Source organism: Schistosoma mansoni, chromosome 4, assembly GCF_000237925.1.
Source record: "Schistosoma mansoni strain Puerto Rico chromosome 4, complete genome".
In the NCBI taxonomy this organism is placed as follows: Eukaryota; Metazoa; Platyhelminthes; class Trematoda; order Strigeidida; family Schistosomatidae; genus Schistosoma; species Schistosoma mansoni.
The window spans coordinates 20,243,244-20,315,332 of NC_031498.1; the positions used below are offsets into that span (position 1 = coordinate 20,243,244).

At 36.0% G+C, this 72,089-nt stretch overlaps 4 protein-coding genes across 4 annotated transcripts; 3 read left to right on the forward strand and 1 right to left on the reverse strand.

The window, feature by feature from the left end:
* Window positions 1-7,211: 7,211 nt before the first annotated feature.
* Smp_062520 (n-terminal acetlytransferase-related) lies at window positions 7,212-25,256 on the forward strand (the record flags this gene model as incomplete). The annotated part of the gene is made up of 16 exons (XM_018797133.1): window positions 7,212-7,277; window positions 7,316-7,400; window positions 7,448-7,552; window positions 7,585-7,742; window positions 7,781-8,066; window positions 8,100-8,336; window positions 8,371-8,636; window positions 8,672-8,908; window positions 8,944-9,072; window positions 12,027-12,176; window positions 13,879-13,942; window positions 15,647-15,852; window positions 16,954-17,062; window positions 18,284-18,547; window positions 22,795-22,892; window positions 24,431-25,256. The coding sequence occupies 16 exons, from the start codon at window positions 7,212-7,214 to the stop codon at window positions 24,821-24,823; spliced, it is 2,853 nt and encodes a 950-aa protein (XP_018652205.1). The 3' UTR covers window positions 24,824-25,256.
* A 5,357-nt stretch (window positions 25,257-30,613) lies between these two features.
* Window positions 30,614-36,507, forward strand: Smp_062530 (suppressor of variegation 4-20-related; the record flags this gene model as incomplete). The annotated part of the gene is made up of 8 exons (XM_018797134.1): window positions 30,614-30,736; window positions 32,160-32,454; window positions 32,490-32,649; window positions 32,682-32,794; window positions 32,830-33,016; window positions 33,954-34,287; window positions 35,599-36,351; window positions 36,389-36,507. The coding sequence occupies exons 2-8, from the start codon at window positions 32,279-32,281 to the stop codon at window positions 36,505-36,507; spliced, it is 1,842 nt and encodes a 613-aa protein (XP_018652206.1). The 5' UTR covers window positions 30,614-30,736; window positions 32,160-32,278.
* A 1,305-nt stretch (window positions 36,508-37,812) lies between these two features.
* On the forward strand, window positions 37,813-39,035 carry Smp_062540 (hypothetical protein; the record flags this gene model as incomplete). The annotated part of the gene is made up of 1 exon (XM_018797135.1): window positions 37,813-39,035. Exon 1 carries the CDS (start codon window positions 38,226-38,228, stop codon window positions 39,033-39,035), a length of 810 nt encoding a protein of 269 aa, XP_018652207.1. The 5' UTR covers window positions 37,813-38,225.
* Window positions 39,036-51,946: 12,911 nt separating this feature from the next.
* Smp_062550 (putative cysteine-rich hydrophobic domain 2 (chic1)) lies at window positions 51,947-56,450 on the reverse strand (the record flags this gene model as incomplete). Its single annotated transcript, XM_018797136.1, has 3 exons — window positions 51,947-51,997; window positions 52,377-52,707; window positions 56,347-56,450. The coding sequence occupies 3 exons, from the start codon at window positions 56,448-56,450 to the stop codon at window positions 51,947-51,949; spliced, it is 486 nt and encodes a 161-aa protein (XP_018652208.1).
* Window positions 56,451-72,089: the final 15,639 nt, after the last annotated feature.

Here is a 72,089-nt window from a genome sequence, read left to right on the forward strand (position 1 = left end):
AGCTCTTCCAGGGTTGCTGCCGGTCCCAAGCTTGAATAAGAATGGAGGGTTTAGCATAGTCAGCAACTCCATGCCGTAGAAAACAACCTTGCTAAATAAACGCTTACCAGAAAAAACAGTAAAAACCATTTATATATTGAAATTGTACGATATTTGAAGCAGATATTTTAAATGAATGTAGATATCTATTCATTTCTGATTATGATAACTGACAGAGAATATGACTACCGAACACACCAAGCTAACTTCACCGGTTAACTTGTACCTGGAAGGTTGGTTGAGTGGAATGCCTTATATGTGAATCTTTACAACATTACTTTTTTTGGTTGCATGTCTATCTCAGAGGCAGAGCGCACGACACATGTCTATCTACTTAACTGTTAATAATATTCCACTACTATATTGGCATACAAATATTGATACACGCTGACTAGTTGACACACAAAACATTTAGAATTCATTCCAACAGAATGAAGATTAGACCAGCCTAATGCAGCCTTGGATATATTTTACTTTACAAATCTAGCTTCCAAGCCAAAGTAGTTTAGAGTTAGAATAACTGTGGAGGTTGGTTATGACACTCATGCGCTTGCCCAGTAAAAATTCATAACAAAGTGGTTGAGTGACGAAGGATTATCAATTCGGACACAGACTGTTACCTAAACAAATGTTATAACCCAGTTATTCAACCAATTGTTGTTCAGCAAAATCAAACGATCGAATATAATAATAATATATTCTGAAATAACAATATGCCACACTATGCTTGTCAGTTTGCAAATAAGGTCAAAATATTACAAACGACACAGTATTTGCTGCATTAAATTTTCCAGTTAAGTTGACAGGTAATAAGGCACTCTAGTTTTGAAAATCGGAGGGTAAATTTGAGTACGTAAGAATATGAATAATGTTATGAATAATAATGACATACAGCAGGTACGCGCCATCGTCACAGAAGTAAGCAATTACCTGCAGCGTTGGTTTACAGATAAAATATCACCTAGGTAGGGTTGTTAAATAAATGAAGTCAGTGAGAATTTATGATAAGGTACTCACACAGATGTACCAGCAAGTAATTAAATGGGTTTGTGTGTTAGTATTAAACTATGAAATCACAATTGATATAATCTGCTTAGAAATGGCAAATTGTACAGACTGTAACCTTGGTGAACGCACATGTGCTTCAAAATACACCGTTGCGTATCTCATTCGTGACTCTGAAAAAAGAGAGGAAAAATGCAGTGCAACTAACGACGAAATGGAATTGACAAAACCTTATTTTCCAGTTTTGCGGTGGGAGGGGTTAAGGTGTGTCTATTAGCAGTCGGATCTCGAACTTATCGATTGAAGCACTTTGGACAAAACATGACTTACGTCGAGGAGCATAGGCCACCCACCAGCATTCTCCATCCAACCCTGTCCTCAACAATCCTTTCCAGTTCTTTCCAGTTGATAATCATCTTCTTCATATCTGCTCCTATTCCCCGTCGTAATGTGTTCATTGGCCTTCCTCTTTTCCACTTCCCTTCAGGATTCCAAATTAGGACTTGACTCGTGATGCAGTCTAATGATTTCCTCAATGTATGTCCTATCCACTTCCATCATCTTTTCCTAATTTCCTCTTCAGCTGGAAGCTGGTTTGCCCTATCCCATGAAACGCTGTTGCTGATCGTATCCGGTCAGTGAATTTTGATTATTTTGCATAGAAAACTGTTTATAAATACTTGTACCTTCTTGACGATGATTGTAGTAGTTCTCCAGGTTTCCGGTCAATACAATAGGACTGTTTCGACGTTTGTATTGAGGATTCTCACTTTGAAGTTAGTTGAGTTGTTTTGAGTTCCATATGCTCTTCAAATGTAGGAATCCAGTCCTTGCTTTACCAATCCTCGCCTTTACATATGCATCCGATCCTCCTTGTTCATCAATGATACTGACCAGGTACATGAATGTTCACATATCTTCCAGAGTTTTTCCATCAAGTGTGACCGGGTTAGCATTCTCCATGTTGTATTTGATAATCTTGCTTTTTCCTTCGTATGTATTGAGGCCTATTGATGCGTAGGCTACTGCTACATTATTTATCTTCGTCTGTATTTGTTCTTGCGTATGGGATAGGAGAGCTAGGTCATCTGCAAAGTCCAAATCATCTAATTGATTCTGAGACTTTCATTGTATACCGCGCTATCTCTCTGATGTCAAGATCTTCATGATCCAGTCAATCACCAAAAGAAAGAGGAAGGGGGAGAGTAGACAGTCTTGTCTGACTCCAGTTCTAACAGGAAAGGCATCAGTCAGCTGTCCTCCACGCACCACTTCGCACTGAAGTCCGTCTTATGAGTTCTGGATAATGTTGACAATCTTCTGAGGAACTCTATAATGTCGAAGAAGTTTCTATAATGTTCTCCTGTCCACACTGTCAAACGCCTCCTCATAATCGATGAAAATGACGTATAGTGATGAGTTTCACTCAAGTGATTGTTCAACGATGATCCGTGGTATGCTATTTGGTCTGTGCACGACCGGTCCTCAAGGAACCCAGCCTGTTGAACTCGAAGTTTGGCGTCTACTGCGTCTTTCATCCGGTTCAACAACAATCTGTTGAAAACTTTTCTTGGTACTGAGAAAAAAGTGGTGTCTATGTAATTCTCACATTTACTCCGATCTCCTTTCTTTGGTATCTTGATGAGATATCCTTCTTTCCAGTCTGTCGGTGGCACGTGTTCTTCCTTCCAAATCTTCTTGAATAGGAGGCTAGCATGTCTGCAGTTTCTTCAGTACCTGACGTCCATGTTTCAGCCGGTAAATTGTCAGGTCCAGCTGCTTTCCCATTCTTGATTTTTCCGGTGACCATCTTGGTGGAGTGACATTCATAGGAAGGTCAGTGTGTGCTGCTTCGATCTTCAGTGGATTCAATAAGGCTGGTCTATCCAGCAGTTCCTCGAAGTATTCTACTCACCTGTTCCTTTGTTCTTGAATCTCCATGATTATCTTTCCTTCTTTGTCCTTGATGGGTCTCTCTGGTTTACTATATCTCCCTGCTAGTTTCTTCGTTGTATCATATAGTTGTTTCATATTCCCTTCTCTTGCAGCTTCTTCCGCAGTTGTCGCTAGTCCTCCGATGTACTTCTGCCTGTCGGTTTTGATGCTCTTCTACAGATCTATTCCTTGTGATTGTAAGACTTGTTTTGGAGGTTTTGTGTGTGGAAATCTCTCCATGCATACATTTGCGACCTGTTCTTAATGGTTTCTTTATTTGTACATTATTGTTACCTTTTTGATGCTATTTGACATTGTGATGCTTCATTTCATAATATCTTCATATCAGGTGTTGTCCATTAGACCTTGCCATTTAGGTCCCTCATCAGGATGATCGGTTCCTTTCCTAGGCACTTCGGTATGGTTGATTGCAGCCTCTCATGAAACTGATCTTTATAATCGCCGTTACTATCATTGGTGGGTGCATAACATAGGATAACATTTGTTCTGAGCCCCTAGTTCTTTGTTTTGAGAGATGCTTTGATGATCCTGGTTCCATGACCAACCCATTCCATAAGTGCGACACGTGCGTTTTTGGAGAGCATTGGAGCAACTGAGTAAGTGGAGCGTTTTCCTCTTCGTTACCAGAGTACAGCAGCATCTCTCCCGTATCTAGTTTTTGCTGTCTAGCTGGGGTCCAATGGGTTGCGCTGATTCCAAGTACTGCCGAGTTGTATCTCCTCATTTTCATTGCTATTTGACTGGTCCTACCAGGCTACCACATTGTTCAAACATCCCATGTACCCATTTTAAATGTTGCTCTTGGAGGACATAGTTTAAATGGTTTACTGTGTTCGTTCTGGTTGGCGTCTTCTTAGCAATGTTGTACTCCACAAGATGTGGTTGCCGGCCTCATGCACAACCCTCCCTATTTACCCGGGCTTGAGACCGGCAGTAACTCTAGAAGGGATACAGGGGGAGTGCCGGATAAAACATGGGAACTAAAAACAACATGTGGAGAACTGTCACAATGAAACACGCCTCAGTTAATGGGAGAAAGACTGAAGAACTAAGTAGGATAAACGTTCGTCATTTCGAAAAATTAGTAGTGACACAAGTTAATTTAAGTAACCTACTTTATTTCTTGTAATCTACCCAAAAGCGTCACTTATCGTTAACGTCTTTTGGGAAGTGTGGGGCACTATATAGGATATTCGATTGCGGATTTGATGAGTTTTTGTGGTCAGCCAATGACCACTAGCAAAATATCTATACGCGACCTTGTTGACCCTAACAATTTTGGTGTACACTTCAATACGTTCATCACTGTCATTTCTAAGAGCAGTCACATAAAACGTAACTTCACCCAAAATATTCAGGATTTATTGCCATACAGATACCTAGTCGGCACTCCAGAAAATCCTGATTTCGAAATTATGAAAAACGCTGGAAGAGTAATTGACCATTTAACTCTAAAAGTGCTGAGAAAACGCCAGCGTATGTAGGATGTCATTATGTATAACATACCTGAAAACGCGAACCTAAAGTCTGTTGAAAATATTCCCATGCAAAATTGTGGATTATCTCAATCTTTATGTATGGTACGAAAACTGTATGAAGTCCAAGCTAAAACATGCTGCCTAATTCTCATTCAGTTCATCAGCACCACATAATCTAATCATTCCATTATTAACTAGTCATTACTTTGGCGTATTCAAACATTTAGAAAGATTTGGATCATCCATGACTGAACATCTGCTCAACGTCAAATCGTCAGAAATATGCAGACCAACCAACCCAGACTACGAACTGGCAACAATCCCGATGACGGCCACATCACAAACCTTGGAGTCACATCCCTTAACTCTCCCAAAGCCGAAAACATATCGAGTGTAGCTACTAGTTCCAAGATCAAACTGTGCATAAAACAGCTGCAACAATTCGTCATCAGCCTAAACTCAGCCTTTTACAAATCTCGAGTCAATCATACCCATATAATAGCCCACTAACTGGCGCCAGCGCTATCGATAAAAGCTAGCGATTCAGCCTAACAAAAGTCCTCATGGAAACTCCTCCACAATTTATAGCCCCTCATTAACCATTGTATAAAATCATACTAAACCCACCCAAAGAACTCAAAACATTTTGCCACCCTTAGCACACAAATCGCATCTGTTGGCATCAACCGAATATACTGAAACACACAATGAGGACTGACGGTACCCAGTCATCTTAACGTGGAGCTAGACCCGTCAAACCCTATACCTACTCACGAAACTAGTAAGCTCCCTAGAGGGAATCATGAAAGTCTTGAGAATCAGTGTGGTGTGTGCTACTTACGTCTGTCGACATATGTAGTACGCAACACCATTTAGAAACGAAGTGACTGACAGCAGAAGGTTAAGAAGACCAAATCGAAGAGAACTGGAATATAAACAGAGAGTAGTTGTAATAGCAATGAAGGAACGATGAAGTTTGGGACAGTTCATGAGATTTGCGAATGAAGAGGCTAATGTGCGATTTTTGACATTTCACGGAAGAACTCAGTAATTTTGCACTGAATAACAAATTGTTCTCCCTCACTTGACATCTTCGCGTTCACTACATCGGGACACAACCATATACAACACAAAAACCTCTCTTAAGGATAAACTTAGGGAATTCCTCACTTTTAAACCAATCATACAACACCCTTACTTACACATAGCAGGGTGAGAATACCCGAGAGCACATGTAAGAGCTGGAATTCTGAACTACTTTGGAACCCTCCGGACGATTCTAAACACTACACGAGTCAAACCGCCTTATGTCCATCTTTATTTAAGGTAGACAATAATTCACTGGACTAATCGATACTGCTCAGGTATAATCGATCACAAGGGATACGCCGTTATCTTGAAGAGTTATCGCGTGAACCTCAAGTTGCTGCACTACTACCAGTGGTCTTGGATCTACAGAGCGTGCAAAAGCATCAGCCGGTCGGGATAGTATGAAACAACAATAACACGCAGGTAATGTGGGTTCCTTATTATATATTCCTCATCAATCTACTAATTTCATGCGCACTTTACTGAGTTACTGTTGATTTCATCTCGGACACATTGCCTCGTCGATAACTATAACATTACTACACTTTTGGACCTACTTTGATAAACTTTTGTCTGTCGTTATAACTTCCGAAATACTAAGACAATTTTTGGAGACTTATGCCTTATGCTATGGTACTTTAAAGCATTGATGCCTTTTTCGCAGTCCATAATTTGTAACCGTCTGATAAACTTTAAACATGCTGATTGTAGAAGCAGTGCTTTCCAATAGGATAGAAAACAAATATTGAGTGGGATATATTTTATCTGAAATCACCTTAGAAGAGCATAAAATTACAAAAAGGAGGGGAATGGGTTTGCTTAACAGTGAGCATTGATGTTGAGGCCGACAAATCCAATCCATTCATGTATTTTTTTTGGGGGGAGGAATTGCATTTTCAGGCTCCCTATAATTAAAAATAAGTCAATCAGTTACTGAAATCAATGAAGATGCTACAGGTGCTCGACTTTTGACAACGCCTTTACACGTAAAACATTTATAATCGAAGTATATCATCCCAAGTGAACTCAGAAGCCAGAAATGAATTGGTTCTAAGATATATTTTAAAGGCTATAGGTATGTCGAGGAGTGTTTCGTCTAAGCTGGCCAACAGCTACAAGGGATGCGTAGCACGGCGAGCTCACTTGTGATCTGGTACGGATATGGGACTGAGAGCCTTCAGCTATGGTGCGTCTGGTGAAGTTGATGAGGTCAGCACCAATATTGAAGATTTTCAGAGCAATTTATTTTGGAGATTTATTTATTTCCACGAATGCATTTTATGACATTGTAAGCAGGATCTATGTTTGTGTAACTATTTTCATCAGTTTCTGTCAAGTTTTCACAAGAAAATTTAATCAAATCGAATATAATCGATTATATCAACATGTAATGAGACATTTAAATTGCGCAACCAAAGACATTGAGCTGATCGTGATTTCAAATCAGAGTATCAGTCCTGATTAAATAAAGGTAGACCCGAAGAAATCTTCTGCTTTTATGCACCTCACTGTCTATATAAAATTCATTGAAATATTTTTTAATTTCGATTATCGTTACATTGTGACTACAAGTGTTTTTTGAAGCGCGTAATGTTCAAGCTCGCAATTTGAGTTGGCATCAAAGTTCATGTGTTATATCCGACTATGAGTAAACAGGCATCCACTTATACCCTCCCTCCCAAAGAACTCTCAATATTCAAGAGAGTTGTTGTTAGTGCATATTATTTCTCTTTATCCATGTTTCACAGAAATATTATGACCAAAAGCAGTACAAAAATGGATTAAAGTATGCTAAACAAATCCTAAGCAATCCTAAATTTAGCGAACATGGAGGTAAGTTAAATTTATCCGGTGATGTGGATACCATTAATTTATTTCAGAAACTTTGGCGATGAAAGGTATTTTATTAAATTGTCTTGGTAAGAAAGATGAAGCAAGGGAATATGTAAAACGTGGTTTAAAAGCGAACATCACCAGCTTTGTTTGTAAGTTCCTGTGCTTTGAGTTATCATGATAGGTTGGCATATTTATGGTCTTATTCATAAATCTGACCATAAGTATGAAGAAGCGATAAAGTGCTACTTGCAAGCTTTAAAGTTAGATAATGAAAATTTACAAGTGCTAAGGGATCTTTCCGTCTTACAAATGCAGTTGAGGGATTACGAAGGATGCAGGGTATACTATTAATTTTCCTTCTAAGAAGTTTTTGTCAGGATATACGTTACAAGTTGCTTCTTCTACGACCTAGCCAAAAAGCATCATGGATTGGTTATGCTTTAATTCACCATTTGTTGGGAAATTATGAAATCGCTCTTACAGTTATTAATGAGTTTAAAAAGGGTCAAAGCGAAATACCCCAGTTCGATTACGAGCACAGTGAACTACTTCTCTACCAAGCAATGATCATGCTTGAAGCTGGAAAAGAAAATGCTGCCTTAGAACATCTAATTCAATCCAGCAACGAAATAGTTGACAAAATATCTTTGTTGGAAATGAAGGGTAGGTTGCTGTTTTCTGGTCATCTGTTTTCAGCTCAACTTCACTTGAAACTTGGACAGTATGAGGATGCGGCTGAATGTTCGTGGAGTCTAATTGATCGAAATCAGGAAAATCGTTTATATCTTGAGCTTTTGGCACAGGCGAATACAGCTTTAGTCAGTGGTATAACAGACGCAAATACCGAAACAACCAAGAAAACTTATGAGTCGGTTATTGCCCGTTACCCTCAATCTCGTCTTTCTAGACGGTTGATTTTGAATTATTGTTCAGGTGTGATTTGATAAATATGTATATTTTGTTGCAGGTGACGAGTTTCTCCAGCGCTTGGATGCTTACCTAAAGCCATTCATAAGGAAAGGTGTTCCCCCACTATTTTTACAACTAGTGGGGCTTTTAAATGACTCTGAAAATCTTTCAGCTTTTGAAAGTCTTTTAACTAAATATCGTAACAGTATGAGTGCCAACGGATCCCTCGATGCTCAGGAAAGCAATGAAAAAGAAGCCCCCACAACAGATGTTTGGCTTAACTATTTATTAGCTCAGTATTATAACTTCAAAAAAAAATATCAGGTACAATTCGTGATTAATATCATTTCACTTTTCAGGAAGCCATTGAGATCATAGATTCTCAGTTGCTCTCAACACCTACGTTAGTTGACTTTTATGTCCTAAAAGCCGATGTCTTTCATGATGCAGGGGACTATATAACAGCCAGTCGGTGGATGGAAGAAGCCCAGTCTCTAGATACAGCTGATCGTTTTATTAATGCTCGCTGCACAAAATTCATGGTGGAAGCTCATCGCCTCGAAGATGCTGTGAACATGGCTTCTAAATTTACAAGGGTAATATTGTTATAACTTATTTATTTGTAATATAGGGAAACACGTCGCCGAAGGAATACTTGTCTGAGATGCAGTGCATGTGGTTTCTGTTAGATAATGCCAGGGCACTCAAAGATATGGGCAGATTTGGTGATGCCCTTAAGTTATGTCACGAAGTTCAGCAAGTAAGTGATTAGTGATGTTTTTACGTAGACAAGATTTTGAAAGTAACGTAATCAATATGTCTTTATGCGAACTAAAAAAAAACTTTTTGGATTGTTTCAGAGAACTGCATATGAAATTATTCAGGTGCACTAAGTTGTTCGACAAGGTGCAGTTAACAGTTTCTGAAACTCAGGCTAGTGGGGTAAATGTGTTCACAGTGTAAATTAATGACCACGCAGGTTTTTGTATGTAGTCATAAGTCATATCGATAAAAACTAGTTATTATCTAAATGGTTTAACTTTGATGAACAAATCCCTACTTGCCTATCGAGTTAAATTAAACTAAGTTTGAAGGTTCTGTACAACACACATTTGTAGTGCCGTGCTTCAATAATAGTTCACTTCGATAACCGTTATTATACCAATCTTAACGGTGTATAAAATCAGAAGGCAAAAGGAAGCGGCAAATACATTTTTTATTGATGAATGATGCAGACCAGAAAGCTGTGGGCACATGAGCAAGTGTAAGCGAGCGAAGCAGAGATGATGTATAGTGGAGATGGCTGGGAAGCCAACTCGAGAGCGAAGCGAAAACAATGCGTATTGGAGATGGCTGGGAAGCCGACTCGCTATGAGCAAGCATTAATCAACATTTATAGTCAGACAAAAATGAATGACAGACATATGATGAATAGAATACGAAGGGTACACACAATTACGCTCATATAAAATATAGTCAAGGTTAATAAGCGAATAATGAATAAGATCAAAATATGACTCAATGTATAGGTGAATTGGCTTGGCCAAAAGCTAGAATAAAGTATATGGGCATAACATAAACACAGATACTACACATTTACTTTTTCATTGCACTCTCGTTTAAATGCTTTTATCACTACTGGACTCCTAAAATGAAATCAGGATGAGATTTAAACTTCCCTATATGTGAATACATGTATTCAAAGGACAATGAAAATATTCCTTTGTAGATAACGAACTGTTGCTGCCGAGAGTTCTCTCAATTAATTGATTCTGATTCACAATAAACCAAACGGTATTCTGAATTGCCTAAATTTGAAAGATTCATGAATCGACTAGTGTATGGACAACACATTTTCAACCGTGCGTTATGAACACAAAGTAATCTCTTACTTAAACAACTACTTCGCACTGAAGAGAAATGTTTAGACGGGTAAAGATTGCAGTCATACAACTTGAAACATTTTATGCATATTTGGATGTGCAGTGCTTGTCTCAATTGTGTGGTCACTTTAGATGCCTCTGCTTAAAATCACATAATGTTGTGCTGACTTATTTCAAAAATTCCTATTAATCAGACCAGAAGCACTTTCGAAGTATAATAGTAATTTATACCAATCCCAAAAGATACTGTTCTGTCAGACATCAATTTCCCCGTCACATTGTACCGTAATAAGGATTTGATATGTCTGTACTTAAGTTTCAGGATGTCTCGAAGGTGTTGAAATGCTACCCTCTCGAGTTAAACTACTAGTAAAGGCAAAATCACAAAGTCCAGGCAATTCATACGATGGCTACTAAGTGCGGATCCATAAGCAAACATAAATAAAGGGTTTTATTTAGTGGTAAGGTTACATGCATTTCGGAAGTGGATATATATAAGGTTTAAAGCCTAGTCTAATTTAATTTGCTAGAGACGATTAGATTATAGGTTACAGTCATCACCAAAACTACGCATTCAAATGAATTGCTTGAATATATAGATGAACTATGAAGCCTTGCTCACAAAATCATCTTTTGCAGGCTGTTGGGAGTCCACGAGGCAAATGATAAGCAGCCTTAATTTACCCACTCTTTTATTTTGATTTTTAATCATAGTAAATGAATCTTATTGTCATTTGCTTCAAACTATGTACATATTTAATGTATGAAATCCTTACAACTCCATGTCAAAACAAAATATGTAGGAAGTCAGCACCACACAAGTCACTTGATTTGTGTGTGAGCTGTAAAACTGTCCGGGTGCCCAAACCGAAGCAGATGGTTTTCCCAAGAGACCACACCCGGAACATTCGACCTAAAGGTCTGATCCACAAGGCAATGGAACAATGTCAGAAAATGCAATCCCATGGTAGCCAGTGAACAACAGTTAGTTAGTACGCCATTTGTTCCCTTAGGATACTAGAGTCCATGTGCACCATTGGTTTAGAATCAGGGATTTTCAACTCCTCTAGGTGGACCTTCCGTGTCCACCAACCCGGTTAAAGGGCCGGACGCTCGCTTTTCATCCTCAATTTCATAAACAACAGCCGTGGCGCGAGAAGGCAGTGAGTAGGACTTCCCTGGTAGTGGTTGCATACACGTGGCCATGCGAGAGCATTTCGAGAGGGAAAGCGGACTCTCCTCACCCTTGGCTGTGCCAGTGCATTTGGGGGGCTTGTGTGGCGCATATGTATTCGGTGCCCCTTTGTACCAATGTTTGTGTTCAAATATATAAAGTCAGCACCGTCTTTATCGATAAATACCATGGCTTTTATCTGGAATTTCTCTAGGTTTTTCTGCCGTCATTTAATATATGACAACTGTAATTTCAACGTATCAAGGATTATGTTAAAAAAAACTATTGAATTGTGCTTGCACATGTGTCTTAGAAATAATGGCACGTGTTGATTGTTTCTGTTTCATTAACAAAATAAAAGGAACAGATGTTGGCGATTCAGGATATCTGAATCAATAGATATATTGGTGGTATTGTTCCCATAATATTAAATAACTGAATCGACTGCTATTTCTTTGTGATTCTCTACCGTGATTTAAACAAGAATTACTGTCTACTTAAGATGCAAAGTTTCTAAATTGTAGGATTTAAATAGCCTTTTCAAAAAATTAGCATTTCACGCCATTTTTGACTTAATTTGTTGATGTTTACTTATCTTGACTGAATTTTATTCATATCTATTCTATCGTTATATGTGGAATTATCAATAACTGGTAGCACTACAGAAATATCCTTGATGATCAGTTAGATTTCCATTCCTACTGTCTACGGAAGGTTACTCTACGATCATATGTTGAGACACTGCGATTAGAAGATCGTTTACGGGATCACCAATCCTATTTTGATACCGCTCAACTTGCAGTTGAAGTGAGTTTAAAGTTTTTGTTCCTTAAGCTTTTCCGAAAGTTGTCTCACTTTTGATGTGTAGATAATACAGTATCTGGCAGGTCACTACTTGTAGTTTTATTTTTAGCTACCACATATGAAGACAATTTACAAATCATCTGTAGTGTTTGTGAGTATACCTAATATGGAATTAATAAGTGTTATTTCAGGATTTCATCCGTCAAGTTATTCTTTACAAAAAGCACTTCTGGATTTTCATCCATCTAGAGTTGATTTTTGTAACGTTTATCTGCTATTTTGCATAGCTATATTCATTTTGTTAATTTTAGTTTTAGTGAAATAATCCCAATACAATTGCTGTGTTATTAGTCTTCAATTATGGTTTGCTTATTAGCATAGTGTTATAGAGGAGGTTTTTAGTTATTGAGGATATCAAGTTTTCGATCGTTAAAATCAATGAATAGAATTCTAGTCGACAGATAAAATTAGTGATATAATGTATCAAAGTGATGGCCACTCACGAGACTATATTATTGATATAAGCCCACGAATAGTTTGAAATCAACGATTACCATCAGCCCAGAAAAACAGATTCTTATGTAATAAAATAACATGCTTACATAAAGAATATGAACGAAAAATAAAAACAAAATTTTGTATGCGGTTGGACGAAATTAGCTCATGGGTTACTCGTTCTTCAATCAATTGATATCTGTTTGTTAGACCTATTTCTTGGGTATCGTATCATATGACGTTCCAAAATAATTTTATTATTTCTATTGAATTCAGTCAGTTATACACAACACAGAGCCGTAGGCTAATTAGGGTTGTCCCCATACCAAATCAACACCACGAACTAAATGGCAAAGAAGTCGGCCGTAGCTGTTACCATAATTTAGTGGTCGGGGTTGCCTATCGTGACGACACAATCAAGCTAGATTGTCTGTAACACTTGTTCCTTGAGATTTCCCACTTCAGGCTGGTCGGTTGAATGGCGATGCAACTGAAAACAGATAATCTAAAGTTCGAGACCAAATTTGTACTGCTAACTATACTGTAGTGTGATTACGATATGAGTTTTTGCACAAATAACTGTCTAGCCATGCTACCTCATAACAAAATGAAGGGGTTATAAAAGGTCAACCCTAAAATGACACAATGGAAGTGAAAAACAAACTGGTGAAAAAAAGAGTCAATCAACTAATAGTACTGAGATTTTGATCGAAAAACGTTTCTTCACCCTTATGAACTGTTTAAAATAATTTCTAACAAGGTTTGCAGCCAGAGATTTGTATATTGATAAAATCATGCAAGAAGTTTACATCTCTGTGTTACGACTCTAGTTTTCAGTCGCTTTGTAAATAAATATACTCATACCTAGTTTTCTGTGATAGGTAATTCGAGTCCAACCAATGTCACATGTCAGGGAATACATTTGTGTGTAAAGTATGATTCATTCGCTCTAGGAAGTGCTGGTTCACAGCTTGTTTAAAAGTTGCGCCCAAAGGCCTCTTCGCATGCACATGCACGGAGTTTTTACACATGCAATAACTATCTCACAGTAAAACAACGAACGGTCGTAAAGTATGTTTTTAACATGACAAATTCCTCTGGATTCAACTGATTTATTTTTATTTGCTTCTGGTAAACGTTGTCTTTCTGTTGTCTGTTCTGCTGCTTACATTATAGTCTCACTTCTATCAACTTTCTGTTTTCTTTCTAGATTTACTTGCAGCTGTATTCTCAACCATTGGACAGTATTGATGAATCTCCCCACGGAGAAAATGGTTAGAACTCTTTATTTATTGTTTCGATTGTCTCTCTTTTTACAAACGAGTTTTGTATGTTGTACTTGTTAGCAATCAGATCGCAAGTGCTTTCAACCGTTTATAAGACACAAAAATTGTACACACTTTTTAGGAGCATTTCTCGATCAGACAAATTGATTGCATGTTTCTGCAATATTCCAGTTACCAACGGTTAGGGTCCCCCCCGCGTCAGTTCGAGTCTCATTCCTGTATCTGGTAAACACTACGTTCTGAGGTTGTCGAACTCTGATACTGATATATATTCTTCTTGTATACTTACCCGAACCAGCTGCTTAAATAAAAAAACCGAGAGTAAGTAGGAGGATTTTATTGGCCAACTAAATCGAGAATATATGCACATCTCATTCGTAAGTATAGATACATGTCCCTCAAGAAAAAAACAACCACATTTTCAACCCTTAATTTGTTCATTTCCCTGGAAATTGAAACCGGATCTTGACCAATAGTGTACGCCAATCAGCACCTCCAACTTATCATTTGGCCTGTGCTGGACTGACTAAGCGCATCAATTCTCATTTAAGCATCTAATCCAGTTTACCATAAAACTATTTTTTGTACTGAAAAATGTACATAGTTGATCCGGTTGACGGAAATAGTCATGATCCTGACTATTGTGTTTTATTTGTAAAGTATTATCTACAAAAGTAAGTTCTTTTATTTCTATTTATTGGAAGTTCAACGATACTGTATTTTTGTTAATTATCTTAGTATCTTACTCCATAGCTTACAAGTTGTATGAGGTTTTACTCAAACAGTGGAATGATTTCAGGTTCCTTACACTTTTGATTGAGTTCTACTATCGATAAAATTAATTGACTTACTAGTCCAATGGTTTTCATGGATAATTTAGTCACATAAGTTTTTAGTTCGTGTGGTGCGGGGCACTGGATGGTTCGTTTATTCTGTTAAGGTGATGTTAAGCCAGAATTCTTACTCCAAGATTTGCGTACGAGGTCTACTTCGATTACATTTTCATTTTAGTTGTATCCTGTAAGACTTTTCAAACTTACTCCTTTCTCAATGTTGTTACTTCATTTCCGTGGTCGAATGTGTCGCTTGTGGGGTTTTCCAATCGTAGTGAACTGCTTGCTACATGAACATATATATATTAAAGATTTCTTTCCTTCTTCAGTATCACTTATGTTTTTAGTTATCCTACTTTCTTGAGATCCTACTTTCCTACTCTTCTGTCTATCCTACTTTATCCTACTTTCAGTCTCTTGTGCAAAAATCTAATGATGAGATATCTTCTGAATATTCACGAAAATTTTTTATGTAGTTTGTATCACAAATGCTCAGCTCTTCAAGACTTGTTTTCTCTCATCAATTAGTGAATATATTGAGCTTGTTAATCCGTTTGGGTACATCTAACTGGGGATTTTACAACCAAACAAAGAGGACCAATTTCATGGAATTTTACATTCAGTTAAAATAAGCCAACCAACCATTTAATAGTTTGGATTGTTATCTTTAAATAATATTTCAGATCAACCTTAAGAAGGTTTTTCATTCATTTCCCAAATCTCAACAATAATGCCTATAATTGTATAAAAGGTTCGGTATTTTAGTAAATTTAGTTTACTTCCCTGAATGTAAATGACTTCATATAACATTCACACGTAGTTATTGTCTTATCTTATCATTTTGTAAATGTAAAAATAGACGGTATGTCTTCATCTGAAGCTAAAAAGCTACGAAATAAACAACGGAAAGCTGCTAAGCGTGCGGAAGCGGAAGCTGCTCGGGCTCGAGCTGAACAGGAACGTCGAGAACAAGCAGCTCGTTCAAGACAGCCTGCATCAGAAGAAGCAAATACAGATAACCCATCCATAGGAGATAATGACCTAGATGCTAATCTACTGGCCAGAGTAAGTACTTGTTAGTTGTTTTATACTAAATGGGATTTACGTTTTAGCGACAGTTCTCAACCTTCACTTTGCTTGTCCTGTAAAATGACCCATAATTTCTGTTCCGTCATTTTTAGCTTGTAGACTGACACGTTTATTGTTGTTAATGATGGTCTTATATAAAATTGGAAACCTTAGTCTCATCCTTGACTGAAAAGTTTCTTGATTTAATATTCTGGCATCAGATTTCGTCATGCTTGTAGATATTAATGGCAGTGTTTTTAAAAAAAGGGTATCTATATTTTAACGTTAAACATAAGAAGAAATTCCGTCGTTCTTTTGTTCATTTGTCATTTCATCTATTCATATCACAAAAGATTGTCTAATTAAACTGTACTATCACTTGCTAGCGTACGTGAATGCCCAATTTTTGTTTTTTCACCTTTTTCACTAATTAACTGCTACACTTGTCTCCATTTTTTCGCCTCATGAAACGGCAATGTAACCGACAGTAACTATAATTTACTAGCCCATATACTTTTAGATTTTTATGCAACACCAGTTCTTTTTAGTTAATGCCTTTTTCAGTTTGACAAATTCTATATAGAAGTGGTCAATCTTAAGTCTATGTTTACCATTGGATAACCATTAAAAACCAGAGGGATGCTAAAATATTTATTATATTTCGAGTTTCCAGTTGTCCATGCTTTCAAAGCTATGTAGAATCGAATCAAACACATTCAGACCAGGTTGTGACTACGGTAACATCTAGATTTTGAGTTAGATTCCCATAATTCATGTTTCCCGACTGTAATTTGTCATGACCATCATGGTTACCCGTTTTCGTTTTCGAACTATTTGATGCTAGAGATTTACCACTCCGATTTCTCAATAAGTCTTTTTCTGAAGTTATAGTTGCATACGTAAATATGAGGCTCTTTAAAGAATTTTTGTGTATATATTATATATGGCATCCAGCTGACTACAAATGCACAAATTAAAAATTGGTTACATTTTCCCAAATATAGTTTACGTCTGATTTTGGCTAAAGTTCACGTAACCTAATAATTGCTGTTTTTGATTTTAAACTTTTTAATATTCTTTTTTCTCCCAATAAAATAGCCTGAGGATCCACTTGAAGAGGCATCCAAGTTTCTTCTTCCTTTGTTGGATTTGTCTCCTAAAATTATTGAGGCTTATTGTTTGGCGTTTGAAGTTTATGAAAGAAAGCGTAAGTGAGAATCTGAATAGTCATTTTTCTGTTCAGAATTTATTAAATGCTCTACAGTGTATCATTTTAACATGTTTTATTTTGTAAATAATCCTACAAAAATCCACATCGAACTTATGAAAACCATGTTTAGTTGTTTAACTATGAACTACCAAGGAGCCTGACGTTACTCCTGTATGTTATCGTTAGATACTAAAATCATTTGTTAGATATCATTCAGTGTATTTTTGTGAACGTGAACATAAGGAGTGAGGTAGTTGAGTGCACCGACCACTTCAGTTATCTTAGAGGTCTCATTAACCCTGATGCTTTGGTGTCTAAATTTCAGCACTGAGTCAGAAAGATCGTTTGGTCTTTATCAATTTGCATCACTTGTGGCGTAGGTGAGATATTTATGTATCAATAAAAGGATGAATATACTATCCAAACCTCGATTTTACTCTATCGCTATAAAAAACGGTCTATGAAAGTAGATACATATAGGCTCTGGTTTTTGATCATACGAGTCTTCCAAGTATTATTCGTGTGTGATGGAACGACCGAGTGAGTCCTTCCAAAGTTAGGCGCGGGATATTAGGTAAGGATTATAAATCGGTTAATGAGGTCATGAATCCATCAACTAAGGTAGTTGGAGCGTATATTACCCATGCCGACTCATGATGAGGGCTAGTGTATGAGTAGGTTGCAAGGAAGCTAGAGACTGACAATCCAGAACGTGGGATCAGTCTATGAAATCATTGACTGTTGAACTGAACAATGTTGCTATGTTCAGACTACCTAGTTGGGACCCGCGTGGTAGGTGATCAGTGGTTGAAAATATTTGATGAAATGGATCAGATTTGATCACACTGACTTAAATCTATTCACTATTTATCTCAAGTTCAAGTATTTCTACACACATACCTTTTTGTGTCTTTTTGAACAATGTTGTTCCTCATCATAGTTACTACTAGAATTATTCTAACTCAGCGTTCATCTTGTTAACTTTATCTCATCGTACTAGTGTGTTATGACATTTTTGAGATAACGCTCATTTGCGCCAATCTCTACGTTGATTATGACTAAATTACTGATACTAATCTGCAATAAATGAATCTCTATTCCTAATCACTGTTTTTATGTAGTTGAATTTCACTAGCACACAGTAGCAGTATATGACGTTTAGTCTTGGGATTATGACTTAGCTTTACCGAACTTACGTTTTGTTTTCATTTTTAACAGGAAAATTTCTCCTCATGCTCAAATGGATCTCTCGTGGTGTGCAACTTACAAATTCACGTGACAATCCTTGGTTTCATGAGTGCTGTGTGAGATTTCTTCTTCAGCTACACAATCGAGGAAAATCAGATGATGTAGTTGGTAAAGTTCTTACATCCGAAGTCCCTAAATTATTCAGCGAGTGGCCAGAAAATATTTCATTTGTTCAAGAATATAATGAAATATTTAATCACCGTAATCAGGACACATATCCTCATGTATTCAGATGTAGGTGTTGATGTTTTTTTTAAAGACTCGTTGTAAACTAACATTGGTTGGAAAACCGTTTATTTTGCTCTAGTTTGTATTTTTCAGCGCTGGACCTCTGCAGCTGTGTATATAATAAACCTAAGGCCTTTAAGTTTCACAGAAAAATCTAATGTCATTCGGTCATTGATGGTTGGGCCATGTGTTACGTATGCCTGAACACCGATTACCACGACGCGCTATGATGACTAGTATTGGGGACGGTTGGAAGAGAGTTAGGGGCGGCCAAACCAAAACATGGCATCAGTGCTTGAAGTCACTAACTTCTAGTCTGAGCCATGTTGGCAGATGCAGACTACCTGGTTGGGGTCCGCGTGACTATCGTAACCAATGGTTGGAGACTCTGTGTGACATGGCTCAGAATCGATCACAATGGCGTAGGTGTATACACTCTTTATCTTCCCTTAAACCTTGAGACTAAAATTGCTTCATATCTCTCTTCCTTCCTGTACTATATCCTTATATACAACCTATAATTTATATACTACTACCAACACTAAATTAACTACTATGAATCCGGTGTTGATCTTGTTGTGCTAACGAGGTATGGCAACTTGGACCGATGCATATATGTGCCTGGTCCTACGTTGTAGCTGACTGACTGACTGACTGACTGATTCGGTCATTAATTCAAAATTCCTTGGTCACTGGAGACTTGTAAACACAGTACCACATATCGGTACCTTTAGGAAGTAGTCAAAAAAAGTGGACAGATGACCATTTTTTATCAAAGTATTCAATGAACGTAATATTTAAATAATAGTGACAAAATTAATTGAATACAATTAAGAATGGTTTCTGAACTTATAAAGAAATTACCAAAGATAATTTCTTCTTAGTGAATATCAGTAGTCAAACTCTCAGGTTAATAGTTGCATCTACCGCCTTTAAACATAGACCAACAAAGTTAAAAGTGTTTTATGTATCTTCTTATTAATCCCTTTGTGTTAAAATGTGTAAAAACTACACGACATTTCAGTTTGCCGGTAAAAAAACGAAAAATCTCAGTGTATCAGACGGTCAATAGTCGTGTATGCAGTTTATTTAATATCATTTATGTGCTCCTGCTTCAGTTCGGGCACCTGGGCATTATCACAGCCCTCAAGCAAATCGGATGAGATTTGTATGGCACATATGTATCTGGTGCTTCCTTGTACCAATATTTATGTGTTTAAATAAATAAATAAATAAAATTTATGTGCTACTAAATAGCCTACTTTTCAGCTGTCGATTATATATATAACATATATATCATATAATCATCATGGTCTGTTGCTTGATTTTTATTCATCTTTTTCGAAGAGAGTTGTTACAAGTATCCTAAATAACATATCTACATTTTTTGCACTTTGATCGCATCTTATCTCTTCAACTTAATAAAGTTTGGTTTTAAACCCATTCTTTTAGAATCTTTAGAACAATCATACTTAATACAGTAGGATAAGATATAAAGTAGTTTATTGGTACTGATAGCGTTGTATCACCAAGCGTTTTTCTGTCGTGTAATACATTTGTTATAATTGTGTTTTGCTATATAAACGACCCAGCTATTCCTATTGCTAGTATTCTTATGCAATGACACTCGACAAGATCCCAAAATCAGAACACTTTGAACAGGAATGAAATTGTATTCAAAATAATAATGATAAGTGAACAGCAATCACTAGTTTAAATAACGTTCATATATTTATAGTATATACATAAGAAGCTTCTAGATTTTTCTCCAATAATATGCCCGGGCTGATCGGTTTAGAATTAGCCAATCAGCGCGCAGCAACACCATCATGCATGAAACATGCTTTAATCCAATCTATGTCCCACTAACAACATTCTAGAAAGTTTTGTTCTATTTGAACACTTATAAACACATCATGGAGTCGTTTAGTGACCAAATTTTCAATGTATACATGTAATAAACGAGAACACAGGCGGGGACAGCCAGTTGTTTATGAATACAAAATTACAAAATCTCTTGGTAAATTATGAGAATCATACACTGAGTGCTTCATTTGCTAATTTCCATCATTTGTCCTTCACATTTTGTATGATTCTTCCAGTTCACAATTCCTTTATATTTTCCCTTCTATTGTCTTCAACTCAATCTTCTCAGCCTTCTGCTGCCAGGTTTTCCACTTCCGATTGGTTTTACATACTACTTATTTCGGTCGGCATAAATAGTGTACACCACACACATCTCTGTTCATCTTTTACAACGTTCGATAATTAATACATATGGTATAATTTTGTAACTAGTTTTATTTTTACGTAAGCTTCCTTACCTATAACCTATTAAAATGTAAGAGTTTAAAATGTATCGACTGTACAGTTTCATTCTTTTGTAAGTCAACTATACGTAAAATTATTGCTCATACCAGAAAATAGCTACTGAACCATCTATTATCTCATTCCTTCACTTCAATACTGATATACTAGTTGAGTCTCTTCCGTTTAGTTTATTGAAGTTCGTAGAATAACTTTATTCATATCAGTGGTTCGAGCATAGTGATAGTTGCTGTTTTTGAAATAATTTCTGAAAATACACTAATATTCCTTCCATGCTTGCTGACTACTTCAATGTATTTACAATCATTGATCGATTAATGTCAACTTATTTATTTATTTGAACACAAATATTGGTACAAAGGGGCACCGAATACATATGTGCCACACAAGTCACTTGATTTGTGTCAACTACTCAGTTTATTGCATTTACTGGATATGTAAAAGGACATATTTATATTACTTGGTAATTTCAATTATGTATTTCAGTTATGTATTCAGTAGGTAGTAAATAAATAGTTTTTCATTTACAATGTTGCTATATCGTGAGGGAGTTTCATCAGTCGTAATGGGCTGGTGTCTGAGGAAAGCTCGATTGGCTTTCGCCAACTTGCCTTACTTGTGGCGTGTATACCACACATCAGTTCCTCCGGTTCTACTCTATAGTTGTGAAATATGACCATTAAGAATAGAGGATATCCGTAGGTTACTAGCATTCGACTACTGGTGTCTTCAAAGCATCGCTTGTATATTTGGGGACCACGGAGTAAGAAATGCTGAGTTTATACATATGGTAGGGCACTAGATAATAATGGCAAATCTAATGATAGCTGGTGTATGAGTAAGTTGGAAGAAGGCTTAAGTCGGCCAAACTAAAACAGCATCAATCTGTGAAGTTATTAACAATTAAACTGATCTGTAAGATTATCGTGATCAGTGCATAGTGACTTTGGATGACATAGCGAAGAGTCGTTCACTCCTTGTCTTACTCCAGAAACTCAGTCCTGACATCTTATACCTTTTTTCTTGTTCTATACCAAATCTTTTCTTATATTAGTGATACTATTACTACTTTTACTACTCTGAGATTTGTCTTAGATTAATCTTATCTCTCTGTGTTAATGTGATGTGGTAACTTGGGCCAATGCACATGTTCATTAGGTTCTACGTTGCATATGACTATAACTGACTGACAATCTTGTCTTTTTTGCGTTGGTCATATCGGTCTTGTTCCGTTGCAATAAGTATCAAGCAGCAGCTTTACCGTGATCATTAATAATAACCATGCCGGTAGCAGTATCAGCATTTTTCAAGTTATTGTACCTGAAATATTCCAATCTTCTGAATACAAATGTTTTTCTTGAAAGCGGTTTGCCGTATGATGTACATGCTTATAAGATTTTACTAACTTGTTGTTTCCTTATCTTTGTTTTCTAACATTGGATGACAATAGATAAAGGCAGTGATAGGTACAGCATTATCATCTACGGAATACAATATTTGAGTAGCTAAATAAATTAAAACCTTGATTTGTTGATTGTTTTAAGACAAATGATAATTTATATGTCAACCATACCGTTAGCGATTAAATAATATTACATACTTACGAAGAGAAATCAGTTTTCACAATTATGAAAAAAAACACTCATTTCGCATAGATCCGTTGGTCTATTAAGCTCGTTTATGCTTTAAAAGATATATTCATCCATTGACTGAAATGATAAAAAGAAAGGTATCCTTCTGGCAACAATACATTATAATGTGTGTTATTAATTTATCTCTTGATTTTCTTAATATTATATCTTAGGTCTATATCATTTGGATTTCTTAATTTTAAATGTTTCTATTTTCATTTTCCGGTGATTATTATTATTTCTCTGTTGTCTTTCTTTTATCTTCCGTTTTTGCTATTTTCATTATTTTTCCAGATACGTTGTGTCAATGTCTGATTGACCCACAACATAGAGATAATTATCTTACTAATATTCCTTTACCAAGTGATAAGTTTAAAGGTGTTACATGGCAAGTAAGTGTTTGGTTTCGCATTTTGATTTGATCCTTTTTACTGTCGAAGAGACACAATGTATTGTGATTGAATAGTGTCGTTTCATCCATGTGGATCTGTTTTGTTTTCATATCGAGCAAATATTTTAACCACTTCTAATGAAATTTCATCATTTTTTGCATTCAGTTTTGTTGTTCCTATTTATTTCAAACAACGTTTGTAGGATAAGTTTTTGTCTTGATGAATCATTCCTAAATTAGGGTGTTTGCTTTCCTTCCGACTGATATAACTACAATGATACTAACTACTGAAATGATAAGCTTCTTATTCCTATGCAGTTTTAATGCTCATCTGTCGAACCAATAATGAAATGGCGGAAAAAATTGGGTCTGATTCATACACAAAACTGTAGTCGACTACACATCAGTTTCTTTCCTTACGATTCTCGACTTTTCAGTGGAAATATCTGAAAACTGTTCAGACAGTGAAAATAGTTCTAAGTGAACCAAGTTGTTCTCGTAGTACACCTATTAAAAATCTTTGATACTAATTTTGATTTCAATTAATTAACTTCGGCAAAAATAACAAAACAAGAATGTTAAAACTCACAAATTTGTTTCTCGATCATTTAATATAGCCAAAGATAGATGGTGGCTAGCAGTGGGATCCAGGATGCGTGTTTCGTCCTATTCGGGACTTGTCAGCTTGATGCACCTACATCCCAGAGTTGATGTTCACTCGAGGACTCGAGTCCATTACAGTTCACTTCAAACGCCATCGCGTTATCCACTTAGGTACTACTGAGTCCTGATAGCCACTTGCTTATGCAATGGGGTGAAGTTTAAATTCACTTGGTGTTGTTTACTTGAATGTTTCCATTGATGTTTAAGACTGCAATTTATCAGTCAATGGGAAGATTCAAGCAAACAATATTAGGTCATTTAATATAGTGCTAGATATTTAGTAGAGTGTACATGGATGGTTTTTGAAGGGACCTGAAATGAAATTGAGTCACTGGTGACCTAGGAGTGTGGCTTTAGAGGCCGGTCACCTACAGTTTTTTATGGGGAGTTTTTGACATGTTAGCTCCACACTTCAAAAAGGCTTCATCGCTGAAGATAGAAATGTATGGAGTAAGGTGAGGTGTGACATTTTTGTGTCCTCTCTTTTTTTAACCCCATCCTTTTTCAGAAGGCAGCAAAGTTGCAGATGCTGGTTGTCAGAAGGAAACACCCCTCTACAGTCAGCAGTACGACTTCGCCCTTGGATCCAAATTTGATGCTTTTAGTCCTACGCCATCAAACAAACGACATTTGTATGAGCATTTGTTGGGCAATTGAAACTTAACTGTTGGACATAAGAGGCAGACTACTCATGCTACATCATATAAGTGCCAATATTACTTTAATTATGTTGATATAAACTCTTAAATAATCTTTCTGTTTATATTTAATCCATATCTTATTTTTCATGTAAGTTATATTATACCTTTCAACCTTCCTTTTTTATGATATTTTCTTCATAGTAAAAGTATTGATACACACATTCTACTTTTTTAGGAATGCCGTACGTGTCTAGATATTTTGCGGAAAGGTCAGTGGACTTTACTGGGGCGTTGTGACTCATCTGTCATAGAAAAATATCGTTCTGCTTGTAATGAATATTTTCCAATGGCAAATGCATTTCTAACAACCTCACAAATAGATATATTACGTCAGAATATGATTGAAGCAGCTAATTCATCAGCTATATCTGGTGTGTTCCTTATGCCGAATGACACAGATCAACTATTGGAACTAAACACGGATCATGAAAGTAAATTATCAAATGAATTATCTAGATTAACTATCGAACCTATGGTTAATGGTGATCTAAAGGATTCTACTAGTTGGATTCCTCAGTCGTGTAAGCAAGTTTCAGTAACAAATAAGACAACTGATATCGTTGTTTAATTCTTGATGAACCTACTGAAATCTTTGCCAATCAATTTTTTGTGTATGTATTCAGAAGTTTGTGGATACTAACTCATTTGTATTTTCCATTGTTCAGTAGTAAATGTACACTTTTGTAGAATAAGTTTGAAATCTTTTTTTCCATGTGAGCCTTTTTTACATGGAAACTTATTTAAAGACTTTGGTCCATTAATATTACACATGATTATTGTATCACATGTGCATAAACTACTTCGTGAGATGCTTTTGTAATTTCAGAAATTGTGTACAACAAACGTAACCTATTGTATATGCGCAGATTGCGTACTTCCAAATCTGTTCCAGACCCTATTTGCCAAATGACTTGTTGATAATTGTGATCATTGTCATCATATTTACACTGAGTGAAGTTGGTATGATAGTTTATTTTAACAATAAAATCTTTAGCTTTCTGATAACTTGTTTCTTTAGCAAAAGAGTGTTTCAAAATTTATTACTGTGAACAAATATTTCTACCTTACATAATATTGCGACTTCTTCAACAATTCCAACATTGTATCAGTTACGATCACTTTTCATCTCACATCTCGATATTTAGTGTTTAAAATTAATGACATTCCTGTGAATCCCACTGTCATTAATTGTGAATTCTCACGGTTGGAGGATTTGTTGAAATATCTTTTCTTCAGGCGTCCAGTTGCGAGTATTAAACCACTTCATTCTGCTAGTTCTACGCTTCACTTCTGTCATCAATACAGTAGTTTAACTTCAAGCTTGCTGTCATACTGTTCCATTTCCACTCCGCGGCTACAGTTCATCAATCCTATGGTTTAGTTGTGTAGGTTCGTTTTCTGGTGCTATCCCGTGTACGCCTTAGCCTTGCTTTCGCAAACAGTTCATAGACCGACTCCTTTGATTTAGATAACTGTTAGACTTTGGTACCTTACCATATATGATTACGTTAGTCCTTCCATGTATTATAGCTTATGTCAGCTGGTGACGAAAACCCTAAGAGTTTATAGCCCCAAATCACAGCGCTAGCTCATCTCACAATATGTAAATTTATCCACTTTTTCCTTACCACAATCAATAATTTAACATGTAAGACTTCATTGATTATCTCGAAACCGTAACTTAACTGTAATTTTACTTTCTTTTGTTCTTGACGTTTTTTTATAACTAAGCACTGTTTCTTTATTAGCTGGTAATCTGTTAAAGGTGGTCATTAGAAATTCTTTTACGGTGAATGTCAAGCGACATATATCCTAGAGTTAAGTTTTGTTCCAAGTGGCGCTAACTAGTACATGTGTCAGTGTCATTATTATCACTGTCATTATCATTATTCCCAATCAGCTTATTGGCTCCAGAGGTCTTTAAGTATGGTGGTCCAATTTTAGCGATTAGGTTGAATAATATTTTAGCTAAATTCTGGAAACTGAACGTAATGCCATCTGACTGGTCACAATCACTCATCGTCTCAATTTATAAGAAGGGGTCGAAATCATCCTGTGATAACCATAGAGGGATTAGTTTGCCTAACATAGCATCTAAAATACTGGCCTCAATAATTACCGGACGCCTAACTAAGACTTGTGAACTGCAACCACGAGAAAATCAGGCAGGCTTCAGACCTGGTCGTGGCTGTATCGGCCACATATCCACTTTTTGTCACGTTGTAGAACACACGCATGCTTATCGGTGTCAGGTAATGATAGATTTTCCTGACTTAGAAGTAGTATTTGACTCAGAAGATCGAGGGGTTTTGTGGCAGTATCTGTCATTGAAAAGTGTACCTCAGAACTACATGAACCTTTTGAGGCCTCTTTACTCGAACACCACTAGTCAAGTGAGAGCTTATGGCGAACTGTCATCTGATTTCGCTACCTCAACTGTTGTCCGACAAGGCCGTCCACTATCCCCATTTTTGTTTAACTTCATTATAGACCTACTGCTGGGAGTAACGCTCTCGTCTACTGAACTTTCAGGAATTGATCTCCTACCAGGAGGTCCACTTATCGACTTATAATACGCAGATGACATAGTCCTGTTTGGTGAAGACGCTGATAAAATGCAGACTCTTTTGATAGCATTGAATAACAATGCCAGTAGGTTTGGAATGCGTTTCTCCCCATCCAAATGTAAATTATTGCTCCAGGACTGGCCTGCGTCAACACCCGAACTAAAGATAGGGAGTGAAGTAGTCGAACGCGTCGACAACTTCACTTATCTTGGAAGTCTGATCAGCCCTGATGGGTTGGTGTTTGACGAAATCTCAGCACGGATTCAAAAAGCTCGTCTGGCTTTTGCCAATTTACATCACCTATGGCGAAGACGAGATATCCGTCTATCAATTAAGGGATGAGTATACTGCTCAGCAGTTCGCTCTGTTCTACTTTACGGCTGCGAAACATGGCCATTAAGAGTAGAAGATACTCGTAGGTTACTAGTATTTGACCACAGATGTCTCAGGAATATTGCTCGCATCTGCTGGGATAACCGGGTAAGTAATAGTGAGGTAAGATGCATGGTATTAAAGAATGATGATAAATCAGTTGATGATGTTGTGAATCTACATCGACTGAGATGGTTGGGCCACATGGTACGTATGCCTGAACACCGATTACCACGACGCGCTATGCTTACTAGTATTGGCGATGGTTGGAAGAGACTTAGGGGCGGCCAAACCAAAACGTGACATCAGTGCTTGAAGTCACTAGCTCCTAGTCTGAGCCATGTTGGTAGATGCAGACTACTTGGTTGTGGTCCGCGTGACTATCGTAACAGATGGTTGGAGACTCTGTGTGACATGGCTCAGAATCGATCACAATGGCGTAGGTGTATACACTCTTTATTTTCCCCTAAACCATGAGATTAAAATTGCTTCATATCTGTCTTTCTTCCTATACTGTATCCATATATACAACCTTTCTTATATATGCTACAGCCACTAAATTAACTCCCTTTATGAATTCGGTGTTCAACTTGTTGTGCTAATGAGGTGTGGCAACTTGGTCCGATGCATGTATGTGCCTTGTCCTACGTTGTAGCTGACTGACTGACTATTAGCACATAAGCGTTGTGAAGACATCATTTCAGGCTTCTTCGGAAATGCAATTGTACTTAAGTCTCAATCTTGTTTACATACTGTTCACCGTATTTAGACAAGTTTTTTAGTATTTGGAATAATAACAGGTTGATTATGAAAAAAGGAAGGAAATACGAATGTAATGTGCAAAGAGGTATACTTGTGAAAAAGAAAGAGAATAAATGACTGTATATGTTACATACTTATTTACGTCTGTTACGCTCAATGAAACATAGGTCGCCGACCAGCATTCTCCAACCCACTCTGTCCTGGGCCTTCCTTTCTAGTTCTGTCCGACTTTGTTCATTCTTTCCATGTCTGTCTACATTTTTCGGCGTTATGTCTTTTCTGTTTTTCCACTTCTCCTCTGGCCTTCAGGATTCCAAGTGAGGGTTTTTTTCTGACACAGTTGCGTCCTTTCGTCAATGTGTGTCCTATCCACTTCCAGCGCTTCCTCCTGATTTCTTCCTCCACTGGGATCTAGTTAGTTCTCTCCCACAGTAGATTGTTGCTGATAGTGTCTGACCAACAAATCTGAAGTATTTTGCAAAGATAACTGTTGATAGACACTTGTATCTTCTAAATGACAACTTTCGTAGTTCTCCAGATCTCCGCCCCATACAGTAGAGCTGTCTTGACATTTATGTTGAAAATTCTGATCTTGGTGTTGGTTGACAGTTTCTGAGTTGACTTCCATATCTTCTTCACTTGTAAATATGCTGCACTTGCATTGCCGATCCGCGTCTTCACATCTGCATCAGATCCACCGTGTTCATCAATGATGCTGCCCAGATATGTAAAGTTTTTCACATCCTTCAAAGTCTTATCGTCAAGTGTGATTTGACTGGTGCATTCTGTATTGTAGCTGATGGGAATGGCGAAACAAGAAGCCCTGACAAACTACGGAAGCTTTTTTTGGGGACGTTATTTCATTTAATTCAAAGCTTGTATAACAATAACATTTACTATTGTACGTTGTGGTCGAGTTAGTCATCTATTTATTCATGTATCTTTTCACACTAATTTGAAATAGGGTACCAGGTCGGAATTTGGAATAAATCGAGTAGTACTCCAGTTGTCATGTCTTCTCTGTCGCGTATGCCTGCCAGCCGATCAGGTGATAGAATAGTTTTCTTCTCTCTACCCTACTTCGATCTCACGCATACTAGCCTCAAGGTTAAGCCAGTCAGCCGATCGCGTCAAGGTCTTAATTTACATTAGACAAGTTATCCTCGGCATGAAAGTGGGTAGACAGATCTAAGACGTAGCAGTATCAGAGAATCTTGCTTCTCCCTTTGTGTATATTGAGACCTACTGCTGCTGAGGCTGCTGCTGCACCGGTTGTCTTCTCTTGCACTTGTTGTTGCGTGTGGGAGAGAAGAGCCAGATCATCTGCATCCCTGAAGTTAGTCGTCGTTGTACAACCTATGTACAATGTGTTTCACTGATCCGAAGCACTTCCAGATTGTATTTCCTCATTTATGAAGCAATTTGGGATACTCTTCCCGTTTCCCGCATCGTCCAGTAGTTCCATATACCTATGAAAATTGTTTCTCTGGTTGTTAGTAGGGGCGTCGGCCTCGTAACCTCCGAAGAATCTCATCCTTCATCATTAGGCGTCATAATTCTTCCTTCAACTCCCAGGGCAGAGTTTAAATTGTTTGAATAATTTTTCCTGGTTAGCGTCTTTTAGCGAGTTAGTTCTCTACAGGATGTGGTCACCAATCCCATGCCCAACCCTCCTTTATCAGAGCTTGTGACCGTCAGTAACCCCTCAGAGGGGCTACAGGAGGATTCGACAGTATATGTATTGAGAAAAAAACTTAATGAAAAGTCGTTGAAAAGAGCCCCTTCGCTGAACTTCATGTTTTTAATTTTTAATGTTTAAATGGGAATTGTCTGTCATCTTTGATTTATTAATCGGTTTCAAAGCTTACAGTATTATATTGCCAATGAAATTTGCCGTACGTCTGATTGCTAAGTTCAACCTCTGTTTCACAATTCAGTTTAGTTTAGTTACTGCCTAATTGCTGGCTTAATACGAATGGAGTGAGGAAAATATTAAATATAATAAGACTATATGCAACACTTACCCAAAAATAATTCCTAGCAGTTAAGATTCATTTATTCTTCATTTGGATATAACAGGGGCTTTAGTAAATCGTTCAAAAAATATTAAGACGAGGGATTTCTCTCACTAGTGTTATCAAATCATTACAATCAGTCTTTGTTTGGGTATGGAAATCGTATAGATCAAGTTTCATAGTTTCAATATGCCCTGAGTCAGTTCCTGACAGTACTTAATGTGCTGATTTGGACCAAATCGGAGATATTTGTGGCACATCACCAAATTTAGAGTGAATTGTTTGTAATAAAGTCCATATTTCCAAGTAGGATTGAAATCAAGGCATGTATTTAGGAAGTGTGAAGATACTTTTTGTGTTCTTAAATCATATATGATTAAAAGCTTTGCCATAACGATAATAAGTGTCTGGAAATAACTCACCTATTATTAGGGCAATATTGATCCAAGCAACGTCCTCAAATCATTTCTGGGTATGACTTGGTGAATTCTCAAACAGTCAGAATAGCAGATAACACGTAATTACTGAAAGAGTTGTTTATTCTAGTTTTCATTTGCTGGTTTCTGTGCCTAGCAATGTCTGTAACGATCAGACGTGATCTGATGCATTGAATATACATTACATAGGACTTCGACATTAAACACTTGTAAGGCGCTTTGTTTGGGTTTATCTGAAATTGATTTGCGTTGTACGTTTTGTGTTGTATGCTTATGAATACTGCTGCACTCTATCATGAGTATTATTTCATGAAGCACAGCAAGCGTGGTTAGTTTTTTTCACACTTTTATCTTAAGTTCAGTTCGGTTAAAAGTCGGCTATTCGTCGTATATTTAGGGGAAAAGTTGGCTATTCGTCGGCTATTTGGGGGAAAAGTCGGTAATTCGTCGGATATTTAGGGGAAAAGTCGGCTATTCCTCGGATATTTAGGGGAAAAATCGGAAATTTAGCGACATTTGAAAAATAGAGCGACAGAAAGGGGAAATTACGCTTTATTTCCCCCGGACAGGCGAAAAAGCAGACATTTTGGCGCATTTCCCCTTTATTTACGACTTATTTTCCAATGCATTTTCCGCTTTATTTCCCCTTTGTTCGCCTTCATTTCCCCTTTATTGGTTGTTTGGGTATTTACAATATATTTCATGAATGTACTTAAGTTTTGGTTGTATTCATTATTTTGAGTATATTTTCACTTCTGAAACATTCATACTGTTCTGGCATTGATTGTATCCAGAACTCTTGAAAAGCCGATGAGTCAATGATCTTAAGTCTACGTCAGATTTTTTTTAACCAGTCTTAAGGATAAACCGCATCTCATTAAGAGAAGCGTGGTTTTATTAAGTCTAATTTGAATAGTAAAGAAAAAGAGATTCTCACTAAGTTCTTAACGAAATAAAATCAACAGTAGGAGTGAACGTTTCATAGGACTTCGCTTTAGCACCATGTCTCATTCACTGTATGATAGTAAAGAAATCTTACCTTAACTGTGTAAAGCGAATTAAGCCTCACATTAAAGTTTATCTAAAAAATCTACTCGTAAGACGTATTCCAGTTGGATTTACTTTCCAAATTGGACCCTGGAAATCTATAATTTGATAGTTATTGCCTGAGCCAATGTAAAAAGGTGACATTAGGAAACGTTACATAGCTTAGGATTATTGAGGGACATGTCTTGTGAAATCGACATCTACACTCAAAAAGGATGGGCTGGTCACTTAATCTCAAGTTGACCAGGGCAAATACTACTTTGACTGGCCTATAACTTGACATTAGTTGTCAGTTGTTTAGCAAAACATTGAATTAAATAACATTAGCTTTCTTATTGCTGTAGATTTGAGAAAGCCATAAATAGCTTGAGACATGCGGCAGCACCGAGTCTTTAGGTTTCCATTTTGACAGTCCTCTTAAATAATTGTTTCAGCTTGTATTTTGAGCCAAATAAAGATTAAGTTTAGTGAAAAGGGACTAGAACCCTTGTATTATAACCACTTAGACATAAGCTTAGTTAAATTTTTTCAAATATTCTGACTTTTTACCCATTCGACATCTAACGGATCCTATTCAACAAAAGTCTATAGGAAATAATTAACCTGAAATTTCATCAGTTATGAAGACATTTTTAGCTGGGAAACTCAGTTTCCGCATTTTACTCCTACACTGTCAGTAAATAACTTATTTATTGTTTTTTTAGTCTTTGTTTGGACGTCATGCTCTGTAATGGGAACGGAAACTTCAATGAAATTATTTACCCCATAAACTGGTTTGCGTCTTTACACGCTGAAGAAACTTATTTTTTTGTAACATCTCATAATGAGGATACGGGGATCTAAATTACCACCTGATATGAATGTTGCAAAGAAGAACCCTATTCCTAATGTCACAGGGAGCCATCAGATGACTTGGAAGGAGTTGGCTGAGGCTGATGATCTTGCTTCCGCTCTCACCGTTGACCCTTATCTTGGGTTCACTACCCATAAAATGACTGAGTATGTTTTTGCAAGTAACATATTCTATCCTATAGTATGAAGTTAAGGATTCCAGAGAGAATTAAAAGAAAGTTTCGTGATATTATATGCAACTTTCAGAAACATAAATGTTATGATGCTGCCTATAATCAGTTGATAGCCGATCCAAATATTGTAAAACGTCCTTGGAGTGTTGATCCTCGGTTCAAAGAACATGTATGTGTTTCGTAGTCTTGATTTATATATAGGTCACTCGTTATCTTTTATTGTTCGATGATCGTTCTGGCATCGAAATTCGACCGTGTTGGCGCTATGCATCGGAAAACCATATGGGTGCTTCAATTTTTGCAACAAGAGATTGGTAAACTAAAAGAGTTCTCATAAATAAATTTGTAGGGCCAAAGGATCACGTATCAGTACCTTGGTGGGATGTATTGCTGAACTTAAACATCACGAAGAAGCTGCATTTCTGAAGCATCACAAAAATGACTTTTCGGTCATGTATTCTTCTAGGAAAAATTGCTCTCAGTTGTGGTTGGGTCCAGCTGCTTACGTTAATCATGATTGTCATCCAAACTGTGAGGTAACGTTTTCGATATACTAGATGCATCCCAAGTTTATACCTTCCTTAGCAACCATATTGTATTCTTACTAGATTCTAATCTTCCTGTTATGTCTAACTCGGTCGTGCGCAACCGGCCTCAAGCAGTTATCCCTTGGGCTCTGTGGTTACACCACCAGGTCGTTAAGACCAACATTAATCCAACTTCTTTTTCAGGTCCCTCACGAAATACCCTTCCACATTGTGGGCAGCCGGGAAGTGATATCAGCCCTCATACTCGTAATAACACACGAGACCAAGTCGGTCACACTCAAATCCTTCATTGATTCAAGTTTGAAGATATCTAGATAAAAGAGCAAAAGACACCAACTAAATTTAAAAAAAACACGGATCAACCAACACAGAAAACGAGTAGGTATTATTTGGTAGTGTTTAGGGTTGCGAAGTAAAAAGGAGTGAATGTGTCCCATTGTGATTGGTCTTAAGCAATACCGTCGATGTTTTCTTCCATGGATTACATTTTTGTTTATTAGAATTAGAACACTGGCAGTGTTTGTCGTGTAATTAAGATAATTCAACCATAATGAGATCCAATTTTTACTGACCGATTTTATAAAAAAGTTAGTATAACTTTGCTATATGGTCGTTGCCGGTCTCTAGAGGGTTGTTTAGATTGGTCAATCAGATTTTTAGATTTCATGTCAGTGCTTTTACCTCATTTTGAACCTCAAATAATGTATTAAGAATGAATAATGGTTTTTCAAGTGATGAATCTCCGAGCATTTAGTCCTCTTTCAAAAGTAATGATGTTGGATACTTTTTGAGTAATATTAACTGAGTTTACTTCTCTACTAAGTGTAGGTTTTTGTCATCAAAGCTTAAAATTCTGTTGGTTGATGAAAAACATCGTTCTTGCAAATCACCTTATCCCACAATCTTTTTTCTTGATTGAATTTAGTTCACAATTAACTGTGATGTTGACGCTCGTATGAGTCTAGAAGCTAAAATGGATATAAAATGTGGTGATGAAATTTTTATCTATTATGGTACTCACTTTTTCGATACAAATAATAGAGCTTGTGAGTGTTTTACTTGCGAGTTATTGGGGCGCGGTTATTTTAGTAAATTCACTCAAGCAATTGATAGTACCACTGTTTCCGATCAAAAACTGATTTCAAATATTGTGAATGGTCAAGAAAACTATACCAGAAATATAGCATCATATCAAAATGACCGTTACAATCCTAATGTTCACAGTCATGTTCTTCTGGACAAGATGAATTTATTACCAGGTAGGTTTGTTCCCAAATATCTATGTAAAGGTGTTAGTTCTAGTATATTATCGCTTATTATCATTATTCAATATATTATTAACTTGCCAAAGATATCGCGAAACTAAATCTATTCAGTGTTGAACATATTAACTTATGTTTTTTTGATTTTGCTTATATCCACTTCCGATGCATATACAAAATGACAAATTTATGTTTATATGCTTATTGAGTATAGTAAACAGTAATTTTTACTCCATCAGTTAGCCATGATCAATGTAGTACCTACCTAAAATGTGCATCAGCCTAAGTCACTAGACCACGTATGAAAAACGAAGTCGACAAAATTAATAGCAAATGAATCGAGATAACAGTATGAAACAGGCGTTGTCACTTATCATAAGTCAAACCACTTTTTGGAACCTGTCCCAAGATTTCATCAATCACTACACCATCCGGACTGACATGGCTTCCAAGATAAATGGAAATAACAAAAACACACCCCACTACTTTAATCGCTATGACCAAACTCGGTATTGACAGAGATCAGTCTTAAAACGATATTTCCATTTAGAAGGGAAGAAATTCGTCTCAAATATTCTGGCGTTGTTACTTAAGGTTTTTAAATAGTTAAATTTTGCTAGTGTCTTCAATAAACAGGACTTTGTCCATCTTCACTCCTAAGTGTGTAATCTCATTTATTTGAAAGTTTGTTTTTGCTAACTAAAAGCTGAAACTCTATATTTGATCAATGTAAAAAATAATCGATGAAATATAGAACTATATCTCTCCTAGACGCATTAACGTCGTCATTCAAGTATGTCCAACTGCAAAATAAATCCATAACGTCATTTGTCCCGATAAATTTTATTCTATTCACCTTTGCAGTTTGTTTATCTGTGATGTGTTAACTTTTTCATACAAGTAACTAGTATTTGTATGATATTAAATATCACCGAAGCTTCAATTTCTCGCCCTTTTTCACAATCCTTATGACATTTTGCTGTAATTCTCAAAAATATCAAACGTAGAGATTCTACAATTCTATCAAAATTCACTTTATTCATTATATGCATGAAAAGAAATTAAGTTCATGTAAAAATACAGTTTATCCTCCCCATTCAGTAACTTTACTGTTCAATATTTGGATTCACTCTTTACACGAGTAAGGGAGTGACATTTTAGACGTCAAATTAGGTCTACAGCCTCGTTGAATGTTTAAAGTGCATTCTCGTTTTAATATCTTAATGGTTCTCTGAGGTATTTAAACAAGTTACTAATGAGATTACGACTTTATTTATTTATCTTTTGTATATGCTTTGATTTTTGTAGACAATACTCCGTCTGCATATAATGAGGCAGAAAATGCTAAGCAATTACCTTTGGGTTTTTTCCTAGAAAAGGGATCTTCCACTGGTTTAGCTTGTAAAGCATTACCTAATGCCTACGCCTTACGCCATACTGGATCTCGTCTAAACCGTGTGAAAGCTCGACTATTTGCTGCAAAAGTAGCTTCTGTAAACAAGTCCTTTGGTGTGAACAGTCACGAAAACAGAAAGCCAAAAGTCAAGCCTTCTTACAAAAAGTGCTCATTAAGAATGACAGTTTCGAATATTATTCCCTCTTTGAGAAGAAACAAGTCAAGTTCAAATCCCCATGCCATTGGTAGAAAAAGACGAATGAAATCTGTCGCTGCCGTAAAAAATCGACAAATATTGTCTGACGCTCAAGTAAAGGACAATTTTACTTCGAGAAAAATTATCAGTAACCTATCTGATCACAATATAGTTTGTGATGGTATATCATGGCAAGAATCAGATGGGACAAGTAGTGGATTAGGACAGAGTGTTAACAATGACAGTAGTGGCTACAATAGTCCATTGCCACCAGATTTGGATCGCATGTCATCAACTTCACCAAACAATTCATTTAGTGAGACGATTGTTGTTACACCTGATCTTGAATCATCTTACTATCTTGAATCAGCAGTTCAAGCGTGCACTGACAATCGGAATATGAAACGAAAACCATCTGATATTAGTGTTCCGTTTTCTATACCAATCATCAGTCCATTACGAATTACAGGTGTGTTAAGCAAAAATTTATATACACCTCTTTTCAGATTTGTGTGTTTCGAAGTATGGCAAATTGAACGAATGTGGTACTGAATCACGTTTTTCATTGACACAGATGATTAATCTTAGACACCGTTTAACGTTAGAAAATGTTTATTTCAATTAAATATGTTAGAAAACCAGTCGTGTCGTTTTTCTAGTTCTATATTTTATTAATGATGCTTTTCGGGGTCATTGTCTTCATAATTGAGTTTAATGAAAATATTTTCCCAGTAAATCTGAGCTGAATCTATACTTTAAATTTAGAATGATCATTATATACTGGTTATTTGTTTTTATGACTAGCTACTAACTAGTTACGTAATCCCCTACGTAAATTCATCGAAATTTTGGTCAGAAGCTCATTTTTTACAAGTTAAATTTCATTAGCTCCCAAATGCCCTGGTACGGCCGAGAGTGGGGAGAGTCCGCTCTCCCTCTCGAAATGCTCTCACATGGCTGCGCGTATATAGCCTTTGCCAGGGAAGTCCTACTCACTGCCTTCTCGTGGCGGGGGTGTTGTTTACGAAATTGAGAGGACGAAAAGTGAATGTCCGACTCCTTAACCGGGTTGATGGACACGGAAGGTCCACCTAGGGGAGTTGAAAATCCCTGATTCTAAACCAATGGTGCACATGGACTCTAGTATCCTAAGGGAACAAATGGCGTACTAACTAACTGTCGTTCACTGGCTACCATGGGACTGCATTTTCTGACATTGTTCCATCACCTTGTGGATCAGATCTTTAGGTCGAATGCTCCGGGTGTGGTCTCTTGGGAAAACCACCTGCTTCGGTTTGGGCATCTCGGCAGTATCACAGCTCACACATAAATCAAGTGACTTGTGTGGCGTATATGTTTGCGGTGTCCCTTTGTACTAATGTTTATGTGTTCAAATAAATAAATGAATTTCATTCAGGCGTTTAATACTCACAAAAACATCTTTAATAACTAGTATTGAACACCACCAATAAATTTTTTTGAACAAACAATGAAGCATAGGCGAATGCATTTTGAGTTCTGGGGTGCTTATGTTAGCAGTGTTTGACTAAATATCCCATTTTCAAGTATTCTTTGTGAAAAAAATTATAAAAAATATTTACTTGAAACAGCAAATACGTTTTAGGGTTCATTCTTGTATGTGGATTCACAGTTTTGTCTTTTACTCAGATTGTGTTATGATATTTAAGCTAATCCAACAATCTTATGTTCGTGAGTATCCAACTAAGTTGTAACGTTCAGCATCTCATTGAGAATGTAGGAAAGCAAATTGTTTATAATAATTCTTTTTTTGGAAGGGGAAACATTTTTTTGAAAATAGTTTTCATCAATCTTACTTTATTTATTGACTGAATCGACATTTGTTCTGCAATTTCAGCTGAAAATGAAATAACAAAGAATGTGGAACCTATTTTGGGACGACTTATGCATGAAACGAAGTGTAGTAGTGATTTAAAAAACCCATTAACTACTAATTATTTGTTTAATCAATCTACTGCTTCTGGACACTGTCGAAGACGTCTAACAAATTATGATGCTCGTTTGATAGCCGAGGCCAGTTTGCTCACTCCGGTATCCAAACAACGACAGCGTAAACCGCCGAGTTATCCAGATTCTGTAGAGTATGTTTCGTTTAGAAATACGGTGAGATCTTCTAAGACAAGGTCAATAAAGTATGGAAATAAAGATGGAATTTTGAATGACAAGTCACAAAATAACAACGGCCATGATGTTGAAGATGCAAATGACGATTCTAAAAGTTTTTATGCTAAGTACAGCTCACAATTAGGGTTATCTTTTATGGGGAATAAATATGTTGTGGCTTCAGGAACACAGCATTATGCAATGCCGGACAAATGTACGGATATTGAGTCATTTTCTGAAGATCTGAAACCTCCATTACTAACCAGTCCTTCAAAACTTCGTACAACATCATCATTTACTTTGTCAGATAGTTCTCATGATGTGGGTCCTCCCTCCATATATTCCACAGCTGAAGCAGATGATAGAAGTGAACTCCTTTCGATTGATTCTGAACTCACTGAACCCAATTTAGATACTGACTCCTCATGTGATTATCACATTCCTAACACACCCACAATCCCTTTCGGTCTCTATAATAAGTCCATTACAAATGACGAAAAAAGTTCTATAATGTCAGCTGAACATATTCTTATTGATCATGATTACTCTTTACCGGCATGTGATGTTGAATATGCTCTAGTTCCGGATCCAATAATTGACACTAAAATAAATAATCAAGACCATCGACAGAAATCAGAGAAAGATTCACTTCAACACTATAATAATAATAATGATAAAAACTATAATGGATGTATACCAGAAGTCGTCCGTACACCTCCACCTCCACTTCTGCATCCAGAAATTCAATCGAGTATTTTCGAATTATGTGCTCGTGATTCAGCACATAAAATTAAAAATGATTTCCTTTCAAATTCATCTCATATTCCCTCAGTTTCCTACATTCATGATTCATGGCGGTCTCGAACTTCAGATTCAAAGGACAGTTGGCACCCTGGTCTTCTGTTCTCTGACTCTACATCTCCAGATTCTCGCCGTCTGACGGTTACTCTTAAACGTGTTGGACCTAAGCATTACCAAATATCTCAACCAAGTAGACTTTTTATCAATTAAAAAAGATATTTTGTCTATAACAATGTATGAATATGCTTCTTTTTACTTTCTTGCAAATTTATAGGGATGTTTCTATTCTTTATTTATGACCAGCATTTTCGATTTCTTACTACCTCAGATTTCTCATTTATGCGTATGTACTACATAAAAATCCATATTCAATCTTATTATTTCCTTTTAACATGGTAATTATTGTCAGTATGTATATAATGTTAATAAAAAGCACTCTGGCTCTTGTTAACAGTATACCTCTTGTTTTTTTCTGGAATTGGTTTCATGTGATGAGATTCTTTAACTAATCTGAAGTCCAAATGCATGGAGCCAAATACTAATCCAACAGCTAAATCATCTTGGTACAGACCAACAAGCTATCGCTCTACCTACTTCGATATAGGTAACCAGATAATGTCACTATTTCTCACACTGTCTGATACGAAGCCGAGTATATAAACATGTACTTGATGGTTGAGTTATATTATTTAATTAATGGAGAGCAAAAGTGTTGGAATGTTTAATTTACATTTTGTACTTGTAGTTATTGTTTTTAGAGACTACGAGAGAAGTAATTGAATATCGAGACCACTTCATGTAGTTGTAGAGTTATATTAGCGACGTAACTTCATTCATAGTATTATAAGCAGAGATAGTTGATTGCTAACAGTGGAATCCATTACGCACGTTTCGTTTGACGTCTGCTAGTATTTAGTTATCTTTATCATTTAGGGCATTAACCCTTTGATATTAGCAGTCCCAAGGTAATGTCATCTGATAAATAGACCGAATTATCTAGCACTAACATAAAAGAAATGAATGACAACTTATCTTCCCTAAACCAAGACATTCTCCAGTTTTGTTATATTATTTGGTTCTATTTATCTTTTGGTGCTTGGTTAGTTTTCTGAACAAAGAAAGACTAGACTTGAAAATTCCACCTAATGGTCATGGTTGATATGATCGTTAGGAATTTTCCATACCTAACTGAAAATATAGCCGAACATTTACTACCTAGGTTAGTCCCTGAAGTTGATTTCTTTTCTCCTTTTGAGCCTGTTTCTTCACTGTAAATGTTGGAGTTTATTAGCCTTCCAGAACAGATGTCGGCAAACATTTTTACGAAGGGGCCTTATGAACTCTGAGACTTAGGTTGCGGAGTTCATGAAAGGTCTTAAAAATGTTTTTAACTAAGATATCGACAACAAGACCAACATTTGTGTATACAAATATTAGCGTTATTGATATCATATCAGTGAAATGAGTGCAGCTGTGTATAGTTTTCAACAGTGAATTGTAATCAAGAATCGTTTTTCTTGTTGTAATGACTGACTGTATATTTGGATCTCTTAGTTGAGATCTGACCTTCGACTTATCAAAGTCCATAAATGAAAACGTTCACTCACAAATTTCAAAGGACGCACAAAAAAAATAACATGTTACGTGTGAAATGTTTCAAATTTCGGAATTCATTCTGTCAGTGATGAATATAATCCATTATTGCGTGTTTGAACATCCATTCAGGTTGTCAGCTTGAATTTCTGTTAGTTTCATTTAAGATCATGATTATCTGTTTCGATACCAAAAGGGAATGGAGAATTCAATAAGTCAAACTATCAGATCTCGAAAATATCATGGGGATTAGTTATTGAGTTCTGAAATTCTTAAACAGACACCGACAAAACCTATCGTTCATCTGATGTACGGAAATTAGCGTAGTCTTTCCTCAAGTTGTCAAAATGAGAGAACAAGTCTGGTTTCCAACGCTATTTCCTAAGGGCTATAGTACGAATTTGCATATTTCCACAAATTAGTGTACAAGCGACTGATTTTACCCGTAATTCTGGATTATCTTACAGGCCCGTATTTCACCCACCTCTATTCTAGGAAGTTATGTGTAATGCTTTTCACTGTTCACCTTGGTATCTACACTGATTCTACATCCTTATCCGGTTTAATGTCGGGTATGTATTTACAAAAAAGGACTATGTAAAGAATATATTTGATTTCATTAAAATTGGGTTGATCAAGTGTGTTATCCGATTCGACAATATGATTGTTAATCGAAATCGTATGTTGCAGATCATTCACTTGGACAACAACTATCCGGTACCACAGAAAGCAGCAGTTCCTACAAGGTTCTGGTTACGTCTTGTTGAAAAGTATCAACTTTCGCGAAACCTTGGTGCAGGTTATCTTGGATACCAACTCCAACCACTGTACAAAAGGACCAACTACTGGATTTTATTTGTAGTCAGTTGTATAATCAATCTATGATTAACTTGAATCAACTATATGATGAGATCTGTGTTGTTTCACATATCTCTAAAATCAGAAGGCGGAAATGTATGTTAAACTATTGTATGCTAACGCGTTTCGCAGGATCACCATTAACCGAAGTCAACTAGTTATTATTGTTGATTTTGTATCGCGGCATTAGTCTATGTGAAAGACGTCCAGCAAATAAATTCCGAATGGATACCTTAGTACTGTAATTGTCTATAATTTAGGTTAAAACAGACTCCATCTGAGTAGTACACATGATGAAACAAATAAGCCCTTATTTAGACAAAGAACAATGTATTAATTGGTAGTTTATTCTCTTATTTTTACTATAGAGAGAACATATATCAGTATTAAATACAGTTTCGCAACGATTAAAAATTAGTTTGACCTCATTGGGATTGGATATAAAACTTTCCTGCGTGACAATTTATACTCCATCCTTTATATTAATTGAAGATATAAGTGTCTTTAATGGATAATCTCTAATACTATTAGTCTACTAGAAGTTAGTGGCAACATAAAGCTTATTTTTGGACGGTATACTAATCAATTTCGAAAGGTAAAGCCATTTAAAATAAAGATTTTGATCAGTTTTATGTGTGTTGTCGTATTGATTTCCAGAGTACACATTGTTTTCTACAAAATGTTTGAAGAAGTTGTGTTTACTTTATTATGTTTTATCATAAAATCATGGCTAGTTGTGGGGAATTAGCAACCATCAACTCATACTAATTTCTTCAAAATATTTCCTGGCAGTGTCGGATAAGGCCTTATTTCGAATATCATTTGAAAAATTTTCCAGTGAAACTTTCAGTTTAACACTGCACTTCACAAATAAAATTTCGTGTAAATTCTTTAACTACTTATTCATGGTTTATAGCAGCACTATTCTCCCAAAACAAAATTAAGATATCTATGAAGCCAGATGCTAGAGTCATATACTGAAAACCATTTAGTTTGAAAATTAATCGGCTAGTGTAAGAATTCAGTTACATATAAACATTGTATTATTCCTACTCAGGTCATTTATTACAGTATATTTGCGTGACGTCTTTATCTTGATGGGGGGAGTCATGGTTTCACTAGCTATATTTTAACGAATAAGGTCAGAAAATGCTAAGTTGCAATGAACTGAAGAAAATCCCTACTATAAGTGAGTTAATTCTATACGTATATTCACGGGACTAAACGAAGAGTAATGGCATTAAATTCATCATGGGGTTGTGGAGACTTTTGAATTTCATTTTAATCATGAACTCATTTAAGTTAGACCACCATTGAAAACCTGGAAGTATTGAACGTCCATCTCGTCCTAGTATGAAACTCATCAGCAGTGCGCATCAACGACCCCGCACACGAGAATCGAACCAAGATTTCTTGTGAGAAACCGTGACCAGTAGATCTAATCTTTGTCAGTTGTTAGGCCTACTGAAGACAATGGAAGAAAGTCGCACAATGTCGTGGATTAATTGATGTTCGACGTTAAAAATGTTGGATGCCGGCTCAGCAGTCTATAGGTTAAGCGTTTACGTGCGAGATCGAAGGTCTTGGGTTCAATTACTTCACGTGGGTTCGTGGATTCACCCTATTGAGGAGTTTCATACTAAGACGATATGGTTGTCCAGGGCTTCCAGGTTTTCATTGATGGTCTGACCTAAGTTAGTTCATGGGTCACTGAAATCCTCCACAACCCTTTATTGAAAACTTTTATGATGTATTCTACGCTTTCGGGTTTAAAATATTCTGTATTATTTCATAAGATAATAAATTTATTTAAACCTCATTTATATGCTAATTATTAAACTTGGTTTTATGATTTCAATTAATATATGAGTTGCCAATATATCTGAATGTTTGCTGAATACCGAATTTAGTTAGTTCAGCCCCTCTTCTGTTTTAAAACTACTCAACATGGCAGTACGCTTCTTACGACTGTTCACAAATAAATGATCACTGGGTAGTGACCGATATCATGAATGTCATGTCCTTCTTTAGTACTAAGCAAATTCTATCGATTAAGTTGCCATGTGGCCACTAGTTTAAGTGGCTCTTCATCTCGTGGATTATGTTGATATATATATATATATATATATATATATATATATATATATATAGTTGAGTAAACACTAATTTTAAAGATTAGAGAATATGATAATAATTAATGAGACGAAACAAATAGTACACGATCAACACAGTTCACTAAAATCTACAGTAAAAAATGCATCAACACAATTTAAAACGCCTAGTGCAAAAGGCATACAAGTTTCGTGTTTGAAATAGTCAGAATCTTAAATGCGAAGAAAAGAACATAGAGTGAACGCTAATTGAAAATTTTGGAATAGAGAGGTTAGTTTTGATTGTAGTTAGACAGGAGAATCATTTTTGAGATTAAATATAAATGAATAGCAACTTATATGAAGATAACCGCTTACAGAGATTGTTCATTTTGGCCTCAGATGAAGAATGATTCAAAACGAATGGACTCTAGACACCGGATTCGTCCCATTTTGGAACTCTTTTGTCCTATACACTAACAACATTGTATGGACCGGACGTACCACATTTATATTTCGAAACTAACACGATAACTTTGTGATAATATGTTAGAATCAAATGATTCTCATTCTCCATTTCAGCCAGTCCGCGAAATTGGGTGACTTTCAACTATGTTCAATCTGTTCCACTACCGACGTGGTTTGTGTTGATACAGAATCCCAATGATCTTCAATTTTTCTCCCTGACGGCTTGTCGTAATTAAAACTGGGGCTAAAATTTATCTTGTTACTTATATCATTGTTTAATTTTATAGTTGAAATCATGATTCAATTGAAGCTAAACCACCATGGAAAACCTGGAACCACTGGACGGCAGTTTCGTCCTATTGTGGGACTCCTCAGCAGTGCGCATCCACCTCCTTCTGATAATGATCATATGCTCACTAGTGACTGGCTCTATGAGGTATTTCCTGGAGTTCTAGTGAGAAGCAGCAACCAGTGGAGTTCAACCTGGTCTGTTGGAAGATATCAACTTACTGAAGACATTGGTGAATGGTTGCTCAATTTCGTGTATTGGTTTAAGTTAGACATGAACACCGTTGGATGCCGGCTCAGTAGTCTAGAGGTTAAGCGTTCGCGCGCGAGATCGATAGGTCCTGGGTTAGAATCTGGAGAGGCGGGATCATGAGTGCTCACTGATGAGGAGCGCCGAACTGGGACGAAACGGCCGTCCACTGGTTTCAGGTTTTCCATGGTGGTCTAACTTCAACTGAATCATGATTTGAACCATAAAATTACTAAAATCTCTACAAAACCCCTTCCTAATTGTTTAATTTGCCTTCGATGACATATGATTCTGAATATAATTTACAAGTCTAACTAAACTTTTTAATATAAACTGATTGAGAGTTATAGAGAAAAAGAATAATAGACCACCACATGACATCATTTAAAAAAATTATGGACTGTTGAATTGAACCATATCAGGTACAAATTTCTTGTTTGAGTTCAGTCAAATAAGTGTATCTTAGTGATATGTGGGCGAGGATGACAATGATTGGTTGTTTTGCTGAGTCAGCATTAGATAGGATGACAGGTGTCATATGTGTTATATATATTCCCCTATCTTGACAGTTATTGATGGACAGTTATTAATTGACTGTTCCTTGTGTCGGATTTTGGTGTGGAAATATATTGACGTTATAGTCAGGCTAATCTCGTGTTCTTGATCTGATTTGTGTTGAAGTCCTGTAGAATAGACACTGGGTGGGAATCTAGTGTAGATATTCGTCTAAGGTAAATTGGCGTCCCACATACGTGTAAAAAGTGAAAGGACTGTTATAACCAGAAACCCTATCGTTATAATCAGTATCCTATTGTTTATAACACTTAGTATTCAAAATTGTAGTTGACATGATTCAATGCTGGTCTTTGTACCATAGATATATTCGATCTTCATCCGTTTTCTAAATTTTAAGTTTTATTAATATTTCATGCTCATATTTAATTCGTTCTCTATTAACTAACTTTTCTGTTTGGTTTTGACAAACACTCATGTTGTTTTAACTCTGTTACTATTCGACGTTAATCTCGTCTAACTGAGCAACTGTGGTCAATAAACATCTACACTTGTCTCTACTTTGCATATGACTCTTTGTTACACAGTTTAAACCGGTGTTAACTGCTCATAAGTGTTCAACAGCAAAGCATTTCCCGTTAAAGAATCTAGCATTCATTATCTAACTCCAGGGTAACGAATTTTATTGGGTCCACTAGACGGTGGTACCAAGTCACTAAGTCTATTGCCAACATTATCGTAAACTTAGAATAATATCTTCATTAGGTCTCCATCATAGATCGATACCAGGGAGAAGTGCACAGCTCTTTCGTTCTGGTTTGAATTTATTGGTAGTACCGTCTCACGATATTACACTACGTCCAGTTAGGTATTTTAACCTATTTGGGAATGCTTTCAGACCACTGAGTTAGAATCCAGTAGTCACCATTTTCACTTTGATTTAATTCACGATTTTATATGACGATCATCTAGTGATGTCCAGGATAGCTGTTCTACTTTTGACATGATTAAATTCTATTGGTCCTGGCTTCTCAAAGGTTGTCAGCATAGAGCACAAAACTATCATTTAAATAAACTCATTGTGGAAGTCTGTTTAGTCTAAAAATAGCCATGGTTTGTACTGTAATCAAGATGTCTTAAAGTATTTTACGAATTTGATCATCAATCGTGTTCAACTTCTGCTATAGTTTTTTCTTTGTTTTCTTCCTAACAATGAGAGGAACTTCTTTAACTAAAAGAATTCTTGATTATATTTTTCATAAGTTAACTGTTTCCTTCATTATCCACTACTCTCGTTTAATTATTTTTATTTATTAGTTTTTTACTATAGTCACCCTCCTTCATCTGTCTATTAACTCTTTCCTTTTCTTATGTGTCGCGCATATCTATTTTGGTGGCTATTTTTGCCAACATTTATGTTCAAATAAATAATCAGTAAATCTTTTCAATGGTCTAAACAGTACTTATTTATGAGATTTAATGTGTTTTCAGAAAGCAATATATACTGCCTAATAATAATAATAATTATTGAATGACGTGTGTTTAAAGTTTGAGAGGAAATACTTTAAGTTACTAAAAGAATTCCATTCAGTAACAAGATATTACTAATTACCGAAGTATTTTCTTAGTATAACGGAGAGATACTTCGGAGTGGAAAAGAACGACATATAACCTATCTGGATCAAGATCTTAAAGTGATTGGCAAAATTTACTCACCACAGAACTAGTTATCCCCACGAAGTCTCATTATGATTGCATATGAACTGTTTATCATTATATTTTTAAGACAAAACCTAATTAATTTACAATTAATCATAAGAAAAATTAGATCTATAAAAGTGTAGTGAGTTGACTGGAATTGCTACCAATATGTAAGATGTAGAGTAGGACATAGTGTAGGCATTTGAATAATTCGACAGTACATAATGTTCCGGCTTGAAAAAATTTTAAATGTTAACTAAGGCATATTTCAATATTGATATCAATCGAAATTCCTGTACAATTACTTGAATCCTCCATTAATTAATAAAGATTGGTCAAACAAATTAGTAAGCCCAAGTACTCCTAAGACTTTACAGTTATGCTTGAGGCGAACTATTCGAGCCATGAAGACTACGTTCTTTCAAGTGATTATTAAAAAATGGCTTGTTTATTTGGCCCAAACAAGTGATGCATAAAATCCATCTTCATATTTAAACAATATTAGATTGTTAGCCCCGCTTTGCAAGTTATAATGATAAAAGGTAGAATTTAGGTAAAATCTTATAATATTCAAGATCAGTTTTAAAGTGATGACCTCGGAATTAGTATCCTTTTTCCATTTTACAGAATAAGAAACAGGTCAATTTGTTTATTGATTTCGATGTCCTTATATTTTTTAATTTCAGGTTAGACCAACAGATTATTGATTACTAGTATGATGTGTAGTCTGTTTTCCGTACCAATTTTCAAAGAATAGGGTTAATACTTGGTTGGACTGGACCGTGTAAGGAAACAATTATATGAACAACAATAAAACTAATAACGCACCCTTGTTCTTCTACTCAAATGTGTTTCTCCAATATCCAAGATCAATAACGAACTTTGAGTCATGCTAAAGAAACGCAGCTAGAAACAGAAACTCAGTCACCCAAGATTCCTACACCAAAATCTTTTAAAGCTTTAAGTATAGTTTACTATACCTTACAAGATCCAAGTACATGTTCAAAACGTTTTGTCTAGAGGATATGAAGATATGTGATAGGCGGTGTGTTGCTCTACAGTTTAATTTATATTAGTAAGCTATTTGCCGTAATTCCAGTGATTTCGGTCATTGTTTATGTTAGCCACGTTCGACCTGAATACATTTTCTTATTGATTTGTTTTAGGAGATAATCACTGATGCCGTTAAAACAGAAATGCAGGAGTTTGACTGATGTAAAACACCGAAAACAGATAACTAGAACCCCTTATTCTTTTACTTGACACATTTTTCTACTTAGCTTTTAGAATGTTTACAAAGTTATCAGGAACCTCTTAATCCTCTAACATACAATCTTACTTAACAAAGAAAAAGCGGTGTCGTTAAGAATCGGCAAGCACCAAGTTTGGATTTCGATAATCGTATTAGCAGGAAATTATAGTACGAAGGACAATTTGACAGAGTAAATTTATCAGAAAACCACGATTCAATGAAGTATTAACACAAATGAACAATCACTTCAGTGGTACAGACGCATTTTATCACGATTATTTTCCATTAGCTAGGAAAAAAGTAGTTCCATCAACTACTAAATAAAATCAGCATGATGAATAAACAAATGCAAATTTAAGGTAGAAATCAAAATCGAACGTATAAAACGGGAAATGTGGGTAAGCCGCGCTATACCCCGAACAACCTTGAGATCTCAAAGCATTTAACAAATCAGGAGACATTAAAGCATAATGAATTGCTTATTACAATCAGACTAAGGCCTAGGATCGTTGTATTATAGCTGATGTCATTTATTAGTGAAAGTATTCATCCTAACTCGTAATGTTAACTCCCAACCCTATTTTAGCAAATGAGCTGTGACCATGAAGTCGTCACACATACGCCATTGTTTCGGTGGTACAGTTCAGCTTCATCGAAAAGGCGTATAGAAACGATATTAAAATAAGATATCTGAAGTCATGTAAAATAAAAGTTGGGTTGGACTTGAATGAAGTGTTTTTTCTCTTCAAAATATAGAGAGTAATAACAGTGGTTACGCGAGTACGTAGTCCGAATGTTTGTTATCAAAGTTCCATCTAGACGAAGATAATTTATTTAAAAATTTGAAACGTTCTGAACTCTCTTATAACGACCCAGCTACTCTTGTCACTTAGTATTCTTGGACATTACTTCACTCGACAAGTCCCCGAATCAGAACACGGTTGAACAGGAACGTAATTATATTCCAAATAACAAGGATGGATGGAAATAGGAATCACAATAAGAAAAACGTTAGTGTATCCATAATTTTTACACAATAATATTCTAGAGTCTTCTCCAAGTATCCACCGGCGCTGATTGATTACGAAATAGCCAATCAGCGTGTTCCACACAATCCTGCACGGAACATGCTTTAATCCAATCTATATTCGATTAACACACTTTATTTTGTGATCTTGATATATTTTACGGGTATTGCAACTTTTATGCGAGAAATAACCATAAAATCAACCATTCTGTGTTATTACAAAGTTTGTTCGTACAATAGTTACAGAAAGATGTGAAAATTATAATTAATATATAGGCACTTATCTGAAACGGTATCGATCCGTAGAATTTTATGACAGAAAAAGTCAAATCAAATGATTGTATATCAATAAACATTTATTTTCAGTAATCTTTATACAAAAATATTGGTAATTTAAGCTGAGAAATACGTGTGAAAAACTTTATAGTGTTGTAACCATATTCTAAAAAAAATGTTTTAAATATCTAAACATCATTCCAGGATAAATAACAGAATCAAAATACCATGAACATAGACAGTCAGTCACAATGAATAAAGCATATATGCAAGTTTTACCTGATTTCAAATATAACTAATTTATGAAGTAACCAGCCAACTCAGTAATCAAGCTTGAATTCGAAATGCCTTGGTTTGATAGTCGATATGCAGTGGAATAATCGCTAAGCGTTTATGCTATTCAGATATGTCTTACAAACATTGTTAGTGTTGTTACGTAGTGTTTCATCAATACACTGCGATAATTGTCCCTCATGGAAAATATATCCCACAGTCTACTAACATGATTCTTAATGAAATCTGATTAAAACTTGATCATTTTCAGTAAGATTTGAAAGCAATCATGAGTAGTAGTGTGATTGACTTTGATGACAAGACTATATCGGAGAACTTGAGTTAGACAACACGAATACGATTGTCTACTCAGTTACCCGTCTCTTATTAAAGTCTTTGGAATATCAAAAGACAAAAACCAGTCTGTTCGCGGAGAATTAGTTAGCAAAATTACAACTTCATGTAATGAACCTAAGATAATTGAGAAAAGGGTGAATTATGTACATTAGCTGGTCCAACAACAAGATAAATTCAGTTAGTCAGTCATATGCAACATAGAATCTGACACATATGTGAATCGGTTAAATTTGCTACATCACATCAGCAAAGCGAGACGTTGAAACAGTATATTTAGTAATGGTACTACAGGTAATAAAAAAGATTAGCCATATAGAGCATGACTCGAGAAAATATGAATTAGAGGAATAAAAAATTTATGGAGGATAATTTTGTAGCCTTGGATCTAAGGAATGACAGTGAATGCATCTAAACTAGTGTAACTGATTCTGATCCATGTTATCATTTATTTTATTTTTTTTAAACACATAAACATTGGTACAAGGAGGCACCAAATTTATATACGCCACATAAATAACTCGATTTGTGTGAGGGCTGGGATACTGCTCAGGTGCCCAAACTGAAGCAGATGGTTCTCTTAGAGGGCCACGCCCCGAGCCTTTGACCTAATGGTCTACTCCACAAGGCAGTGGAGCAGCGCAAGGAGATGTAGTTCCATGGTAGCCGGTGACCAACAATTGGTTTATACGCCATTTATTCCTTCAGGATACTGGAGTCCATATGCACCACTGGTTTAGAATCAGAGTTTTCCAAATCCTCTAGGTGGACTCTCCGTGTCCACCAACCCGGTTGAAGCGCCGGCCATGTTATCATCAATGTGTTTAATCACTGGTTATGATAAGCATACAGACCCCAAGCAAGTAATGGATGGCTACTATCAAGATAAATTAAAAGATATGCTTGACTAAGTAATTTATCCACTACCACCATATATATCAACTTAACAAATAGTAGTGTAAACAGGAAGCTGACACCAATTCTCTTACAGGAAGAAATAAAAAGATTTACTAAGTATAAGGTAATACTTTTGATATTATTGATGTACAGTAGGGTTTATTTACAAGGAAGTGAATAATTCTAAAATATCATTACTGTCATCAATACAACTGTTACTCATGAAAATTTGTTATTAAACCATAAAAATAACATAAAAAGTAATAATACAATTAATAAATAAGTGGTTTACATGTGTATAAATATTGAAAACACGTAAATCAATACAAATGAATATAGATTTTACATGAAACTATAAACAATTGGAGGATGCAAAATTAAACGTGACTTCTTTCCTAAAGAAAAAGTAAACAGATTGGATTAAGGATGAAAAACTGAAATGTAAACCACTTGGGAAATGATGTTTTGGTTAAATAGTATACGGCTAGGATATTATTCAACAGTATTCGGATGAATGATACTATTAAATCTTGTCATATTCTACAACATATCCAAAGCCACATAGAAATGCATGTGATGTAATGAAAAGTAGTAAAATTTAGTATTTATAGGAAACTAGAGAAAGTGAAGAAAATGTTTGTATTGCCTCAAAAAAAAGACAACAATGTCCCAATGATCAGAAATAAGAATAGGAAAAGAGGAATTGAAAATTGAACTTACTATCATTAAATACTATTGAGAGTATTTGTTATAATACAATAATAGAAAAATAAATGGCACATGTACAAAAATAATGAAACTGAAATAATACAACTATTGAAGAATGAAACATTGCATTATATATATATATATATATATATATATATCATGGAACTGGTGTTTGGTATTGTCAGTTGTCCTGATGGTATTTTGTTTGGACGGTTTCTATAAGTTTGCAGTATATATATATAAATGAAAAATCCGAATGGATAGCGAACAGTATGTTTCACAACAAATTATTCAGATCTACTACGCTAGTTAAAACCTACAGTTTAAACATAGTGTTATTGAATTCGTGTATACATTCGAACGGTTCAATAAGATATTGTTTATGATAATCAGCTGAACATAGGACTACTAACATTTTTGGGGGAAAACTCAACATTTTAGGATGAAAATAAGGAAGATATATCACTATAAAAATCAAATTACTGGACATTTTTCATGGAAATTGGAATGAAAAGTACAAATTCCTCGGAAATAATAATGATGCCCATTTTTTATTTCAATTTGGTGAAAAATTCAATCGGGAAAATATATACACGCTTTTGGCAATTGATCTATTCGAAGAACCTAATGGAAAAAGTTGAGAATGAACATATTCAAGTGTAATATCAAAAACGTACAGTGATTGAAAACAGTATGAGTGGGAATTATGAAAGTTATTTCATATCACTATCAGTGATATATGAACCGAGAGTCGACTACAGTAATTTTATAACTTAAAATGTTAATCACTTCTTCCTAAAGTTTAAGTTACACTTTTGATAATCCAACTGAAGTTTAAATACAAAAAATACTGAGATTTATTCACTAAATTATTAGCACGTGGTCTGTTTGAATCCGTTACACGCTAAACAACTGTGTTACACTTTGATATCAAGTTTATTTCAGGAATACAATACATCATACATAATTCACGGTTAAAACAAAACAAGTTTTGAAAACATACGTATTCCATCAGTGTTGTTGTTTCGGAAGACCGTTGTTTGACCAAAGACAAGCGTAAACCAATATTACAATACAGTCGAATATTTTCAGCTTCCAGTATTTTTTGTAGATCTCTTTTGGTTCGTCTGCTTAAATGAATTACTGGCCATAAAGAGCAACCGGCTGTACAACAACAACACAATAACCCACAAATAAACCATCTAACGTGACTAGGTAGTGAATTCTCCAAGCGCTCATTAATTTTACGTATACTTTCCTCAAATTCTTCAGGAGCTAGTTTACCATGTAATTCATTCGGGAATTCTTCCTTGAATTTATTGTTCATACCAAAGCTAACAATATTTTAATTAAAGAAAGTGAAATGCATGATTTAATTTTACATGTGAATGTTATGAGTAAATAAATTACCATGGGTTTATCAAGAAAGTTATGAACCATATCTAGATTTTGCTGCCTACACCTTTGATAAGTGAATCTCTGTTGAAACTAACTAAAAAGAATATTTAAACTACCGAATAACAGATTAACATTACAAACTCAGCATCAGTAAAAAATATATAGTAAAAACGCGGACTTGGCTTCCACAAACAAAAGTAGTGACAATAAAAGTGCATGTTGGAAAGCTACACAGATAAAAAGATAAGATGGTTCTATCTACTAATTAGTAATCATTAACTTCGCTCAATAACAACACTATACATAAAATATTCTGTGAGTAATAAGAGGTAAGTAAAGACTCAATATTAGTGCCTATTAATGAGTTGATTCTTGTCAGGCCTTACTCATTTTCAAAATCTAAAAAACAATGAGTAAAATCTTTTGCATGAGTTTAATCAAGACCTAGAGATTTTTGGGACGCTGTATAAACTTGTAAAAGGCGAAAGATTTATCCGCAAATGAGGAGAAACCAGAGTGTTGTGTGCCCCCAAATGCCCTAGTACGGCCGAGAGTGGGGAGAGTCCGCTTTCCCTCTCCAAATGCTCTCACATGGCCACGCGAATATATAGCCTCTGCCAGAGAAGTCCTACTCACTGCCTTCTCGTGGCGGGGGTGTTGTTTACAAAATTGAGAGGACGAAAAGCAAATGTCCGGCGCCTTAACCGGGTTGGTGGACATGGAAAGTTCACCTAGGGGAGTTGGAAAACCCTGATTCAAAACCAATGGTGCACATGGGCTCCAGTATCCTGAAGGAACAAATGGCGTATGAACCAATTGTTTGGTTACCGGCTAATATGGGACTGCATCTCCTTACGATGCTCCACTGCCTTGTGGACTAGACCTTCAGGTCAAAGGCTCCGGGTGTGGCCCCCTAAGAAAACTACCTGCTTCAGCTTGGGCACCTGGGCAGTATCACAGCCCTCACACAAATCAAATGAGATTTGTGTGGCGCATATGTATCTGGTGCTTCCTTGTACCAGAGTAGTGTAGTGGCAATGGGCCCCAACCACACAATCCTCAAAACTGAACATCAGATAACTGGGAAAATAAACTTTCAACATGTAACACTAAGAGAAGGTGAATAATGGTGAACGCGGGAACATTCATTCTGAATTTAATTGACCGGATGGCATGGCTCAGCCTTGCAGGCGTGATCATTCTTGTGTAACTCAACGCTTTTATTCATATTAAATATATTGTTCTGTCTCCAACCTAAATGTGTTCTCCATCATATATTGGTGATTCTTACGATAAGACGAGTCAGTGTATGTAATGATGTGACTTCCACGTAAGATCTTATAGATCAGGTAGTCACATCATGACATATCTACAATTTTAGGATTAGGTCTATTATTACAGCAGTACTAATAACGACGTGGATCATAATTCTATATTGGTAAGCCCGGTTAAAGAAATGCAGCCTATTATTAATCCGCATTTTAACTTTAACTTTCTCGATCGATTTTTACTTATGTTAGCCCATTATTCTATTAATCCTTTGATTAGTGCTCACGTGTATTATCGTATTGTAATACTGATTAGTACTCGTAACTCACTAGCTCAATCGATACTATTAACAGGTCATCTGTTTTAATTATTAGCTACGATTGTTAATTAATAAGCTTTAATAGCATGTACATACTTCAGCAAAATAAGTGTGTTTGAACATCAAGCTCTAGCAAATACGGCTTTTAACTGACGTAAATAGACATTGGCTAGCAACGTGAGCAAGGACTGAATGGTTATCTGGACCTAATCATTGTGTGGAAATATGTATTTATTTACTTAAACACATGAAAATTGGTACAAGGAAGCACCAGATACATATGCGCCACACAAATCTCATTTGATTTGTGTGAGGGCTGTGATACTGCCCAGGTGCCCAAGCTGAAGCAGGTAGTTTTCTTAGGGGGCCACACCCGGAGCCTTTGACCTGAAGGTCTAGTCCACAAGGCAGTGGAGCATCGTAAGGAGATGCAGTCCCATATTAGCCGGTAACCAAACAATTGGTTCATACGCCATTTGTTCCTTCAGGATACTGGAGCCCATGTGCACCATTGGTTTTGAATCAGGGTTTTCCAAATCCTCTAGGTGAACTTTCCATGTCCACCAACCCGGTTAAGGCGCCGGACATTTGCTTTTCGTCCTCTCAATTTTGTAAACAACACTCCCGCCACGAGAAGGCAGTGAGTAGGACTTCTCTGGCAGAGGCTATATATTCGCGTGGCCATGTGAGAGCATTTGGAGAGGGAAAGCGGACTCTCCCCACTCTCGGCCGTACTAGGGCATTTGGGGGGGGGCGAATAAATATTTCGAATTATACAACTTCGAGAAGGTATTCGCAGAAAACAGATCTTTTTAGTAAGATCAGTCAAGCTTAGCAAAACGGGTGGATCAAACTATATATATTTTGTATGATACTAACTACAATTGCTTCGCCTCAGAATTCTCATTTCCAGGAGATTCTCATTGGTAATTTCACTCAATGTTTTTATGACAAGCAGTAACTTTGATCCACTACAAGGTAACTGATCTACTGATAAAATTTGCTCACGACTACAATGCAGAATTCCCTAACTTTGATAACGCAGATTATTTGTATTTCGTTGACTTTTATCCAGCAACTGGTAAAATCTACTAACAATTAATGGGTCAAAAAAGAACGTACGACAATACCTATATAGAAACACACCAAAATGTCAGCTTGACCAACATGTTGAAAAAATACATAATTGATTTACCGAAGAATAGTAATTTAAGTTTTGGGGAAGATTATCACCAAATTTACCGACCTCTGATCGCCTGATGCTAACGATCAGAAGTGCTCGGTGATACAACGTGACGTCGTGGGGTTAAGAGAACTTTCGTCAGACTTAGATTACTGTCAGATCCTTCTCAAACCAGTGGCAGCAGCTATGAAGAACATTCCATTAGGTCAAGTGGTGGGTGAGAGTAAATATACAACCAGTTTATTCGTATAGGCTTTCTAACTTGTTAATTTTAGAGACAAACAAGTCTTTGCTCAAGGCGTCAGTATGGTGACGCTCGTTAAATTGCCTTCAAAACTCCCAATCTATTTTTCACGACGTGCTGTTTTTTTTCTAGTTATTTACTGCCGTATGCCTGTTAGGACAAAACAAAATTCAAATCGAGAACTGATAACACTGTCAAGACTGAATAGTTTGATAGGATTTGTGAGGGGAAGATCAGACCTGATGATCGGGGTTTTCTAGAAACGTGGAGGAGCTGATTGCTTACTATACTTGTAAGGCTTTCTGAAAATTTACAACTATACATACTTAGAATTAACTTATTATAACCATTATTTCAGAAAATAGACACTCCAACGATCATGAAAGATAAGTGTTCGCTCTGAATGTGAGGAAAATCCTGAGTGACTGAAATTTTAGAACTAAAGGGAATAACATTTAGATTAAACCAATGAAGCTTTACTAGCCAGGTAAAAGAAACTTTAATTTTGGGGTTAGTCACTCACTACTACAAATGCTTAACGTCCCGAAAAGTTGACTCACATTGTTACATCTCCACAGCCTTTTATCAAAATGGGCTCACGAGGTCTCTCACATTGTCCGGAAGAAACATAATTAAGAAAATCTATTTCATCCGTATCGTTCATTCTCACATGACCCGGCGTATTCAGAGTGCTTCGAATTCCAATATTCTACACTTCGCCAGTCAGAACTGTGAACAAACGTTTTAGTGAATTAGGGGTTTATAACACTTTAGTTCAGCATAATAAGTGATTAAACTTACGTTATTTTATTGACCATTAAAGATGACTATATTCTTTTAATCTATTTGCAATGGTGCTCTGTACTATCAACGCGGATGGCCAAATTTTTTCCCCACTGGAGGAAGGAATGAAATGTGACGAGTGTAACGACTGGTTCTGCGAGGTATTTATCCGTCTAAGCCCCAAAAGATGCTTGCAGCTTGAGTCCTATTGGCTTTGTATGTTTTGCTGTGGCGAGTAAGACATTACTGATTTAGGAGGCGATGGGCCTCCTAACTTTTATTGTATTGATCAACAAAAATGACTATAATTTTTTTAATTCTGTTTGCGCAGGTCCACTCATTGCAAGTCTAGGAATGTTGACTAGCGTTGGTAAGTAAGGCTGGACATAGTCCGGAAACGTTGTTTTCGTACATCAAGAAGCGAACTGAGAGAAGTGATAGAACTTCACCACTTTCGGCGCAAGAAGATCTGTTAATATTATCAAGAAATGGAGTTGCAAAAGCTTAAGCTTTATTAAAATATGTCAGCAATCCCTTGTACGGACAGTGCAGAACCTGGTTTATTATTAGCATTATTATTTACTTACTTTTACTTACTTACGCCTGTTACTCCCAATGGAGCATAGGCCGACGACCAGATTTCTCCAACCCACTCTGTCCTGGGCCTTCTTTTCTGGTTCTATCCAGTTTTTGTTCGTTCTTCTCATGTCTGTCTTTATTTCTCGGCGTAATGTGTTCTTTGGTCCTCCTCTTCTCCTTTGGCTTTCAGGATTTCATATGAGGGCTTGTCTTGTGACGCAACTAGGTGATTTCCTCAAAGTGTGCCCAATCCACTTCCACCGCTTCTTCCTGATTTCTTCCTCTGCTGGAATCTGGTTTGTTGTCTCCCACAGTAACTTGTTGCTGATAGTGTCTGGCCATCGGATCCGAAGTATTTTGCGTAGACAACTGTTAATAAACACTTGTATCTTCTGGATGATTGCTTTCGTAGTTCTCCACGTCTCCGCCCCATACAGTAGAACTGCCTTGACATTTGTATTGAAAATTCCAAACTTGGTGTTGGTTGACAATTGTTTTGAGCTCCAGATGTTTTTCAGTTGTAGGCATGCTGCCCTTGCTTTGCCGATCCTCGCCCTCACATCTGCATCAGATCCACCGTGTTCATCAGTGATGCTGCCCAGATATGTAAAGGTTTCCACATCTTCCAAAACTTCTCCGTCAAGTGTAATTCGATTGGTGCATATTGTATTGTATCGGAGAGTCTTGCATTCGCCTTTGTCTATATTGAGACCTACCGCTGCTGAGGTTGCCGCTACACTGGTCATTTTCTCCTGCATTTGTTGATGCATTTGTGATAGAAGAGCCAGATCATCCGCGAAGTCTAAATCGTCAAGCTGCATCCTGCCTGTCCACTTTATCCCGTGCTTTCCTCCAGATGTTGACGTCTTCATGATCCAGTCGATGACCAGGAGAAAGAGAAAGAGTGAGAGTAAGCAACCTTGCCTAACACCGGTCTTTACTTCAAACGAGTCGATGAGTTGTCCTCCGTGGACGATTTGGCAGTTTAGTCCATCATAGGAGTTCCGTATGATATTGACTATCTTCTCAGGCACGCCTTAGTGTCGAAGAAGCCTCCATAGTGTCGTCCTGTCCACGCTATCAAATGCTTTCTCGTAGTCAATGAAGTTGATGTAGAGTGATGAATTCCATTCAACTGATTGTTCCACAATGATACGTAGAGTTGCGATTTGATCTGTGCACGATCTGTCCTTACGAAATCCAGCTTGTTGATCTCGAAGTTGGGCGTACACGGAATCCTTCATCCTGTTTAACAATACTCTGTTGAAGACTTTTCCTGGTATTGAGAGGAGAGTGATGCCCCTGTAGTTGTCGCACTTGCTCAGATCGCCTTTCTTTGGTATCTTGATGAGAAGTCCTTTTTTCCAGTCTATCGGTACTTGTTCTTAATCCCAAATCTTACTGAAGAGGATGTGGAGTATCTTTGCAGTTGCTGCTACATCTGCTTTCAGTGCCTGTTGTCTGGTCCCGCTGCTTTGCCGCTCTTGATTTGTCTGATGGCCATGCTGATCTCTTCAATTGTTGGTGAGCCAACATCGATTGGGAGGTCTGTGGGTGCTGCTTGGATGTTGGGTGGGTTCAGTGGAGCTGGTCGATTCAAGAGTTCTTTGAAGTGTTCTACCCACCTGTTTCGTTGTTCTTCAATGTTGGTGATTGCTTTGCCTTCCTTGCTTTTCACTGGTCTTTCTGGATTACGGCAATATCCAGCGAGTTTCTTTGTTGTATCATACAGTTGTCTCATGTTTCTCTCTCTTGCAGCCCTTTCCGCTGTCATCTCTAAATCTTCCACATATTTACGTTTGTCGGTTCTGATGCTACTCTTCATTTGCTTGTTTACTTCTGCGTATTCGGCTTATGCCTTGGCTTTTTCTGCTCTGGTTCGGCTGATATTGATTGCTGCTTTCCTGTTCCTCCCCTCTTCAATCTTATCCGGTGTACTAACAGTGACCCATTCCTTGTGGTGGTGCTTCTTTTGGCCCAGAACCTCCTGACATGTTGAAACGATTGCCTCCTTGATACCTTTCCGGTTGCTCTCCATGGTAGTTCCCTCTCCATTGATTAGGTCGTGAAAGGACTGGAACCTATTGCTGAGAGCTATGTTGAATTTGTTGAGTTTGTCAGCATCTCGAAGAAAGGCTGTATTAAAATTTTGTGATGCTGTCCGCGCCGTTGTCCAGTGCTTCTTGAGTTTTAGTTTCATCTTGACGACCAGCAAATGATGATCGGATGCTATATCAGCTCCTGTTCTGGTTCTCATTTCCGCAGCAACTTGGAAGACTCTTCTGGTCTCCCACATTGTCCGGACGTTCCATGTACCTATAAAAATTGTCGCTCTGTTTGTTAGAAGATGCATCGGCCTCATGACTTCCGAAGGAACTCGGCTTTCATCATTAGACGTCATAATTATTCCTTCTACTCCCAGGGCAGAGTTTAAATAATTTGAATATTGTTTTCTGGTCGGCGTTTTTTAGCGAGTTGGTTTTCTACGGGATGGAGTCGCTAACCCCATGCCCAACCCTCCTCCTTTACCCGGGCTTGGGACCAGCAGTAGCCCCCAGAGGAGCTTCAGGCGGAATTCCCTGATAATTAAGAGAGGAATTATCTTTCGACTACTCCATCATTTTAAACAAGATAATTCCCTTTTGTCTTGGCGATATTTGTCTTAGGAACGTGGAAGGAATGGCGAATGTAATTTCTGAACCTCTGGCCATACTGTTCGATATGTCTTTGCTATAGTCTGGACTGTCAAGCGACTGGGAAGTTGCAATAATAAGTCTAGTTCATAAATCAGAAATTATTGTTTTTGTTGAGTACTATCGACCCGTTGTTTTAACCAGTGTATTTGCAAAACTAGTAGAAAGTATGGTTTGGATGGCCACTTTAATCAATGTAGGACGGTATGATCTGTTATTTAGGGAACAACACGATTTTAGAAAAAACCTATTATGTTGGATGCTATCTAAGCTGACAAAAATATGTATTAGATAGCAGCAATTGAAAGAGTAACGCTTAGCAGCAGAATAGTGAGGTGAGGAAAATAGGAGTGAAAATGGAAATCAGTTGTTATAATTACATAACTGGAAGAGTTATGAAGCGCGTAAATGACGTCTGAATGGAGATGTGCAACAACGTATTTAATGTATGGTTTTCATGTTTCGCGAGGACACTCTGTAATTTTGTATAAATCGATAAACTGGATTTCCTCCTCCTGAGTTTTTGTCTAGTATACTTTCATGCTAGATAAGTCTACTCATTGCAAGGGAAGATTAGACTGCAGCAACTTTTGTGAAGACGAATTCTGAATATCGGGTTTAAGCAGCGAGTTTTTGTTTCAAATATTAGGCAGATATGCTAGAATGATCTTACATTCAGTCTTACTTTGTCTTGGATAAATTAACAGAAGGAGCATTGACAATTTGTTAAGTATAAGAGTTAGACTGCCTGGCAACTTTATTTTAAAGGTAGATAGTCATGTGAATGTAGTGGACACATGTCCAAATTTTTATTTTGAAAATAAAAAGACAATGGGTCATGTTACCAAATTACTAAACAGATTTCGTGGATGGCTAAACTTTTCTTGCGTGAGTTAGTTGAATACACAAAGATGACGTCTTTCGACGATGGGTTTCAATGGTCGATTACTCGTTGAAGACGCTATTTGAGACGTATATTTTACTCGTCTCTGGTACTTGAACTTTCCTAAGATCTCCCGTTAATCGTCCAGAGATAAATTGAGAGCAGTATTATTTCTTTTAATTCTTATTTAATCACACCAATCTTCGATGAGATTGAGTAAATGGGTCTAACGTCCCGAACCCTAAAATGAATGGCAAGCATAAGAGTCCTAGAATTAAATGGATGGCTATCCATCGTCCTTATAAATGATCTGCGTCAATTTTAAATAAGAGTTTATTGCCTTATATAGACCTCATTTGGACTGCGCAAATCACAGTGAGGTTTTTCATAACTAACTGAGTGAAAACTTTCCTTAACAACATTACAGCTCGAAACCCTTCAACTGCTATCGAACTTCGGTTATCCATCGTCTTATGATAATGTTTTACTGCTAAGCACTGCTAAGAGCAGATAAAGTGATACTAAGTCAGAGGCTTTTTTGAAGCCACCGTAGAAAACGTCTACAGATTTTCTGTTACCATGCCACTGTATCCCCTTTCCTTTTGCTACAGAGAGGTGAGTGCTATGTGATAATTCCTGTCCTGACAGCTGATTTGGGTTGCATAGGTTGTCTAACTGTGGGTGTGTCGCCATTAGTTAATTAGTCGGTGAATTTGCATCTGCATCAGATCCTCCTAGTTCATTAATGATGCTGTCAAGTCAAATTTTTTCTTACATTCCAGATCCTCTCCACTTAGTGTGACTGAATTGGTGTTTTTTTTGTTTTATGTCAAGATTCTGCTTTTCTCCTTGTGTATGTTGAGGATTACAACCACAATAGCTACTGCTACACTGTCTGTCTTCAACTGCATATGTTTCTTTTTGTGTGATAGAACAGCTAGGCCATTTGTAAATTCTGAGATTTGTAGTTGCATTGGAGCTTTTCATCGTACTCTGTGCCTCTCCTGAGATATGGAGATATTCATAATCCAGTCCGTCTGCAATACCACTGTTCAAATTGTTCAAATAGTTAAGGACAGAATAGAAGAAGCCTTCGCTTAACGGGCTTCCGTGTCTAGTAGCAGCGGATCACCAATACTTCCACGCAAGAACCTGGGTATTTTAACGATAGTAGTGGGCTTCCTGTTCATTCCGATACAAGTAGTGCTAAACCTTGTGATTCTAGTTTCATTGATTCGAGTGCTTCCAATGATCAGTTATCGTTATCCACGATTTCGAAAAACAGTACAGAGTCATACAGCAGTCCAGAATTGATTGAAACTCAGAATCATTGAGAGATAAAAGCTTCTAGTCAATCAGCTTATCGGACTTCTTATGTTATTGTACCAAATATGGTTTGTCTCAATGATTCACCTATTTCTGATGAAATTTCTCATAAGTCTGAGGAAAATACGTCGTAAGTATCAAAGCACGAGTGAAAATCTGATGCTGATTCTTCTGAAGTTCCTTTAATCTCCGATGAAATTCTTAATACGTTTGGGGAAAATATTTCAAGATAATCAAATCCTGATGTCATATCAAATGTTATTTGTTCTCATAATGCGTTTTTGAGATAATTAGGAGTATTTGAATTATAGTACAAACTAGGAATCCCAGGAATAACGCAATTCAAGACACAAAGAACTAGGTGAGCACGGACGAACATATCGTATTTGGAATTCAGAACTATGCAGTCATCAAGTACAGAGAAACCGTTGGTTCATACACACACCACATCCGCCACAGCTTAAATAAGGATCAAAAATTCTGCAATCAATTGCACATCTTCTCCTTAGATTCATCGTGTCTATCTAACCGTGTATTGGATGTAGACTCTGTATGATCCTCAAAATACTCATTAGTATTAGAAATAACAACTGAAATCGGGAGAGTCAACTGGTGCCTGAAATTGTATTTGATCGACATGTTGGTGTGCATACTTAGGCCATTGATATCTATGATTCGCACCATAGATTTCCCGACATTCTTTACCACAGTCGAAGATCATTTCCATTATAATATGTAACTTTTGTAGACTCCAAACGCATCATATTTGAACGAAGAATTCCTCCTTTTAATAGTTTCGTTTGGCACCCCTGTGCTGAACTCTATAATCATTTGCTCAAAGCAGCACTCCATCGTTGAGCCATAGCAGCTGAGGAACGTGCTAAGAATTTTTCAGGATGATAAATGAACTTCAAAGCTTTATGATCAGTAACAATAGTGAATTTCATTCCAAATAAATATTTATGAAGTCTTTTACCAGCCCAAAACACAGCTAATGCTTCTCGCTGAGTTTGTGAATAACCTTGTTTGGTAACACTAAGTTTGCGTGAAACACACAGCCGAGCTAGTCGTTTCATATCTGGTTTAAAACCATTACTATCAAATAGGTATCCAAGGCATTCGAAACTAGATGCACAAAATGAACACTTATGTGGATTCACCGCAATGTTCTGCTCAATTAAACAACACAATAAAGCAATAAGTTTCAGGTTATGAACTACCTCATCAGTACCATGAACGATGAAATCATGTTGATGAACTTCAATACCTTCAAGATCACTGACTAACTTATTCATGTTATATCCCCTGGTGAATTATGAATGGTAACTCTGAGGACTAGTTATGGACCAATGTAATATGTCTATTTCCTATTGTATAATTGTTACGTAACTAAACTATTCATATTCGTGTTCCTCTTATCATAAGCATTATAAATTTGATTACCTTAAATACCAGTCTTAATGAGAGGACTAAAGCAAATAAATATTCCGAGGATGAAACATTTTGAGCAGTACAATGAATAAAAATGGTCAGTGTGTTCAGTTAAAATGACAAAGGTTATCAAAGATATTTCAGTATACATAATTTTTGTCTTCTTTAAATTAGTAGTGAAGATCGAAAATCTTTTACACATTTTCCATCAATTTGAAGAAGTAAAAAATCATTGAATAATGGTAGAAGTAAAGAAATTGTTAAGAGTAGTCAAGATATCAAACTTACCATGAGAATTTTCTTCTAATTGTAAAAGTTACTTATGTGCCTTCCTATACTAATCAGTTTAACAATTGAAAATAAAATTTTTCTATTTTCATTTATTCATCAGTTCAAACTGCTTGAAGCATTCGTAAACTGATCACTTCAAAATAAATGTCAAATTAATACACTCTTAAAGACTGAAATTTCCGAGTTTCATATTCTTATTAATGTGTATAGAAACTCGAATATGTACCTTTCTCTTTCCGCTTCCATTGTATGTATTCTAAGCTGGTATATGTAGTAGACAAATAAAAATGGAGTTGATAGTGATAATATCAGAAGTTGTAAAAATAACATAACATACTTATTGTTAACATATTGAATCTTATTCTTCAGCTAATTATTGCAAATTACAGCAACAACAAATAAATACAAACGGAGACAACAGGGAACTGTAAAATATGTGATTGGTTATAAACATTTGTTATTGATGAAAATAAAAAGTGGTTACAATCGAGTTAAAAATTTCTATTCGAAGTATTACTGAAAGTTCAGTTAGGGATTCCAATAAAATACTGATAATCTTCAGGAAATTTTAGGAAATGTAGTGAGAAGCCATGACCAGTGGAGTTCCTCCATGTCAGGAGTGAGGAAGGTACCTACCAAAGAAATACGGTATCGCGTATTAACTGGAGATAGACTTTCACTACTTCTCTAGATTTTCAAAGGTCGTCTAACTTAGATTAACTCGTCTGAACAAAATTCCACAACCCCTATACTAGTTCCTCAAATCATTGACATAAGAATGATTTGTGTCCGATTAGAGAACGAAGTTTAAACAGAGACCTTTTAGCAGACTCAGAAATGTTATCTTTGCATCATAGAAATAAATAAGTTATTCATTTTATTAACTTATCGTATGATTGAATAAAAATAGTAAGTGTCATTTAGCTGAAATTATTCTCTGCTACTCGAAGAGATACAACACATAAAAGTTCATTCACTGTAAATAATATAAAGTAATATCATAGCTCTGCAAATTACAATGGGAATTATACTTTTAGTGAATGGAAATTCTAGTAAGTAGTTCAATAATACAAAAAGAAATCTGTTGCAATGAATTCATATGGGTGTAATCTTTGTAATATAAAATCATAATAGATATCTTAGATCTATTTGATTGAAATGATAATTGAAATATTTTTTCTTCTTTTTTTAAAGAAACATATAGAAACGATAGACCTGGACTAGATCGAAACAAATTTGTTTTTGAATATATTACGCCTTCATAAAGTCTTCACTGTTTCTATGCTGAAAAGTACTTTTACTTACTGGTAAATGTAACCTAACAATGAGTCCCAAATACTTTCTGCCGACAAATGTTATACAACCACCTAGTTATTTAAAACAATACTACTATTGTCGCTATTTTCGTAGCTGTATAACTGAATCTTCTTTAAAGCGATTTCCTAAGTCATCCCAAAATAAATGCATTGAGCCATTTTAATTAGGTTGATCAAAGTTTGTGTACATCGTACTCGTATTTATATATATCCATCTATATAGTTGAAACGACACTGTTCTCTTGCTACTCCTACTACCAAGATCATTATATTTTTTAAAAAAGTTTTTGATTATCACGATCAAGAATTTTAAGTGAAGTATACAGTTTAAGTTCCAGTTACTGAATTTTTTTCGTCATTACGAATCTGACTCAATACTAAACTAGACAATTGAGTTTAAACAAACAAAACATATTTGCACTCACAGCTTAGAACATGAAGTTTATATAAATTAGTGTACTAAAACTGTCCACATACAACATATGACAATAGTGTTAGAACATCAGATATTTTATGTACAACAAGGTACCTTCAGTAATATATCCACTGAAAACCGAAGAAATCTATTTGTTCTATTTTTTTATTTCTACCTAATTCAGTATAATACTTAGTCGGAACAGTTATACTCTCTTTTTTTAGTAAACATTAAGTGAATAATATGATTACTATAATGATAATAAACAGAAATTCTTAAAAAAATATTTTACTAAAGATTGACTGGAGAAGAAACGTTGACATGAGTTCTTAGTGTTAACGTCACTATGCAGCACTTCAATGTTTTTTCAATATGCTTTCTTATCGCCCATAAATGCCCTGGTACGGCCGAGAGTGGGGAGAGTCCGCTCTCCCTCTCGAAATGCTCTCACATAGTCACGCGAATATATAGCCTCTGCCAGGGAAGTCCTACTCACTGCCTTCCCGTGGCGGGGTGTTGTTTACAAAATTGAGAGGACGAAAAGCAAATGTCCGGCGCCTTAACCGGGTTGGTGGACATGGAAGGTTCACCTAGGGGAGTTGGAAAACCCTGATTCAAAACCAATGGTGCACATGGGCTCCAGTATCCTGAAGGAACAAATGGCGAATGAACGAATCGTTTGTCACCGGCTACCATGGGACTGCATCTCCTTACGATGCTCCACTGTCTTGTGGATCAAACCTTCAGGTCAAAGGCTCCGGGTGTGGCCCCCTAAGAAAACCACCTGCTTCAGTTTGGGCACCTGGGCAGTATCACAGCCCTCACACAAATCAAATGAGATTTGTGTGGCGCATATATATCTGGTGCCTCTTTGTACCAATATTTATGTGTTTAAATAAAAAAATAAAAATACTTTCTTATCAGGAAAGCATCAATGAAATCTTAAACTTCAGGCGAAATTTCTGAATAATATACTTTAGAAGGTGCTTAGTTGTTTGAAAATAGAAAAGTAAGTACACGTAGTCCTATTTATTTGATCTAGAGTTATTAATTTGCTCAAAGAATAAAGATCAAGCGTGAGATTCTTAAAATGCAAAAGTCATCAAGATAAGATATATAATGATTCAGATTTATTATAAAATTCAACAAACACTTTGTTGATTTTATATAGTTGAGATCATGAGTCAATTGAAGCTAGACCACCATGAAAAACCTGGAAGCACTGGACGGCCGTTTCGTTCTATTGTGGGACTCCTCAGCAGTGCTCATCCACGATCCCGCCTCACGAGATTCGAACCCAGGACCTAACAGTCTCGCGCAAGAGCGCTTAAACGATAGACCAATGTTGATTGTTATAAGTGAGATCACCGTCCTAAGTACCTTTATAATTTCAACCAATTTCAAAGATATTTTACCACGTAAAAAATATTGGTTCATCTCTATTCATTTAGTTAAAAATTCTTGCACATTAGTTACAGATATTTGGTGAAAATTAAAAAAAATAGTTTAATAAATATTTTGTCTCATTGTTATTGTAATTAATGAGTACAATGTATATCTTTCAGAAATAAATGGATCACAAAATATACAGTTCCTTTACAAATACAAATAAGTGATATACCGTAACTCAGATTTTTACTGTGTAAAACAGTAATGTATAAGCAGCTTGTGAAATTTATTGTATTCTGAAATTTCGAAGATGTACCCTTAAACGTACGGTTTTTGTAAAATCAGATTGTGGTTAATAATGGAATTCAATACACAATGACAAGTCCCAAAAAGGATGAAATGCAAGTCCTGGATTTCACTGACTACTAAAACCCGATTTTAACAAAACTTGTAATCAAGGATAATATCGAGGTAATTTGATTTGAATGCAGTTATACCATTAGAGGTTGAACAAATTAAACTCTTAGTATCAATAGCTAGCAAACTCACACTTCTACATTTAATAAGTATGGTGTTTAATAAAAGAAATATAAGAACCTAATGATTGATGAAACGAGCTTTTAAGTCATCTACAAAATATTATCTTCACTATTATTTAGGTTGAAAGTGCGATCGATGAACTTCACGGGTCGTTTATCCAAAATGACCACCTAAATCAACAAAATAATTGTTAATAGCAAAACTTTGGTGGTCACTGAAAAATGCTAAGTTATTCAAAGTGACCTCATCTGACCTATCATTTAAGTAAATAACTGGATGCTAATTAGAATAAATTAATTAGAAATATACTGTGTTATATACAAAGGTTTAGCTTTAAATAAAAAAATATATAAGGATGGTTATGTCTTTGCCAATATCAAACAGATAATCATTGAAAACCAATAATCGAAAACGATTGTCTCGTCTTACTTTCGATAAAATATGTAGGTCCTGAGTTTCATCACGTATAAAGCTATGAACGATAATTACTAATGAGCTTCAAATAAAGACGAAACAGCTATTCAGTGCTCTTACTTTTGATATCAGTTTGTCAAAAAAGTTTATCTTGGAACTGATTTATATTTTACAGATTATCTAACCAAAAGAATGTAGAAACTTAAAACTATTCATCTTTTACTTTTGTAGACTCGTTGAATTATAATACAAGTTATGTAATTTAAGATAACATCTATTGTAATTTTAGTCAGACGATATTTCAAATTTACATTGTGTTAGTTAATTTATCAATTAACAGATATATTGTTATTAACAGAAATAAATGGCTAAGGGAAAATATTACCGCTTTAGTGTGCTAATTTATATATATGTGCGCGCATTTCATACTATCAGAAGTAATAAATTTGTCACTACCGAAGCCTACATGATGTTACTGTGCTACAGTTCTCCAAGTTACAAGTAACGCAGTGTTCATTTCAAAAGTTTTCGTGTCATAATATTATTTTCATTGTTCTACTATACATAACAGCAGAGTAAAGTTGTAAACAACTAATGTTGAAGGAAGTGAAAATAATCATGTTTTTCCGAAATCTAAGTTATTTTTTGAATCAATTTATCTCATCTTAGATAAACATGGAGCTTCATGCTAAAAAAAAAAGAAAGAACATGGATTAAAAGAACAGCAATAACAGTGAACTGGATGATCATTTTTCACAATTTTGTAACGTATATTCAAGTCTGTATCAATCATAAAAGGGTATTCTTACTGCTGATATTACTTACTATTAAACAATGATAGTAGGCGAATTCACTCAAATAACCATGAATAACATAGCAATCTAGTAAGTATTGAAGTCGACTCTTAGTTTTAAACAAAAGAAAAGTTAATTTAATAGGAAATGAATAACTACAGGAAGAATAATATCTTGCTTGATCTGAACCCAATTTTAAATCCAAAAATACAGTTTTCCAAACTGTTTCTAAGTGTCTATCATTGAAACAGTAATCAAAATATATAAAACATTTGTTGTTAATTGATAACAAACATTTACAGATATCAATCGTAAGGTAAATAGTATATTTATCATATCCCGATTAGTGAAAAAATAAATTTCTGACATTTCATGACTTAGTGTAGGCCACTTCTCTACAGACTAATTAAATAGACGAAGTAATTCAACACAAGTTGAATGGATGGTAACAACTTCTATACTATTGGAGGGAATACACGAAAAGCTACATCAGCGCATCTTATTTATAGTTAGAATAGCTTTATTTAATTATTTTGATATTTCTAATATTCATTTGATACTCATTGAAGACGGTATGAACTTCTGTTGTTGATTTAATTTGAGGTACTCAAGTTCTACATGATTATTAGGTTTTCTTGTGTGGTTTCGACCACTTACTCAATCAATCATATCTAATTCTATTAATCTCTCACTACACCAACATATATACAAACTCAACGGTACCTTTACACACTACAAATATCACATTCTTCACACTCTCTAAAATGCAGACGAACACCAAACACACCTCACAAAAATCACCTTCACCCGGCTGACACAACATCAATCTAATTAGGCTTGCTTCTTGATTGCTTTCGACGGTACTAAATATTTCCACTTTGTTCCAATGTAAGTCTACAACATTAGGTGAGTCGTTTGAAGATTATTGTCAATTATCTGAAATTTATTATATTTGGTATATCCCTAACAGTGGCATTCAAAACCCTCGTTTAATCTCATCTGTGACTCAAGAGTAGGAAAAATACCTGCCCCCTAATATTGATGTTTAAACAGAGACTTGGACCCGATACGCTTCCCTTTAAATACCCTGTGGGTTTTACATTGACCTACTAGTTCCAGATAGTGCTGTGAACGAGAACACAGGTGGGCACAACCAATTGTATTTTAATATAAAATCATAGAGTTCTTTCGTCAAATGCCAAAATTATACGTTCTATTCTTCATTTGCAAATCCCCCATCAATTGTCTCAAATTTCATCATCCCTTCGTTGCCATACAATTACTCTCTGTGTCAGTTCTCTCCGATTCGTTCTTCCAAATTTTCTGCTGCCAGGCATTCCACTTCCGATTGGCGTCACATACTACTTATGTCGACATAACTAGCATACACCACAATAGCACCTAAATTACAAACCTGTGCTAATATTTGGAACTTTGTTCAGACACTAATTTCTAAATATGTCTAAATTACACAGGAATGAAAATTTCTAAATTTAAGGGCCTAAAATATATAACCAAAGTCTAGTTTCGTTTACTCCTGTTACTCCTGTGATAAGCATAGACGGCCGACCACGATTCTCCAAACGTCTCTGTCATGAGCTTTCCTTTCCTATTCTCATTCAGCAGGTGTATGTCTCCAATTCCCGGTGCATTGTATTCTTTGGTTTTCCTCTGTTTTGAGGATTACAAGTTAAGGCTCAGTTTGTGATGCATTTTGAGGATTCATATAAGGTGTGACCTATCGATCTCCTCCATCTTTTCATAATTTACTTTTCAGCTGGAACCTGATCTGTTCTCTGTCAAAGTAGGTTGTTGCTGGTTGTATTCACCCCATGGATCTAGAACATCTTGCCTAGATAATTGTTTATAAATACTTGTATTTTTATGTTTGTTATAGTAGTTCTCCAAGTTTCAGCTCCATGCAGTTGATGACAGTTGTTATGAGTTTCAGATATTATTCAATTTCAGAGATGTTTTCATTACCTTGCTATATGTGTATATTTATATTTCTTCTTTGACAAATCATCAGTCAGGATTGACGAAGTAGTAAAAAGCTTTGAGGATTTGTCAAAACAGAACGGTAACAAATTAAGATACATTGAAGAATCCCCAAAACAAAGTGGAATTTTTCTGGTTATATGTGATCAGTAGTTTTTCTAAGATGGCAGCACATCATAATATTCTACAAACTTTCTAATAAATAATAACTTGCTACTACTTTGAAAACCAGATTGCGAGATAATTCAGACAATAGTAAATGTGAGACTACGCAGTTTGGCTAAGGTTAGCGATGCAGCAAATGCGTAGTTGTTGTCATTTTTAAACTTTACTGATACAAAGCTTCTATATGTAAGTGATTAATCAACTTGTTGAATCTGAAATCCTAAAAGTTGTTTGATGATTTGGATAGATAGATCAACTTTTGATCAATTATTACTAATTATCAAATATGTCTTGATGTCACATCAGTATTCGATGGTCTATGAAACAGATTTTATGCAATTTCAACAAATCAATAGCTCGATGATAATGAAAACCTAAATGGAATAAAATTTGATGATTTCTGCAATGCATGTTCCACACACCTCCATTGTCTTTTCCTAATTTCCTCTTTAACTGGAAGCTGATTTATTATTTTCCAAGTAGGCTGTTGCTGATGGTAACCGGTCAAGGGACATTGAGTATCTTGTGTAGACAATTGTTTATACATATTTGTAGTGTTTTGATGAAGGTTATGGTAGTTCTCGAAGTTTCAGCTCCATATAGTAGAACTGTTTTGACGTTCTTATTGAAGATTATGACTTTGATGTCGGCTGTCAGTTGTTTCGAGTTCCAGATCTTCAGTTATAGGAATACTGTCCGTGAATTCATAGTCTAAAAGTAATGCCACTAAGATTATTTTTGTTTACAAGCAAACTCAAATACAATATATCTTTTCTACCATTGTAAGAACTCAGATAACCTGAACTTATATGACAGAAAAATACTATACTACTATGCGTCACATTCATTGGACAAGAAATGGTTCAGAATTTAATATTGAATGTTTTATGTACCTCGTAATCCGTAAATTTCACATTTCTCAGGTAAGATGGTTTACAAATCAATTTGAAAATCTATCAACAACCAGAACCTGTTTTCAATTTTAAAAAAGTTTTCACTAAGTGTTTTAACAAATCAAGAATAACACATGTAAACGAACAATTATTTTCAATTATATCTTCATCAGGCTTTACTCTAATATACATGAATATTTATATGAAAATGTTATACTAGTCAAGGCTATTTGAGTCAATAATCACAATGAGATGAAATATGTCACTCAGCATAATAGTTAAAAGTACAAGTTGATAGTCAGAAGACAGGTGTGATGATAGTAGTGATCTATCGTACACCTCCATCATTTCGCAACGGAGTTCGTTCCCGTCTCCTTCATATAGCAGAAGTCA